Source organism: Lissotriton vulgaris, chromosome 2_1 (genome assembly GCF_964263255.1).
Source record: "Lissotriton vulgaris chromosome 2_1, aLisVul1.2, whole genome shotgun sequence".
Classification (NCBI taxonomy): Eukaryota; Metazoa; Chordata; class Amphibia; order Caudata; family Salamandridae; genus Lissotriton; species Lissotriton vulgaris.
The window spans coordinates 1605899006-1605971094 of NC_141687.1; positions in this window are offsets into that span (position 1 = coordinate 1605899006).

The window sequence follows — 72089 nt, forward strand, 5'->3', positions numbered from 1 at the left end:
CTGATAGCCTAATGAAATGCTAACCCAAATAAGCAGGCCGTCAGAGGGACGACCTCTCCCTGCAGGAGGGGCAACAGCAGGCACAAAGTAGGTAGTATATCCAACTTTGTGACGAGGTTCCAAACACCAGGTTTCTTGGAAAATGCATATCCCGAAAGACTCAATGAAGGAATTCCACTCAGGTAAATCTAGTTTTCGGGAAATGCCCGCTATGTTCCAGCTGACAATCTTCAGATCATTATTATCAACTGTCTCATGCTCGACTCTGTGTGGGCAGACTAAACCCAAAGCCAGGGGCCTTTGGCACACCCTCCAATAATACCATGGCGCCAGGCACGCCCGAAACAAAGCATCCAGGTGGCTCCCCATGTGGGGGACCAGAAAAAGAAGCGGGAGCTGGTTGGCGATTGCAACAGGGGCCCAGTGTGTCCTCTTGCGAGTACATACTGCAGCTCCCAGGTACAGCAGCTACAGCAAGCAACTTCTTAGGCGATTGATAACCATCTGGTCAACAGCCCCACCATGGCCTGTAAGAGTTCGAGTCTGGGATCTGGCAAAACAAATTTGAAGGAGGTAAATCGTGATGAAAATGTCTAATGGCCCCTCACTCCCTAATGGTGGGTCTAAAAAGCCATGCAGTTGCAGGATGGGGGTTAAAGTAGCTAAGGTCACGCATACTACTGCCTGTGGTACTCTCGCCAGTATCATAGCTGCAAATAAATCTAGCCACCCTGGGATCTTTAAAGTTAACAAGGATGCAATCACCCCTTCGATCTTTAGGCCTAGTGCCTATCCAGCTAACCCTTCCTACATGAATAACCCGACCATCGATAGAACTGGGCAAAGGTCTGTTTTCCCTAAGCCAAAATATGGTTTTATTTTTAAGTTCAGTATATGACTCATGTTTGCCTGGTTTCAGTATGGGGACCCCGGTGAGAACAACTACAAAGGGCTGGCAGTAAGGGGGTAAGTTAACATTGGGAGCGGTAACTGCATCCAATTCTCCTAATGGCTGCAATTTAGGAGCTGCAGTCAAGTTTCCAGTTTTAGTCACATCAGCACCTTTGCTGTTACTAGGATTCTTGTTCTTAGCGAGACCGCTAGTCCCAGGACCTGCAGACATCATAACAATCTTTGAGGGCTCATTACTGCTCGTGGGCACTTTAGGCTGCACTGAAGCATCTACAGCAACCACCCCTGTATTTAAGGGAGCCCCAGAAGAGTTCCCACAGTGCGCAGTAGATGTATTTACCTCCACCCCTGATGGAATAGTCGGGGCGTTAGCAACAGTAGTTGGCGCCTGAGGAACAGTATTCCCTGCTAGCCCATCCTCCCTAATTCTAGAATGGAGTTTAAATAGGGATTTTAGGGAGAAAAAGTTTTCAAGGGTGGCCTGCTCAAATCTGTCTAACCGCTCCGTCAGCCCCTTTACTCTCTCTAGGACTGGGAGGAGCAGGGATTTCATTAGATGTTCAATCTGAGCAATCGATGGAATCTCAGGGAAGGGGCCTGCAACTGGAGCAGATATCAAGTCTACACTCGTCTTCTCACCTGAGACACCAGAAGCGGCTCCCCCCACCAGCCTTTGGCAATGTTTGACTCCAACCCCCGAACCCTTAGGGATCACACCCCCCGTTGCTATTCCTCCTCTGTTTCTTATAGGGTTTAAGATAACTACCTTTACGAGGACTAGCAATATGTTTCCTTTTTGTAGGGGCTACTCCATCTACTATCAATGGTGGTGTCACAAGGTGAGGAATAGGATCCTCATGGCGCGGTGAAGTAGGTAGGGATACTAGGGGAGCAAGAGACTCAACAGGTCATGAGTCTGGCAAGGAGGTCCCACCCCCACATGAAGCTGTAACAGACAGCCTCTCTAGCCTATCCAGGCTTGCCCTAATGGCAACTACTCGTGGGTGATCAGTACTAGGAGAGACATTAACCAAAGGGCCGACAGGGTGTACTGGGGAGGGAACTAATGCCAAGGAGCCCAGAGAGGAGCGTTTGTTAGTAGTGATTCCAGAGAAAGTCGACGTTCAGTCATTGCAATTTCCTTCTCGATGACCGTGACAGCACTAGTAATGAACTGGTCCATAGTACCACTTACACAGCTGCCTCCCCCCCTCAAGCTCTTGCCAGACTGTGTTGACATTGGCATAAGTAGTCCCACAAATTAGTAAAAGGGCCAATTGCTGAACCTAAAAGTACTTGTGTAAGTGAAAGAGGCATTAGTACCCAATACTCGGACTCACCAAAAACCAGACCTTAGAGAGGTGGCCTGGCCCGGCCCCTCTAGGCCCCGGACGGCAACAGACACCCGCCCTTTGCCCAGGCTTAGCCCGGCGCACTCCCACGCGCTCCCGCAATGCGGTTTTCAAGTCAGTTAAATGTAGTACACAAGGGCCAGTGGGCGGGGCAGAGCATGAACGCTGACCAGGTGTTACGGTCAAGCAGGGACTCCTGGTAGATGGAGTTCCTGCAGCGTTCAAACGGCCTGCACTGAGTCCTCCACGACCCACGGCACACCAGCGGCCCCACCGGTGACAGCACCTCCCTCGAAGCATGAAGCGGCACCCGCGCAGCGGGTGCGGTAAGGCGTGACGGCAAAGTTCCACAGTCCTCACTCCTCCTTTGGTAGGCAAACAGCGGATAGGCAGGCTCCTCCACAAGCGTCAGGACAGATAGGTGTCCCAGGGAAGGAAACACAGGTGGGCGATTTAAAAATCTATGGTGGCCAGTGGGAGGGGCAGTGCACAAACGCTGACCAGGTGTTACGGGTCACGCAGAGACTCCTGGTAGATAGAGTCACTGCAGCGTTCCAACGGCCCGCACCGAGTCCTCCGCGACCCACAGCACACCAGCGGCCCCACCGGTGACAGCACCTCCCTCGAAGCACGAAGCGGCACCCGCGCAGCGGGCGTGGTAAGGCGTGACGGCAAAGTTCCACAGTCCTCACTCCTCCTTTGGTAGGCAAACAGTGGATAGGCAGGCTCCAATGGAGCTAACTATGTATCAAGAGAGAGAGAGAGGACCAGAAAGCTAGTCCTTATCCCCGGGGTTATATGTATTTTAATCAAAAAGAGACTAGCTTATGCATTAGGACAAGGGTTTTAGGGACTCAAGTATGTTTTGTCATAGTGGGAAAAGGCACAAGTTTGGTCTGCTCATGAAGCCCTCACCCACCAACCTAGTTGGTGACATGCTTCATCATCGGGCCCACCCTGTGACACCTAGCGTGTCCCGGGTGTGCTTCGACGCCTGGATACAGCGGAGCAGGTATGTCGCTGAGTGTGGGGTGAAGAGTGTTGTGAAGGTGATGTTAAAACAGCTTGGCGATGGTCCCAGTACCCGGAGGTAGATTAGACTTTAATACCTGGGCCACCGTCAGCGGTTAAAAATAAGGCTGTAGGACGTTGGAGGCGAGTTACGACCTCCCACATCCATGGTGAGTCAACATGTTTCAGCCAGTGCCTTATGAGTATGCTGGCTTTCTTCAGGACTAAAATAAAATATGTGAGTGTGATTTAAACTAGTGGGTGTGTAATTCAGACTATGTGTATACACGCCCTAAAGTGTTTATCTATGTGTGAGAGGGGGATTCCCTTCTCAAAACACCTGTACATGTAACAGATAGACAAAGACAAAACATATAGGACAAAAGAAGAGTCACTAGAATGTATTACTGCCGGCTCTGTAGCGAGATGGGCGCAGGCTATAGGCGGCTGTTAGTGTAATGGTATTGGTGGTACCATTAGGGTGTAGTTCGCGCATATAGTTCGGGGGTGGGAGTGGCTAAAACAGGGTAAACACAACCAAGTGCATATATGTGAGGAAAAGGCGCAAGGTGGTATCTTACGCTAGTTCAAGCAGTATTATGCTCCAAGGTTGCAAAGAGGCAGGGGTTTCCCTGTAGGAAAGAAAGGTTTTGGCCACTTGGATTAGGAGACCTAAAAGGGAGAAAAGGTAGCGCTTACCAGTGATTGTGTTGGTTGCCCCGTCATACTCACAGCTTTTCTGGATAGGACCTGTTCTGGACCTGTAGAGCCTCCTCTGCATACCGGTAAGGAATGACCGGTAGCGCTGCGCGTTTTATACCTGGTTTAAGTGGTTAAGTGCTTGCAGCTGCATGAGGGAGGAAATGGTAAAAAGACTCAAACTATTGAGTCATAGTGCTCGCTCGGGCGCCCAGCTGTGTGCTGATACACGCGAGTCGCGTTCGCGCATGCGTGCCACCAGCGGTAATGCATCTAGTTTTCGCGCATGCGCAAAGCAAGTCGCACGCGCGGGGAAGAGTCAAGACTCTGCGCATGTGCGTTGCGCATGTGTCCTTCCTATTGTGTTTAAAGGGAAGAGGTGTAACGAATTATAGACACCGGCGGCTGGCAGAAAATGCTACTTGTGCATTGAAATTCCCTAAAGGGAATGTACTTGGGCAATCACATTATGGGATACATAAGTGAATGTACTGGCAATCACGTCTATGGCATGCATAATCGAATACATAATCGAATGTACTGGCAATCACATTTATGGCATATATAAGCGTCAAGGTTGTTGACTGGCAAAGTTGCCAAGGTAATGATTGTTGACATAATCATGGGTGGCACCATTGACACAGCACTGAGAACTGTAGGGCTCTATCTCGGGGGAGATATGTTACAAGGGGGTTCATTAGTAATCCATGGTGGATGGGGGGAATACTGGTAGGTTGCCAGGCTGGAGCTAGAGTCATGGGCATGCAAGGGAGTTCCAAGGGATGGCGTCATTGAGTCCCTGGGTAGCCGTAGATAGACGGTATATCCATCGTTGCTCCTTGCTTAGGAGTATCTTGTCATTGTTAATGGTGCTTTCTGGGATCTGCTCGATGACCGTCCAATGTAGGTCGTTTGGGGTATGGCAGTGGGTAATGAAATGGTTGGTGAGCTTGCTGATGTTTTTTCTGCATCTTATGGTACTGCGGTGCTCCGTTATTCTGGTTTTGATCTTGCGGGTTGTCATCCCAACATATCGGAGACCACACGTGCAGGTGATAAGGTATACCACGTTGCAGGAGTTACAGTTGGTGTGGTTGCGTTGGGTCCAGGTCTTATTGGGCTCCAGGTCCAGAGCCTTTGTGTGTGTTGTGAGGTGACACACACTGCAATCATTGCACGGGTAGTGTCCTGTGACCCTGGGTAGGCCCCATGCATTCAAGATGGTGTTTGTCGGTTGTTTTGATTGCAGTCTGGGTCGGGTGTTAACCAATTGATCTTTGAGGTTACTGCATCGTTTATATGCAAATCTCGGGGTGTCCCACGTCCTCTGTCCAGAGTTGATTATTCTCCAGTGTTTTTTGATGATCTTAGCTACTTTGTTGGAGGCTGTGTTGTAGGTGGTGACACAGGTGATGGGTTGTTCCTGGTCTTCCTTAATGACGTTCTCAAGTAAGGCATCACGATTTTGGTTTCTAGCCCTTTTCTGCGTTTTGCGGATGATGGCTTTCGGATATCCACGGTTTTCCAATTTGGTGGCTAGATCTGCAGATTGTTGTTTGAAATCTGTGATGCTGGTGCAGTTTCTACGTATACGTAGAAACTGCCCGAATGGTAAGTTCTCGCGAAGCGGGCGAGGGTGGAAGCTCATGAAGTGGAGCAGGGAATTCCTCGCAGTTGGTTTGTAATAGGTTGTAGTGACCAGGGACCCGTCCAATGGAGCACTTTCAACCAAGTTCTCTGTTTGACTAGTAACTGAAGGAGAGTTAACAGATGATTAAATTTCTAATGCAGAATTCATACAGTTATCCCAATCAAACCAATGAAAACACCGAGTAGCTTTGAAATCATTCTGACTTTCAAACCATTTGTCTGCATTTCCATTGAATTTTACAATCCAACCTAGATGCCAAACTCTACCATCTGACAACTTAACTGAATTCTTGAAAATTTCAATCACTCAACGGTGAAAAAAATGTATTGTGACCTTTCCTCACCTTGAACGGTAACTTGACTCATACTAAATCTCCCAGTTCAAAAATCATTTCCTTTGTATTGTGTTTGGAATCATAAAAGTTCTTATATTTATCTTGGAGTAACGTAATGTTATTCTTAACTTGTTCTGGGGACCACTCCAATAGTTTAGAGTGTTTCATCTAACATTGGTTGCCTTTGGTAAACGGCACACGCCCCTTCATAATAGTAAAAGGACTATACCCTGTGACTGTGGGAGTAATGCGATACATCCAAATCATTTTCTTAATACCAATTACCCAGTCCTGTCCTCTTAAATTCGCTAATTGTATGGAATCTTTTATAACTTTATTAAATCTCTCAACTTCGCCATTACCACTTGGGTGATAAATAGAAGCAACCTTATGAGTTATACCATTTTGTTTCAAGAACTCCTCCACCTTATGACACTTGAATTGTACCCATTATCAGTAATGATAATTTTGGGTAATCCCTCTCTTTGAAATAACTCATCCATGAATTCCAGAACATTAGCTGAAACAGCTCTTTCTACAACCTTCATTTCAGGCCATTTTGAAAAAAAAATCTACAGCTACCAAAATATACATATTGCAGTAATTTCAATCAATAGGCCTCATGATGTCCAAACCTAAGGTTTCCCAGGGCATTACAGGACAAAGAACAGAACACAAAGGAGGAATAGTAATTTTTTTAGATTTATCCTAATTGAGGCAAATGGAACACAACCTCACTGCCCTTTCCGACTCAGTGTCATTTCCTGGCCACCAATTTAATTCTCTTAAACATTTTTCAGTTTTCACAATACCAAGGTGTTTCTCATGACACAACTGAATAAACTTCCCTCTCAACTCTTTAGGCGGCATGATTTTTTAACCTTGCAGAATATTACATTCTTTAAGTGATAACTCCTCACAAACTTCCCAAAATTGTCTCAACTCTTCACATAACAATTGTATAATGGGCCAACCATTGACAATACAACTCTTGACCTTATTCAGAAATACATCTTTAGTCATGCATTCTTCCCATTCCTGTGGGCTCAAAGTTGTCATTATTCATCTCAATTCCAGCCACTTGGAAATCATCCACATTTTCAGTTGAAGATTTCAAGGGTAAGAAGAACCTACTTAAACAATCCGCCATTTGATTCTTCACACCTGGAATATATAATTAGGAATATCTGTAATCCAACAGACAAACTGACATCCTAGCTATTCTCGGGGTAGCGTTTAATAACTCAACTGTAGAAAGTACTTTCACTAGGGGTGTATGATCACACTTGACATCTACCTGCAAACCCCATATCAAACTCCTAAAATGTTCAAGTCCCCATACAACAGCCGACTTTTCTCTTTCTATTACCGAATATCTTTCTTCGGCAGGAGAAAGAGCTCTAGATGCGTATGCAACAGCCATTTCTTTTCCACTTGATTCTCTCTGTGAAAATACAGCACCTAACCCTTTTTGACTGACATCAGTTGTGACAATGCATGGTATACAAGGATCAAAACCTACTGACTCTTTGGCAACACATAATTTATTTTTTTATTTTTTAAAATCCTCTTCTAATATGTCAGGCCTTATGAATGCAGATTTATTTTTAAGTAGTTGACGCATATTTAAATGTTTTCTCAGAAAAACATTTAACAAATTTACTATAGAATTCTATCAGGCCAAGAAATGACCCTAATTCATCTTTATTTGTGGGTGAAGGAGCATTCCTTAAGGCATTCTCTAAGTTCATCTTGGGCTTTATTCCTTTGGCTGAGATTTCATGACCCAAATAATCTAATGAGTCAACTCCAAATTTGCACTTGGACAGCTCTGCAGTAAGTCCCTTTTCTATCAAAGCTTGGAAAACTGAACAAATTCTCTCATCATGTATACATTTATTTTCACCCATGATGAGAATGTCGTCTTGAAAAAATAGTACCCCCTGTAATTCATGAAATAACTTGAAAATAAGCTTTTGGAAAACCACAGCGGCTGACGAAAGGCCAAACGGCATGCGTAAAAAGCGAGAACACCCTTGGGGAGTCATAAATGTGGTCAGACTTTTACTGTCTTCGTGCAACACAATTTGATGCTACGCTGACGTCAAGTCAGTTACAGAAAACCATTTCATACCTTTGGTAAGCGAGATTAATTCATTAATTTTAGGTAAGGGAAATCTCTCATCTACTATGTTGTCCTTGAGAGACCTCAAGTCAAATCATAGACGAACTTTGCCGTTGGCCTTACGGGCCACGACCAAATGTCCAACCCAATTGGAGCCTTCAACCTCCTCAGTAATGCCATCATCCAGGTGACGTTTAAGTTCTTTTGTGACTTCCTCTTTAACAGCCCAAGGAATGTGCCGTGACTTATGAACTACAGGTTTGGCATCATCCTTAAGTATGATTTTATGAACAATCCCATTCAGCTGACCCACTCCCTGGGAAAAGACTTCTTGAAATTATTTTTCAGATGGTAATCCCCATTAGAGTCCAGAACCATTACTTGTTCAACCCCATTAGGATTGATAATTATGTTTAGATTTAGTTTAGATTCCTCTGATCAATCCATCCTCTAAAGCTACATATAGTTTGCCAATAGCAGATCTGCCTTTAAATTCAAAATGAAGTTCCCTAAAACCTACCAAATCGTTTTTTTCTCCAGTAAAACTTTCAGGAGAAATATCTGGAGGGCTTAAAGTGGAACCTAAAATGTGTTCAAATTCGTTTTCCCTTTGTGCCATGTCAATGATTGTATATGGGGAACATGAGTCCGCTTCAATCTACATCCTAACACCACCTATAGATATTTCACACACAGGCTTAGATTTACATTGGATGTTTAGCGAATTAACAGAATCAGAGTCCTCTAAAACACAATCTACTTTTTTACTTGGATTGTCCTCTCCTGAAGATGTGAAAGAAGAATCATTATAATCATCTCTAAGAAAATTAACTTTTTTCTTCTCATTGATGTTCCTCCTACAAGTCTTGGTAAAATGACCAATAAGACCACATTGAAGACACTACTGTTTTCTAGATGGGCAGTTTTTAAAATTAGCTAAATGACTTTTGCTACCACATCTATAGCATTTTAATTCCTTACTGGTAACATCTTTAGTAGGTGTAGGAAAATTAACAGTCTTAGCTTTATTTTTATAAGTAACCTTGCTTACAGTAGGCTTATCAACCTCTTTAGGAGATTTAGAAATTGCTTTTGTGCATTTGTTAGTGATTTCTGCCTTTTTAACCAAGGCAACTACATCAGACAATGAGGCTTCGCCATGTATCCAGAGATGTTCATTATTTACGTACATTATTATCTGATCTCAAATTAGTTCTTCCTCGAGTAAACCAAATCTGCAGGACAAGGCTAGCTTCTTCAATCTGATACAAAGTCTTCCACCGACTCTTGCTTACCTTGCTTTTGCCCAAAATGGTTATGACGATCAATAGCAATACATATTGAAGTTGAATAATAAGTATCAAGATCTTCTACTGCATGAAGAAATACATTAGTATCATCAGCAGGATGTGTCTTCTTATTTATAGAATTGTAAACTTTTTATCCTTGTGGCCCAAGAGAGTGAAGTAAAATTTTCATTTTCCTCACTTGTGTTAAGTCATCTTCATCATCTTCCAATGCGTCATTATAATTTAAAAAATATTCCCTCCATTCAATTCATTTGATTGGGGGATAACCCTTAGTGGATAAAAAGGATTCTAGTGGAATTAAAGAAAATGTTTGTGATGCACATATGGTAAACACTAAAGATTAAAGAAAGTAGCCAGAATATAATAAAATATTGACAAAGTGTGCATACAACAATGTACATTCACGTGCTATTGTATTAATTCAAGGATGTTCATGTCACTTTAGAGAATTACTGAGTTAAAAAAAAACAATTTAAAAATATGCATACATTTTAGATAACTAACAATAAGCAGTCACTGTGGAAGGTTTCCTTGTCACCGTAAGAACAAGCAAATCAGTACATAAGCCAAGTCAATGGTGTGCTAGTCACCGCAGATAACTAGCGAAAAGCAGACACAAGTCGATAAAAAGATGTGCTTGTCACCGTAAGTATGATGTGTAGACAAGTAATTTTTACAGGTGTGCTTATCACTGCAAAAAGTAAAAGGAAACAATTGAGAAGTACCTTCAGCGTATACCTAAACTGCTTTTAAGGAATACTTGACAGGTTTCCAAACGTTGTGTGTATCACCTGATAAATGCGCTCTTTAGAAGCAATGCGCGTATTGGCTGATAATGTAGGATCAATGACCTTCCAAAATGGCCACACATAGGTTGTGATGACGTTTTGCCCGGGTAAAGGTTGAATGACTACGTTGCTGTCTCACTGCATCACAACGTCATGAAGACAAGCCAAGAAGACAGTAGAACGCAGAATTAGGTCGGAGGCAGCAAAGTTCCAAGATGACAAGCACTCCGTAAGAATGTCGGGCAGATTCAAATAAGGCAAAGTGCCCAACGGTACCCGGTTTTAATGGAAGGTACGGTTGTGCTGGCCTTGTTAAAAATGAATGAAGGAAAGTACTTACAATACTTCTTAGATCGATCCCCCATAAATGTTTCGTCTAAACACAAACAGTATTTTTATAAATACTGTGTGAAATCCGTTTCACGCATGAGGTGTTTTCCTAGTCATCGCCAACTTGTTTAGTAATAACTCCAGAAGTCTTGATGAATAGAGGTTAATTTATTAAGTATAATGCACTTAAAGGCCAGCACAGCATTAGCAGCTCCGCACAGCTGCTGCATCTAGTATTTAACCTCCTCGACTGATCACCTATGACACCTGGGGATTCCAAGTGTCATCAGTGAAGCAGTACCAAGAGCATGAGACATTTAAAGGAATACAATGAAAGTGTAAACACAACAGCGGGATTCAAATATATGAATAATTAAGTCAAATAGTTGAGTGCTTTAGGGGTTTGCATCTTTTAAAATATAGGAAGTTTTGAATTCCTAGTCTTTTACACTGAGGGCCTGCTAGGAAACGGGGTACCGGGGATGCTTGACAGCCCAACCCAGCATGGGTCATAGACCTCCCAATTAGCTCAAACACACGATAGCATTTCCCGGCCCATACCCCGGCACTGCCAAAGTGATTACCACCTTGGCCAGCACATTGTGAATGTTATTATCTCTTATCTGGCCCACCGCTAACCATGCTGGTCCATCCCACGTCCGGCAGTGTCCAGCCTGCCAGGAATAGTGCAGCTTCCTAAGCTTTATGATGCTCATGCTCAGTTGTTGAGAAAAAACATCTTCCTAAACTGGGCTAGATACATAAGGCACGTTTGTCCGACCTTGCACTATGGCCTTAAGATGGGTGAATTAATAATACATTTTCATTCTCCAGTCTTAGTCTGACTTACTAAAATGAACCACACCTGTAAAGAAGTAGAAAAGAATTAAAAATCAATTGTGAAATGTCAATTATAAATTTGCACATACCATTGTGAAGATCTTTCAAAGGAATGAAGCTCTTAAAAGATTTCCGTCTAACTGAATGCTTGCGCAACGACTTTCAAATGAGATGTTACCTTAAAGCAAAATCATTCGTGTGCGTAGCGTTTTCCTTAAGAAATCAGCTTCAGAAACTAAATACCTCCGTTGCGCGATGACGTCATCGCGGTCTGCTCTCGCGTGGTCAAATCACGGATCTGGTAAAAAATCCATTAATCGATGAAATCAACACCTTCAACCTCTGTTCAAAAAGGTGAATGAAACACACGTGTTTCTCTTAAAAATAAACACAGTGGAACAGATACATTCTTGGACGTTTATCGTTGCTAGACAGAGTAACGATCCAAGACATTAGTGAAAATGCTGAAAATGGTTGAAATTTTCCCAAATCCTGTCGCCAAATGTAAAGAAGTAGAAGTTATCCAAGAAGGACGAATCCCAGGTGTAGATTTATATCCAAATGGGTTTTATTCAAAGTTAGTAACAGCATCACACGAGAGCGCCACCAGCTCTCAGGCAATATAAAAGTTCAATGAAAACTACAACAACTGTATGTTTAAACAGTAAGAGCATCCTCGCGAGATGCACCTTCAAACATAAACATGTTTGAAGGAACACTCTCTCTCTTGAGGATGCAGGAAACAGAACGTGTGAGGCTAAGGACACATTACCTCACAAAAGCATAAAAGTGGAAGAAAGACAATACCTTACAACACCCTGTCACAAAGTAGCAGCAACTTTACTGGGGAACAGGGGTGCACAATTTTGAGAAAAGGCTCTTGTCTTGACAGTTTGTCATTTACCAGCCCCAGTCCACAGTAGAGGTGAAACTTAAAGCAATAAGAAACAAATAAAATTGAGTGTAGGAAACTATGCTCAAAGGACTTACAGCAATATCTGTATGTCTTCAGATTTGGTCATACATCTAGCCGTCAGTGTCTGTATCGCATGATTTCAGACTGACGGTGTGCCTACATGCTTACCAGACCAGCTACATGCCAACAATTTACACTGTATCATCTGTTTATCACACTTTGAGGAATATGTACAACCAAATGGCACAGTGCTACAGCACATTTTGCTGCGCTGCACCATTTCCAAAATGCAGGGATGCACCGTATTTACAAGAATACGGTGCACCCCTGGGTTTTCCCTAGTGCTGAGGCAAAAAATAGCTACCTAACGGCAACACACACACCCTTGCGTCATAGCGCAAGGGTGCCTGTTTTGCAGAGATGATTTTTTATGTGCAGGAAGTTGTTCCTTCCTGCACATTAATAAACAATATTGGTGACTTGCGACTTCTATGTGTGCTGCATTCAGTAGTTCACATAAAAATCGCAAACTGCCGTTATTAAATGATGATTTTTGTGCATGAAGGGACACTTTACAAAACAATAATTAATGGTGTTTTGCTCTTTCTATGTTGCTACGGGATGCAGCACACATAGGAAAAGCAAAAGCTAGGAGAAATAAAAGTACTTCACCTTGTTGCTCCCATCTAACACCTACTTTTGCAAGGTGATAGTTTTTGGCACTGCCTCAGATTTACAGATCCTTGTAAATCTAGGGCAGGGTAAAAAAGCAATGCGTGTTGCGGTGGAACACCCACAACAACACCCATTGAATGCCCCTTTCACGCAGATACCTGTGTGAAAGGGTACCATATTTACAATGGTGTTTTAAGCCACAAAACGTGGCTAAACGCCAATTTGTAAATATGGGCAGGTCATGCCTACCAGAACGTCATTAAAAGTGATGTTCCGTTGGTTCAATCCCCTTTTCTCTGCCTTACTCTTTACTCAGTCTGCTTGTCTCCTTCTTAAGTACACATATCACTTTTTTTCTAACCTTCCTTACTTTTTTTATAGTCAATATCCTGCACCTTAGTTAGCTTCTTTCCCTCTGGTCATCTAACTTGCTTGTCTATTTGTCTGTATGTCTAGTTAGTCATCTAACCATTCTTCCACTATACATGCTGTCCTCTGTCTAATTGTGCTTCTCACTCACTCCTCACTTGATCTGTTTGTCTGTCTCTCTATCTACCCATCTTTCATTTCCTTCCTCCCTCTCACTATTCCTCCCATCCTTCTTTATTTCCTTCCCTCTTTCTTGAGACCCTGATAACTTACTTTAATTTGTATTATGTTTTCAACGTAGTTGTGGGGCCGAGTCTGCCCTGACGCATATGCTGAAATTATTTAAAAGAGCATGAGATTTGATCAGCTGGCAAAACTACCTAGTCACGTATCATAAGAAGCAAGTAGAAAACTTCCATCCTTTGTTGAACAACAGACAAAAGAACAAACTACGGATCATTGTAATGGCCAGAAACATGTGAAATCTATAAAAAATCTCTCTACGATGTGGTCAGAGCCAACGGTATGCGTCTGTAAATTACTCAATTACTTACTGTTAATATTCATTACACTATGTCCTGTTTGTCCCCGTACCATTCATTACTCATGAAGTGAATTCACCTCCCAAGACAGAAAAGAGAACAGGAAATGCTTGAAAAACTTGTCCCTCCCCCATAGGCCTTAGCCTATCAGGGAACACTTTATCCCGCATTCCTCCTGAAATACCGAGCTCTCTCAATCATCTGAAGATCTTGATACCTGGATGGATTTAATAAATGGGACGGTGAAAAACAGGACTAGGAGTAATGGAGATTACTGGTGAGTAATTGAACTATTACCTATACGTCCTAATGTCCTCTTCCCTTTCATTACTCATGAAGAATACCAAAGTGGTCCCAACATGACCTTCAGACTTCCTCAGCCCAAAAACCTCGGACACAACAAAACCAATATGCTGCTAACACAAAGACTTAACATAAAAAATGTAACCACACAGAAGAAATTAGGACAAAGCAAAATAAAAAACCCTAAGCTTAAAATTCTTACGAGCATGCAAAACATTTTAAAGGCAATAATAATGTCTAACAAAAGTATTTGGACCTGCCAAAGTAGCCTGGTGAAATGGTGTGGCAGGAGTTTTTGCCACATTTAGTTTAAGTAGAGTCTCCTTAATAAGCCTCCTGAGACGCCCATCCACCCTCCCTGGGAGCTCTCTTTGGGGAAGAGGAGAGTACAAAGATTCACTGGTCGAAGACTAATACACATGCCTCCTCTTGCAGGACTGTTATCCATTTCAGACTGTAATAATGTCCAGAACACAGAGCAGAAATCAACGATCTGTCCAAACACAGAGAATGCACAAAAATCATAGCAACACTTTGCATATATCCACAGAACTGCTATGCACACTTACCATGACCCGTAGCTTGAAATGCTTTCTCTGCCCCAATTCCTGAGAGAGAAGCTGTGTGCCTACGTGTGCTCACCCCGGGTCCCACGCATGTGTGGAAAATCACCCCGAAGAAGCCCGGTTTCATCTGTGTCCCCCATGAAGCTCCATTCGCAGTCACCCAGTAAGGCCCTATGCCAATGAATAGCATGCTAAAAGACTGAATCCTGAATTCCCCATCATGGTGCCTAATCCAGGAAGAGGCCACCATTGGGTAAGTTTTCTGAAAAATGCCACCTCCTGCCTGGCAGGAGCAGATCATCCACAGTTCCCATATCAAGAGAGAGACAGAAAAAAGAACAGGAGGAATGCTGAGCAAATTTTACCCTTATAGACTAGGGCCTATGGTGGAGGGACACTTTTTTCAAGTATTTCCTCTTCTCGGGCCCGATTCACAGAACTAACTTAAGACAAAATCCTAAACTTACTACCATTTTGGTATTCACAGAAGGCACTTACTCATTTCGGTATTCACAGAAGTTAGGACTCCTAACTTTAGGACTCCTAAATGCCTTTTGTGAATACCGAAAGTCTTAAAATTATGATTCTCAGTTTAGTTCTAGTAAAGTTAGGAGTCCTAACTTTACTACTCATAAACTGAGAAAAATCCTAATTTAAAGACTTTCGGTATTCACAGGAGGCATTTAGGAGTCCTATAGTTAGGAGTCCTAACTTTACTATTCCTAAACTGAGAAACATCCTAATTTTAAGACTTTCGGTATTCACAGAAGGCATTTAGAAGTCCTAAAGTTAGGAGTCCTAACTTCTGTGAATACCAAAATGAGTAAGTGCCTTCTGTGAATACCAAAATGGTAGTAAGTTTAGGATTAAGTCTTAAGTTAGTTCTGTGAATCCGGCCCCTAATTTGTGTCTCAGAAGGTGGATTCACCACATGAGTAATGAATAGAACGTAGAGGCAATTGTCAATTCGAGTAAGATGACCCATCAGGGTTACAAACATGTGCACTGAAACCCAAAGCAATGCATTCACATTGGTACTTTAAGGTCACTAGTTTTAGAAACCATCTGTGGCATTTCCATGCCTCCAGTCTTATCAATCAATTGTCTAAATCTCATTGTGATCATGTTTGGTCTCCCTGACTTTACTAAGTAGCTGAAAACAGAAGCTCACATTTACTTAAGGGTTGCCGTGATGCTTCAGCGATGCAGTGTCGTGAAGCGGTGGAAACAGCAGAGATCAACGCAAACACTTTTTTTGCTGAAAGTTGTCCTTTGCACTATGCCAAAAACCCTTTTGCTCGGTCGAGCTGTTAATATATGCATGAGGTGAGTATGGGACCAGTGCTAAAAGCTTAGTTGTAGGTGCAAAGCAATGTCTACTAACTCAGCATGATCTGGCTTTTTCCCATATACTAAAGCTAAGTTAAAGGGGGTGCAAGCAAGGGATAAAGCGGCCTAATGCCTGATATACATACCTACATGTGGCATGAGATTTTATTTAAAGCACACACCACACATATCTGACCCATGTACTGCCGGTTACTTGTAGACATCTGCATTGGAACCTGAAGCTTGATTTCTCTGTCCTATGAATTTCTCTCAGCCTCTATAGCAACAATCGTATTTCATTCAAGTCACATTTTATAAAAGCAGATACAATCTTCTCCCGGTTTCCCTCTCGAGCAAGAATAAACACCATCCTCATAAATTAAATGTACAAGCTAAAGTTTTCAACCTTGTGAGGTCTGCACACATATAAGTGGGCGTATATATTTGTTTGAAGTTTAACATCTCTGATATATTAGGGGATTGTTGGAGTGGGGATTGATGAAGACTCCCGTGGCCATAGTTCAGAAACCATGAACTGGGACAAAACAAAATAGGAAAGATCAATATACACATTTGCATTCTTGCTCTATTCGGGAATGATGCAAACGGTATTTCCACCAGGGGAAACAAGTTCATTTCACGTTCAAAAAGTAAAGAAATGCGCTGCAAAATCAGGTTGATCTGTTTTTATTTTTGAACTAGGATTTTTTTGTAACGTGCAACCTATGCATTCCATATGCTCTACCTATTTGTTTTAGTCATCTTTACACTGGCGCGAAAGTATGTATTTGATATGAACAGCAGCAAAAGACCTTTGCCGCATTCTGTATTACGCAAGTACTAAAAATAGTTCACTGTTATGCACTATAATTTTATTCAATGCTAGATTTAGAGAGAGGCTATAAAATAGCAACCTCTTTTTACATTGGCGAAGGAAACTTCAAAACTTTACCTTAATTTGTCCGAGTGCTCCACAGTGTACCCACGTCATTTCGCTGATCTCTCCATACTGTCCACATTCTTAGTTCAACAACTGGGAGAGCTTGTTTGCAAAAAACAGCGCTGTATTCTGCAGGACTTCTGTATAATTATGGTACCAGAACAATGTAATTGCATACTATGAGCAGGACTATGAAAAAAGAGTGCGCAGGTATGCACCCACCATTGAGAGTGCTCATTTGAACATTGGTGATGAAGATTGTATGCTGGCAAAATTGTCATTGCTGCACACATTTGCAGGTAACAGGATGAAATATGAGTTCAAAGGTAAGTGTCAGTTTTAATTTAATGACTTCTCCACCAAGTCATGCAATATTATATATGTGTATGATGCCTGTGAATCTTTTACACTTAGAAACAAATAATGTTCTCCAAAGAAATAAATGAGGAAGATCTTACTTTGTCTCTCAGAGGGACTGTGGCAACCATTGAAATTTCATGAAGGTCAAAACATGATAGTGAAGTAAATATAAGATTAACCCATAAAATACATGAGCAGAGGTTTCATTTTCTCACTATCAAGCTGGAGGCTTAATTGTAGAATGGCTTGGTATTCAAGATTTTGTTAGAGCACTTAGCTGATGGACTTTTTTAGATGCCTGAAAAAGAAAGAAGAATTAACATCATCCAAAAGTTCAATTTACAGTGCAGCACATTTGGTTACACAGTAAGGTCCCAAATATCTATAAATGGGATTAAATGTAAAGATGTTTACAAATTCAAAGACAAACTGATGTATACCAGACTCAAGAATATGTTGTAAAATACAGAATCCATACTGGCAGTCCAAATCATCTGACAATGTTTAGTCTCAACAGCATCAATGAGCAAAGTTTAGTTTAGCCAGGTTTCAGTAATAGCAATAAAGGAAATAAGGAACAACATCTGATGATCAGTGTATAATTTAGGGTCCTCTTGCCAATACATGAGTATATCTAAATTACCTAACTAATCCTGAACTAAGTAGCATTACTTCGGGAAACATTAACTTGATTCAGTAAAGCAGGAAAGTGTCAGAACTGCAGAGAATTCTGTAGAATTACTCCAAAATCAGAAGTATTGCATAAAATAAAGCCACACAACAGAAATGTAGCAAAGAGGTCTATACCCCTCTGAATCTAAAGGGAATCTGCCTAAAGCTGAAGTGTGACCACCAAATAAAATTTCACAGATCATTTGAGAATCCACCATCAAGTGTACAAGTGCTTTCCACCTTCTCACATTAGAACGTGCCAAACATCTTCAATACTCCCATCTCAGGAACAGGTTCTAAATAAACTACAGTCCATCCAAAATGCTGCAGCCAGGGTTTTACTTTCCACCCCCAAGCATCACTCAATTGCTGCAGGAATCCGGCAACTGCACTTCAGATGCCGTATCAAATTTAAGGCGCTTTGCACCGCCTATAAGGCAATGAACAATTCAGGACCTCATTACTTGAGGAAAGCATTTGCAACCTACACTCCCAACAGACCCCTTCGTTCATCTCTGACCTGTCTCCTACCAGTTCCTCGCACCAGGACAGCTTCCTGGGAAGACAGACGTTTTCAAGTGGCCACAGCGAGACTCTGGAACACCCTCCCCCTCTCCATCAAGATCAGCCCTACGCTTATCATTTTTCGGAAACAATTGAAGACCTGGCTTTTTGACCAATGACCTCCTTCAGTGTATTGCATGTCCTTTGCTAAATCCTAGGCGCCGAGACACCTCCGAGTATTTGCGCACCATACAAATCTAAAAAACATAAACATAAACATCTCCTGGTCTAAACATCAGAACATCCTTGGATTCCTCTCATCTTTAGATATACCATGAAGCAGGGTCCTCCCTTTGTTCGTTACCGCCTCTCGTCCTTGCCAAATGTTCCTTTCCCGAGCCTCACTATCTCTTATACACAATGTGCCTTTCACTAACAATGAAATCATATGAACGCACCTGCAAAGAAGAAGAAAAAATTGCAACCCAAGCAAACTCTCATGTTGTAATTAAACTTTAGAGTCCAAATGCTTAAGGCCTTTGGTCAAGTTAACGCAGCAAAACACTTCACTATACATTTTAAATGCACAGTTCTGAATATATATACAGGTGTAAAATAAATGCAGGATACTGTTCGAATTAATACGTGAGTATATGTAGGGTTAACAAAATTACTCAATCAACACAAATGCAGAGATATATGAAAACTGCAGTTTAGTGTCCCTATGAGAAAACGTTAGTATTCACACTCATTTCAATGTCTGAATTATGCTGCAAATGCACCTTCAGTATTTTGGTCAAGTGCACCATTTTACATTAATGATATTTAAGTACACAATATATGGTACTATATGCACGTCTGTATGACAAAGTCGAGATGTGAAATTGGGACCCCCAAATGACTCTGCTCCAATTGTATCACCTGATTTCCGAAGTAAACTGTGTTATAGAGGCTATTACCACTAACAATTCTAAAGTATTGTGCAGCCCAAGACCCTTTTCATTACTTTGCACAAATATCACTGAATGTCACTTGAAGTAGAAATATATTAGTCACCTAAAAGGGAATCAGCCACCAGATTACCACACAATCATCCCTATGGTTTCAACTCTCACAGGTCAGTAATGTAACTACTTTAAATTTGTCATTAAAGCAGAAGGACACCCATAGTCACAGGAATTAACAGTTTGGATTCCAAGTAGAGACGCAAATTTAGAGGTTAAGCCTCAGGCTCCCAAGTGTGGCAGCTTAATGTTTTAATAATACACATAAGGCTAGATTATGGAAGATTCACTGTTGATAAATAGTTACTGACAATGGTCAATTGTAATGATCTGGTTAACAATTATGTAATACTAATAGGACAAGTGAATAGGATGCTTTCTTCTCATAATGCACAGAGGTGGGTTGTAAATTTGCTGCTACTTTGGCAAGCATCAATCACAACAAGTATAAAAAAAATAGGTCCAAATCTGAGAAATATGATACTAACTTGGGGCCGATTACAAGTGCCTCAGAAAAGTTTAAACCCTGTTCAAATGCTTGTCTGCCCAGGTAATACATTTATGAGTTGTGTGATATTTATCATGCCTGAAAACTACCCGTGTAATAAATATTGCATCTCCATGCAACTGCCATGTCAAATTTCCAGTTTTCCAAAATGTATAAAGTGCATGGCTACCCAACAGGTCTCCTAGCACTGGTAAGAGCTTTGCTCTGGATAAAAATAGCTGTGTGTCCCTGGAATAGATGGGTTTTCAGTAGTTTCCTTAAGGAAATTTCTGATTCCTCCCATGTAGGAAGGGAGCTTGTTCCAGAGCTTGGGAGCTAAAAATCTGAAGGAGCTTCTACCTCTCCTTGCCTTCTTGATCCTGGGAACCAGAAGAAAGCCTTGACCATCAGAACATAGGGTTCATATGGAGGGCATACAGAATGATAAGATGTTGGATTTGGAGTGGTCCTTTTCTAAGTATGGCTCAATGGACCAAGCAGTGGGACTTGAATCGTATTTTATTTTGGACTGGTGGCCAATAAAGTGCTGCTAAAGCAGGAGAAGCTGATGTGTGCTCTGGAATTCTGAGAAGCATGCATGCTGCTGCATTCTGCATTATTTGTAGTTGGTCGATGACATATTTAGGGCTGCCTCGATAGAGGGAATTCCATAGACCAAAAGCAAGTCGATAAGTCCCTGAAACACTATTCTGCTCAGGCTGATCAGATGCCAACTCAAGAATTTTCTTAAGGCGCAAAGAAGTCCAAAGCAGCATGCTGCCGACTTTTTAGCCTGGATTTCCATAGTGAGCCTTTCATCGATCCAGAAACCTAAACTCTTCACTGACTTCAAATCTGACAGAATATAATCAGTGAATTCAGATTCAGGTGTAATAAGCATCAAAATCTGCACTGTATTCCCCACTACTGAGAAAAACAAATCAGAATAGATATTATTTATTGCACCCAATAAACTATGAAACCCTGGGTGTCTAATTTTGTTAGTTGCTATCAATGAATTAAGGACATCTGGCAGGATTAACGTTCAGAGTAAGTGAATTATACATTCACACAAGAAACAGTGCAAATGTCCATCGCAAATGACATTTTTGGCTCTCGTTAAAGCATGTTCAGACAAGTACAAAATCAGGTCATTCAGTATTCTCGCATTATGGTCTTTTATTATGCAGCTTTCACGTTTTCTTCAACAAAAGAATGAACATCATGAATAAATGCTTCCACCTTGCCTGATTTGGTTCTACTGTCTTTGCTATTAACTACGTTGGTTGAAGACGATTTTGATGAAAGACCAGCTTTTAAAAGGGTTAGTGAGGGATTCTCTCAAATGCTGATTTAGAGTTTTGTTTATGGGATACTCAGTCACAAACGTAACAAATATCCTGTCTGCCGTATTACAAACCTAATGTATTCAGTGGCACTTGTAATATGGGGACAGGATAGCCCGTCACATTTCTGACAGAGTATCCTATCAAACCCTAAATCAAACCATATGTCTGAGGGTAGTTTACTTAATAATTTTTCACTTCAGGACATTTTTTTACCCTAAATGTATGCCTTGCAACAAAAGAAATTAAAAGCAATATATGTGTGAGAGTCAATTGTAAACAGGAATGCATGTAAACAGAATGTAACAAGGCAGGTATGTATTTTGCCTAGCGAGCAAAATAGAACTAGGCGGCAACTAGTGGACCATTTCACTTAACCACAATGCAACTGATATAGGAAGTATATTCCTGAATGTTTATGCTAATTATTCAAACACTGACCCCGAGTTACATTACAATACCACCACAACATTTGGAGATTGCCATATTGAAGCGTTTAGATAGTATCAATACATTTGGAGATGTGGGGCTTAATCACTGCTCTTCAGTGGATAAGCTTGTGGGGAGGATGGATCCGGAGTGAAATTTAATAAATCACTCATAGTGATAATTACACTAACCCCAGAGAAACTCTTTTAAGTTATCTATTTTAATTGGGACATCTGTGAATGTGATTTCTAGTATCTTATGTGGCTCAAGATATACTATAACATGGATATGACGATATTTGCTTTGCATTGCAGCAGCATAATTGAAACTTTAGTTAGTCAAGACCAATAAGGTATTATTCATCTTACTCAGCCTCATGTTATTACTTACAACTTATTTAACATTTTAGCATTAAGTCCTACAAAACAAACACTCGTCATCATCACATCATGAGATCTATCAAACTTTATTCGAAAAATGGGCATTCCAACGCAGTTCACCAGATCAAGTAAGATGATATCTGACCTGACAACAACCTACATGGTTATTAATGGAAAAGAGGCTGGACTGGAGAGGTTCTGGTTGCAGGAAAAAAGCATGAAATGATGGCTTTTGAACCCTTCCTGTTAAATGCCTGTTAGCTAGTGCAGAAATATCATTGCAAAACCAGCAATTAAAAAAAGAACAACTTTCTTAACCTACAATGTAAATAACAGAAATATTGACAACAAAATTATTACTAACAAAAAATCGTAAATCCACCAATATCAACTACAAAAATATGAAAAGTCAAAATATCAAACAAACATTATTACTCATTTTGCATACACAAAATGTCGATCAGAGCAATACAACTAACAAAATATTGTATTTAAGCATCAAAACGATATATAATACATATAAAAATACATAGCAAACAATGCTGCCAGGTAATCTGTTTTCAGGTTGTATTCTCAAGCCCGGTGCACAATGGTGTCCAGGCTCGCCGATTTATACAGGAAAAGTTCTACTACTTTGCTACAAAGAAGTCAGCAGTCCAAAGGGAATGGTTCTCCAAGAGTTGTATTTTGGCTAACACACAAAATCAAGTTAACTTGTTTCCGCAAACACTGCCTTTCTCAAACTGAAAGTGCATAACCAAGTAAGCTTACTTCTTTTAAATCCTGAAAATAACAACTTAAAACAGACGATCCCATTTAGTGAATTAACGAGCAAATAAAAAACTAAATATATAGCGTGTAAAAAAATAGAAATGTTCTAGTTTTGTAGGAAACTTAAGTTTCTTAAATTTTAATATTCCCGTTCATTCAATAGAATGGGGGAGTAATACACGCGTTATAATAGAAGACATGGAGACCCTAATTGTGATCTACAATTCGGACCACGAATTTCTGAGACATATACACCTGAACAAACTCTTTGTTGTGTAGATATTCACCTTGGGATGAGTGTTGAGAGTGGGTTTTGTGCTAAATCGGAGTTTGTTCACAATTCGGCACGCAACAATATGGATGCATTACAACAAGCTAATCTCAGAAAACTGAAAAAAGTCAGTAAAATTGATAAATGTGAATGTGTAGCTCAGCACTCAAGCTTAACGGCTCCAAAACGGAACTGATGATGCTGGGGAATTCCCCTCCCTCCTTATCTCCGAGCAGCTGGCCCAGCTGCCTGGGAGCGGCTCCCACCCCCAAACAGGAGATCAAGAGCTTGGGGGTGTGGTTGGAGCAGGACCTTTCTTTCAAGACACACGCTAAAAAGACCGCAGGCGTGTGTTTCGGTCTGCTCCGATCAGCCCGGAAGATCTTACCTCTCCTCCCAGTGGCCTCTAGGAGGTTACTCATCCATGGGCTCATCATCTCTCGTCTGGACCTCAGTAACGTGTTGTTTCTGGGGGTTCCAGAGTCCACCCTAAACAAACTGCAGCAAGTGCAGAATGCGGCCGCTAGGCTCCTGATGGACCTTCCCAGGCGTCAGTCTGCCCGACCTGCGCTGAAGGCGCTGCACTGACTCCCTGTTAGGGAGAGGGTGAAATTCAAGGCACTCTCAATGGCCCATTAATATCCTGCAGGGGAAAGGCCCACCTATCCTACGGGCAGTAGCGGTCGGCAGTAGGTGTTTCTATAGGGCAGTGACGTGGGCAGGAGGAGGGGCAGGGTGGGGGGAAATAATGTATGGATTACGGAGTTTTACAGGTAAGTAAACATTTAAATACATAAAACGAATTTCGTTGCGCACACTGCATCACCAAATGTGATGCAGTGCGCGCAACGAAATTCGTTTTATGTATTTAAATGTTTACTTACCTGTAAAACTCCGTAATCCATACATTATTTCCCCCCACCCTGCCCCTCCTCCTGCCCACGTCACCGCCCTATAGAAACACCTACTGCCGACCGCTACTGCCTACGGGACATGGTTCAATCCTATAAGGCCTCCCGTTCCCTCCGCTCAGACCATCAACATCTGCTGCAGGTCACGAGGGTAAGGAAGGTAAGAACTGGTGGCAGAAGATTCTCCATCAACGTGGCCATCCTGTGGAACTCCCTTCCTCTGTACTTGCGCTCGGAAACGAGTTTCTCACGCTTCCGCAAGCTGTTAAAAACCCACCTGTTTCCTGCTTAATTCCTGTGTCTCGTGTCATGGCGTCTCTCTCTGGATGAGCACGGGGATGCCCAAGGGTAACCAGGCGCGATATAAAACTCCTTAATAATAAACCGACTAAATGAGAGATTATAAGAAAGTTGGTAGATTACAAATCAATGGTGTGAAGGCCTTTGACAAGGGGGGGGGATATAGCCCTGATCAACAGACAAATGAATCTCGAAGAGTCCTATTGCCAACTGAACGGCACTAACTGCTTTAGAAGGGTTACCCAACAGAGATACAGTGATAACATTCAGAACTATGTGACAAAGCTGGCAGATTATAAAGTCCTAGGCTTACTAGAAATGGAAGAATACCACTTTTTAAGGAAGGAATACCTTACAGTTCTTCTATGTATATTGGTTCCATAAAATATAATACAAAAGAAAGGTAATAACTAAAGCATGAACTAATGAAATTTAAAAGAAATCCAGTTGACACGTAGGAAAAACCATCCAATTAATAGTTTTCATTTGAGAATTTTTTTCTAGGGGACATTCAGATTTACTATTCTATCCTCAATTCGTCTTTGATTTGGGGAAATATATATGTTGGTAAACCAACGAACCAACATACTATTCAAAATTTAGCTAGGTTTTTATTGAGAAAAGTGCATTTATTCACGGAGCCCAAATTAACCATTGTGACTCCAAATCATTTCCAGTGCATCACTTAATGATTAGAATATTGAACAAATATAATATAGCACAACTTATTTCATATAATTTTGTCTGAAATATCATTTCAATAACATTTTTTAACGCAACATTTAACCCCAACATTTTTAATATAGTTAAAATAATGAAATACCGAAATTAATTATTTTTATATTTGATGTAATTCATCTTTTTAAGTAATTGTATTATTAATAAAATTATGAACATTTTATTGTGAACATTAATTACCTACACATGTCAATAGAGTCCATTACAACACTGCCATAAATTGGTGGAAAAAGAAATTCAATTTTTGGAAAAAATATATATGCATTTAATTCATATTTAATTACATTTTTAATTTTTGACATTTAATAAGCATATTTTATATAAATAAAACAATAATCACAAAATTCTATAAACATTTTATAAATCTGATGAAATGCATTATTTTATTGTAGTGATCGTTTTATACATTAGTTCTGTACAGTATTTTATTTTAATAAATAATTATTTCAATTACTCAAAATCGTTTACACAATTTAGACCTCTTCCCTCCCAATTCACATACACCCCAATATATATTAATTCTTTATACATAATATAAATATTTTTTGAAATACTACTCCTCTAACAGCACAAATGTCCCCAAAAATAAAATATAAATACTATAATAAATAACAATACTTTAACACATGTGTATATATAACTTGCACTAAATAAACCCAATCTGAAATAGACATAAAGATGGTATTATATTCAATGGTAAGTTGAATATCCATATTTTTAGTAAAATAATTGATAAACTTGCCTTCTGTACTATGCCCAAATTTTATTCTGTAGATGATATTCAGGTAAAATATAATGAGGGAAATTTGTTTCGCCATTGATCTGTCTGTTTATGTCAGTAAAAACAAATACAAGGATTGGAAAAGTCAATAGCTCTGGCCTGGGCAACGATTTATTTTCCCCAATTTTTTAGCATGCTAAAAACTATAATAGCTGAAGAGGTGAAAAGTAAGAATGCTGCTGCATAAATGTGATGAACATATGCTTTCAAAGAAAAAAAACTTAAACTAATGTTTAAACACACAGGGCCTCATCCACAATATTTTGGTGCACGGCAGCGCAGCAAGCCTCAATGCTGTGCTGCTGTGCATCAAAATAAAAGGTTAGGAATGTGCCGTATCTATAAGATATGACGCTTTCCTGTCTTTCCCCTGCGCTGGCGCAAGAACAGCAGCCATGCACCAGTGTAGATACTCTTACCTCGTTTTGCAAGGGTGTCTGCACTGAGGGGATTATTGTATTTTTGTATTTGTGCAGAAAGGGACACCTTCCTGCACATAAACAATCATTAAAGGCATTTTCCTATTTCTGTGCATGTTGCAGAATGAGCATGCATAGAAGAAAAAAATTAGGAGAAATTAAAGTATTTCTCTTCATTGGGCCTCCTTAAGCATCCCCTGGGGAGGCAAAGGATTCTGATGCATTCCCAGGTTTACAAAATGTTGTAAATCTGGGAATGCATCACGTTTTGTGGATGTTGCACGAGAACACCAACAGCAACACCCATGGACTTCCCCTTTCAAACAGAGTTATGCGTGAAAGGGAAACATTTACAAGGCCAAGAAAAGTCATGCAGGGGGACTGTAAATTAACTTGTAAAAATGGGGAAGCCCATTGCACTGCCAGTGCGTCCCATGCCCTGGGGACCGCCACCTCCCTGGGGCAAAAAATAAAATGAATGAGGGGGCCGCATCAGACCTCCTGCAGCTCTGGGGACCATCACTTCCCCGGTGCAATTTATTGAATTTAAAGGGGGCGCATGACCCTCCTGCAGCCCAGGGGACTGCCACTTTCTCTGGGCTGAAATAAATTAATGTAGAGGGTTTATCGCAGTCCCTGGGTGTGCCACATGCCAGAGGCAAAGGTGAAGGATGGAGTAGAGCTGAACACCCCACATATGGGGTAAGACATTACAACATCGTGGTAATAAATTGCAGTACATTACCATACATTTTTTTTCCAGGCATATACATTTACATAGCACACACACACACACACTATATATATTTGAAACTTTGTGGGAGACCCTCCAAACCCCTTCCTTGTATTAACTCCTTCAACTCAATACTCACCCCTAATCCCTAAAAAAAAACCTTACCATCTAATACCCTTCCCACCCCTAATCCTTAAAAAATACCCTTACCACCCTATACCCCAAACCCCATACCCATCCCAAACGTTATATATATATATATATATATATATATATATATATATATATATATATATATATATATATATATATATATATACATACATACACCAACCTTTATACTTACCCTAAAAGCATGGTTAAGAAATGCATTGTAAAGACATATGCGATGTAAAAAATTGCTTGGTACAAATGTGTGGTACTGGTAATGTGTGGTAAAAACTCATTATTAAGGCTGCTTCTTCCCTTCATGGAGCCATTTGTGACCCTGGGGACCACCACCACACTGGTCGACTCCTGCTACCTCCTGAGTCAGCTGTTTGCTTTTGCTTGGTGTAGGCTGACAGCTCGCCTTCAAGAAAAAGCATAACTCCGGGTGCTGCCTTTCAGCAGTCCACTGTCTGTCACAGCAATGTCAGCTCCCACAGGAGGCGGCGAGCTGGCAGGAACTGTAGGGGCCTTGAGACTCCCCCCATGGTCCTCCACACTGGTCACTGGATGCCCAAGGAGATGGGGTTGCTAAGGCCTAAATTGGCCCAGGCAGGGGGTTCGTGCAGCCCCTTCCCTTATTAAAAATGTATTTTACAAAAAAAGGATGTGTCCAGAGGATGGCGTCCAATTGCAAAAATGCTGGGCCCCTGGGAATGGGTTTCACGGGGCCAAAAAGGGCCCCACTCCTCTAAAAATTTGTTTTTTTAAAAGGCCAGCCCCTTGGGAAGTTGCCATAGACATGCCCCCTTTCTTAACCACTCCGCAAAAGGGCCTCCTGGCACAACCTGTTAGGGGATGAAGGGCCGGATGTACGATGGAAAATTGCATGCGCAAATGGATTTTGAGCATGCAAAATTCCTGTGAGTCATGTACTAACACTATTTTGCGACTCACAAATAAATAGCGACTCGCAAAATAGTGTTTTGTGACTCGCTGTTAGGAAGGGGTGTCTCTTCCTAATAGTGACCCCATACGTCATGTAAGAATATTTTGCAACCGCAATTGCGGTCGCATAATATTCTCAGTTTACCACCATCTTCAAAAGGGTGGTAAAGCACTCACAAATGACCCCTTCCCCTTTGGGAATGCATGTGCCAACATTTTTTAAGAGCAGGCAGTGGTCCCTGGGACCGCTGCCTGCCCTTAAATAATGAAAGGAAAACATTTCATTTTTCTTTTTTTAAATGCATCCCGTTTTCCTTTAAGGAAAACGGGCTGCATTTGAAAAAAAACTGCTTTATTTAAAAGCAGTCCCAAACATGGAGGTCATCTGAGCCCAGCAGGCCACCATTCCTGGGAGGGCCAGCCATTCCCAATGGGGTCGTAAATGGAGAGTGCCTCAGGAATATTCATGAGGCATGCAATTTGTGACCCCGTTGGGAATTGCAATCAGTGTCTCTGACACTATTTTACATGGCATTGAGAAACTCACAAATTGCTACTCTCAATTGAGAACAGTTTGCGAGTCGCTAAATGCCCTGATCATACATTTGGCCCAAAGTCTCTATGGCTACTCATGGACCTTGGGGGTCAACAACCCCTCCTGTTACCTGCAGTAAGTCCAACACAGTGGGATTGCTGAGAGGTCCTCCGAGGCCCTGCCCACTTTCTCCACCTCTCTGCAAATACACCTCCTGGTGTACTACTGGTTGGGAGATAATGTCCCCTTAGGTGCTGAGATTCCTTGGTGGCCAAGAACCCCTCTTGTTATATCCAGCAAGTCACACACAGAATGATTGCTGAGAGCGCATAGAAGGCCTGCCCGCTTTCTTCTCCACTCTGCAAATGCGCCTCCTGGCACACTACTAGTTGGGGATGAAGTCCCCTAAGCTCCTAGTGGTTATTGGGGGCCAAGAACCCCTCCAGTTACCACCAGTAAGTCCCACACTGCAGAATTACTGAGAGCAGGTTAGAAGTCCCGCCCCTTTCTCTTCCACTCTGCAAATGCACCGAATAGTTAAAAAACTATAAAAATTAATTGAAATAAACAAAGGTTACACAGACGTTACAGTTAGGATATAGAATTTTAAATAAACCTATGAAAGTCACATTAAAAACCAAAAGTTAGAGGGGCGTTATAGTTAGGCTCAGATTTTACTCCAACAAAACCAGCGAAAATTCAGCTGTTATAGTTACCTAAGCAGACTACAACTTACGCTCCTGCAATGCACTGCTTATGATCTCACATATTACTACACTCATGACATGGTCAGTGACATCACTAATGACATCACTGATGACATCTCAAAATACATCACTGATTACATCACTGATGACATCATCCCCAGAACCATTCACAGACCCACTCACATCCGATGCAGGCTCTCAAACACCACCTCACACACCCATATAACCACTCACATACCCATTCACAGGCCCCATACAGCAATTAACAGGCACACTTACTCATTCAATGAGACATTAACACATCCTCTCACTCACCCATACAGCTACTCACATTGCTACTCACTCACTGAAACAGCTACTAACAGAGCTACTCACTCACCCATACATCACTCAAACACACATTCATTCACCCACAAGAACACTTGTATGCTCATTCATACATCCATACAAGTACTCACATGACCACACACTTCCCTATGCTGCACTCAACCAGATACTTACTGTGCAATACAGATACTCACATACCCACTCACCTACCCATACACCCACTCAAACAGTCGCTCACTCAACCATACACACACTTAGACACTCAGTCACTCACCCATAGAGCCATTCATACAGCCAATCAGTCCTCCTCCAGGCACTCACACACACACGCACCTACCCATTGAGCCATTCACCGACCCATTCAGCCACCAACATATCCACTCACACACCCATATATCTATTCACACAACCACTCACTCACCCAAACAGCCACTCACATAGACCCTCACTCACCTGTACACCACTCACGCACGCACTCACTCAGCCATAAAGCCACACACACAGCAACTCGCCCACCCATGTAACTCACACACCCACTCACTTACTAAATACAGCCCTATATGTGTGTGTGTGTGTATATATATATGTATATATATATTATATATTTAAATATTTATATATATATATATATATATATATATATATATATATATATATATATATATATATATATATATATATATATATATATATATATATATATATATATATATATATATATATATATACAAGGAATATAGATATATACTTATAGTTAGGACATAGCTACCATTGGGGAAGCATTTTTGGACTTGCTTATAACTTTGGCGCACTTTGACAGTTCTTCACAAACTTTTCCCCCAAAAAATGCCCCACTTTGTCTAGTTGTACATGAATGGTTTCAGGGTAATCAGTAAAGCAGGGGTTGAGAAGAAGGGTGGGTAAAAGAAAAGTGTGTTCCTGTTTAGTTCCCATATAGATTTTAGCCCCAATTACAGCCTGAACCGCTGAATGGAATTACAACATATTTGGCAGAAAGCTAGCTCTTGGTCCAGTAAGAGCCCTCTTTTTTCTATTTGAACCAAATCCATTCAGTAGTTTTAAAATCATTAATGGAAAAAGAATTATAGATATCTAGAGGAGCAAATCCTTTGTGAAACAATTGCGGTGCTTTAGAAAATCCTTGCACCAACAGCAATGTTTTGATTGGCTGGGCGCAAGTAGAAACGTGTTGAGGACGCCATTTTAGATCTCAGGGAATGGTCCCTGGCTGCAAAAATTGAGATGAAATGTAGTAGAAGGGATCAGAGTATAAATATCCTGACCCCATGGGTGCAATATAAGGGCCTGTGAGGGACCCCTGTTGGGCAAGAAAATGCCTATAATTTGTATTTTTCCATGTGCAAAGGTTCATTAATCTGCCACAATAATCATTATGCCCCTCCGTGTACCTCCTTGGCAGTTTAAAGAATTCAGCGGAATATATTTTATTTAAATATATACTCACACACTAATGCACTAACTCACAAACCCACTCAGGCTCTCTCACACCCACTGATAGACCTACTCAGATACTCACATACCCACTCAGAGACCCACTGAGACACTCAAACACCCACAGAGAAATGTGCACACCTGCTCATGGACCCACACAATCAGACACCCACTCCACTTGCCTACCTACTAAGACACTCACACACCCACTCATAGACTCCCTCAAACACTCACACACCCACTCAAAGACCCACAAAGACACTCATAGACCCAATCACATACCCTCTCAGAGACTTGCACACCCACTGACAGACCCACTCAAACACTTTCACACCCATTGACAGACACACTCAGACACTATCATACCCACTCACAGACCAACACTGACACTCACTCACACACTCAAAGACCCACTCAGACATTCACACATCCACGTACAGACCCAGACACTGTCACACCAGCTCACAGACCTAAGAAACTCTCACACCCACTCACAGAACCACTCATACAGTCACACACCCACTGACAGAATACCTTAGAGACTCTTGTACCCACTCACAGACCCATACAAACACTCAAAAACCCACTCACAGACTCACTCAGACACTATCTACTGACAGACCTAGTCAGACACTCTCACATCCACACCCAGATCCACTGAGACGTTCAGACATTTACTCACAGCCCCACACAAGCACTCACACACCCACTCACAGCCCCACTCAAACACTCACACACCCACTCACAGACTCACTGGCCACTCACACACCCACTCACATACCCATATTTATACTCATACACCCACTCACAGACCAAAACAGACACTCCCACACCCAGTCACACATCAATACAGCCATTCACACCCTCACTCACTCATTCATGCATCCACTGACACACCCACATAACCACTCATAGATCCACTCACTCACACACCCGCTCCCACACCCATAAACTAACTCACAGATCTACTCATATACCCATAAAACTACTCAAACACCCACTCACACACCAATACAGCCACTCACACACTCTCTTACAGACCCATACAACCATCACACACCCACTCAGAGATCCATACAGCCACTCACACACCCACAAAAACACTTGCATACCCCCTCACACATCCATACAGCCACTCACAAACAAACTCACTGACCTATACAGCCACTCACACACCCACTATCAAAGGTCACCGGTTACAGTCAGGAAAAACCAAAAGTTGCAGGGATGTTATAGTTAGGAAATAACATTAAAAAGGCAGACATTCACTGAATAAATTAAAGGTTACAAACTCGTTATAGTTCCAAAATATAAATTTTTAAAACTTTAGAAATTCACTGGAAAAAAATTATAGGGATGTTTTAGTTAGGCTCAGTTTACACATATACAAAACCATTGAAATTCTGCAGTTATAGTTACCTGAGCCCCTGCAAAACACTGTTTATGACCCCACATATTACATCACTCATGACATGGTCACTGATGACATCCAAAATGAAATCACTGATGACATCATCAACAGAACGACTCGCACATCCACTCACATTTCAATACAACCTGTCATACACACTCATACACCCCTTCAACCAATCATACCCATTCACTGACCCATACAACTACTCTTACACCCACTCACCCATCCATAGAGGTACTTAACACACCCACTCACTCACACAACTACTCACATAGCCACTCACTCACCCATACAGCTACTCACATGGGTACTCACTCATCCAAATGCCCACTTACATAGCAAATCACTCACCCATATAGCTACTTACCCACTTATTCACTGATACAGCCCCTCAAACACCCACTCACTCACCCATATAGCCTCTCAACAAAGCCACTCACTCACTCATCCAACCACTGACACTCTCACTCAAACACCCATCCAACAATTTATATACCTATTCACACATCACTACAACCACTCATATGCCCATTCACTCACCAATACAGCCATTCACACAGACACTCACTCTCCAGTACAACCACTCACATAACAACTCACTAAATGAAACACCCAAATAGCCACTCTCGCACCCATTCAGCCACTTACATATCTAGTCACTCACTCAAACAGCCACACACACAACCACTCAGTCACCCATACAGCCAATCACACACCCACTCATCAATCCAAACATTTTCTCATTCACAAATAATGCCACTCACACAGCTACTCACTTGCACATACGGCTACTCACACGCTCATTTATTCACCCATACAGTTACTCAGACACCCACCTATTCACCCATACAGCCACTCACACACCTAGTTACACACCCATGAAGCCACCCACACACACACTCAAACACGTATCCACACAGTCACACAGCCACTCACATATGTAAGAAATAGTATCACTAATTAGTACACAAAGCATACTAATGTAACTTTTTCAGCACCTTAGCATATATTTTTAACACTCATAAACCTTTGTAAAAAAAATTGCATTCACTGGATGATGTCTTCAGTGATGTCATTTGAGATGTCATCAGTGATATCACTGACCATGTCATGAGTGATGTAATATGTGAGTTCATCAGAATTTCATGGCGGGAGCATAAGTTACAGTTAGGTCAGGTAACTATAACTGCTGAATTGTTATGGTTTTTATGTGTGCCATTGAAACCTAAATTTAACATCCCCGTAAGCTTTTGTTTTTTCAGTTAATTTCTAAGGTTTTTTTAATATATTTTTGCTAACAATTACATCCCTGTAATCTGTGTTTTTTCAGTGAATATATATATATATATATATATATATATATATAAATACACACATGTATATATATATTTATATATATATATATATATATGTATACATACACATGTATATGTATATATATATATATACACACACGTGTTTTTCTATATATATACACACACATACATACACACGTATATATGTATGTATTTAGAGTCTATTGTTTTTGATACTACAATGACAAGAGTACTAAAGCTGTCTTGTCTTTATGCAAGACTAAAAAAATAACTGACTTTCTGAAACCCTGTCTGTGCACACACTGCTTTTGCAGTGTCTTGTGGAGTACAAATGTGGCACATTTAAGGGGCCATCTTAGCAGGTGAGCTCTCTCACCTCTCTGCGAGTTCAAGCAGCATACTGTTATGCTCTGCAGGGCCCAGGAAAAGAAGGAAGTGCAGTGTGTTTTCACTTTGTAGATGCCCATGGCGGTGTGGGCATCTCAGGATGCCATGCTGTGTGCAAAAATAATACATGATTAATGTGAGACAGGCTGCACAGGGTGAAGCCTCCCCCCGACTTGACATGAAAATACTGCATATGCAAATGTAGTTACATGTAAAGTGAATGATTCTGAGTATGATCCACATTACATTTTCCAAGTAAGTGCAACCAACAAAGGCAATATTTGACAAAGATATTGCAAATGGGAGGAAATGCTGGTGAAGTGAAGAACATAAACTGTTAGGAATTTCAGTTGACCACCTGTCACTTCCCCCTTCTAATTTAAGCTAATTTTATTATACTGGTTTGCCATTAAATGCAATAGTATGTCTTGTGTTGCATAGCAGCTGGAAAGCAATATTTTCAGTTGCACTTCTTCCCTGACGTCTGGGGATTGATAATCAGAGAGCATGAGAATCAGGGCAGGAAAGTAGGAGAAAGAAGATCACTATGCAGAAAGAGATAAAGAGTACAAGGAGGACTAGTGGGAAAAACAATGTGAGAGAAACAAGTAGAAAGTAAAGGATGAATAAGGAGATAAACGGTGCAGTGACAGATGAGAGAGAAGACAAGTAGAACCAAGAGATGATTAGACAGAGCTATGGGCAGGGACCTAAAGTTGTCTCAAGCCACAGGTGTTAGCAATTCATATCGTTATCCTTTGCATTCTGGAATTTAGAGTATTGGGTTTTCCGTCATTGTGTCAGTGGACTCAAGTATGGCACTTCCTGAAGTCCAAATCTGTGGCATGTTTTCAGGGATGAAGTCCCTCCAAAAGTAAGAGAAAGCAAGTAATAAAATGACAGGGAGAAGGGACTGACAAAAGGAAGAGGCAGAAAGGGAAGAGATGACAGAGTAGGGACAACTAGAGGAAAGGAGAGACAAATAGAACAAAAAGAGAAGAAAGTCAGATTGCTCTGCACCACCAAGAACTGAAAGACTACCCTGCCTACAGAGCACCGGGAAGGCTTCTCCCCAAGGAGAGACCAGGATTTGGTGACTAGCTAAGCAGGAAACCACCCCACAGCAGAGTCACCTGTGAGTAGCCAGAGGACCGGGACCCTCAACCCCACCACTGTCCTGAAAGCAGTCTCTCAAGAAAAAAGCCAGTCATTTGTACCAGAGGCACACTCAAGAACAGGCGCGCAACACCCATTGAACTCACCGGGCTTCAGACCCCCCCCACTCCCTCCCGTCGTGTGTGGCAGCCCGGGATGAGACAGATCCCGGGCACACAGAGAGCCGAATGTTTCACAGGTCTTTAAAAGACCATTTGAATGTTAATTAGGCCTTGCAGTTGTTTCACCCCTTCTAAGAGCCCCGCCAGCTCCACTCTGCATACTGATTAAAAGGTTCAGCCCCCCCGACATTTTTTCTTAGTCCCCCCCCCCCCCGAAATTTGGCTCTAGTTGCGCCTCTGCTCAAGAATGAAGTGAAGTGACAACTCGAGCAGTCCAGCTGTCCCTCATCCTGACCCAGGAGGATCACAGCACAGTCAAGTAGGTCTTTGAAGGGGTGGCTGATTTTAGACGGGGTGGCGATATTTAGGGGTGAGAAGATGCTCATGGCTATAAACCAAACAAAACCTAAGGACTCCTTGGTCTAAAATTTAAAAGAGGAAGTATGAAATTACTTTTTGACCTTTACCCTGAACCTGGGGAGAAACTAAGTGTTTCTTTTGTGAAGAAAGACACTGTAAAACCTAAGAGGAAAAATATTGTTTTTGGTTAGGAAAAACCTAGGAAGAAAAGTGTTGATTGGTGGAAAAATCTAGGAAGAAAAAAAAGAGTACTGACCGGAGGTTTAAATAAGTTTTTTTTAAGAAAAAGAGAATAAGGAACAGAGGTATAAAAGTTACAATCGAAGGCGATAGCAAGCAGGAATAACATATTACTTAACCTGCACGCTGCTGTTTCCGTTTGATGGGAGCTGCCTGAAAGACAGTTCTGGAGCAATCTGGGGAATGCCACAACCTAAAAAAGAAGGAGAGCAAGATCAAAGAGGGCAACATGCAACGTTGACCCTAAAATATATGCAGTATTTCTACAAATACAATCTCTTGGGTTGCAAGAGGATGTTGGCTAGGTATATAAATATGTAGGGCATAAACTTATTTAACAACACATTTAGGTGTATCTTTTTTGTACAAGGTCCTACCTACAACAGTTATAAAAAGGAAAACCATAAGTGCCAGAAAGAAAGTAATAGTAGGAATCTATGAGCTTATACCTGACAATGGGCTACTTTTAAAATCCCAGAATATAGAGACATTTAAACCTAAATGTCTGCTCTGACCTGTGGTTGGATTCCTATGGGCCCTTGGAATTGGTTTCACCCCCGAAAAATTCTATCGCAGTTTAACGTTTGGATGTGAAGACTGGTGCAGACTTACTTTGTCAAAACCAGGTATAATCCACGGTCTTGGCTACCCCCTACCAAATAGAAATCCTCAGGCAGCTCCTCCCCTATCCTAGTTTCAAGGGCACACATATGACAGTGATAGCCTTGAGAACCTGTCACCTAGATTATGCAACCTCTTTGTATATGGAACTGGCTCTCACTTTGTCAATGAAATTCAAGTCATTCATATTCTAAAATACTGCCCTAAGAGAAGGCTCTGTTCAACTGGTGACAATTTTCCTAAGGGCCCTAGAGAAACGACGAGCCAAGAGGTGTTTGCTGCTTTCCCTTCTGTGATTCAAAACTGTGGAAGTATAACCGAAAAATCTGTCTATACCACCAAGGTTGTTGAGATTTTTAAGGATCTAATAATATGAATCCAAATGAAAGGCATGATTATCCTTACAAAAAAGTTGCTTGTGAAGTTCTCTTGTTCTTGTCTAACAAACTAGAATGTATCAAGCATAAAATTACCAATCAACCACTGTCAACTCCTTGCAAACAGGGCAAACGTACTGTTAGCTGGCTAGACGTGAGCTGTCTATTTCATGCAACAATCAACCTAGTGTGTCCACTAAACTGGACCTTGTTTCTCATCAGCACTCAGATGCTGTCAAGGGGGCAGTCTACAGTCATCCCTCACTATTGTATGGATATTATTTAGCTCTCTGCTACTTCCACACTGGGGCTTCAGACATCACTATCGGATCTGACGGACAGCAGAGAGAACAGAGATCGGGAAGACCATAGCACTCAATAATATTTTTCAGTAGGAAATTCAGCTCTTTGTTCAATTAACTGATTCTGATTTCAAGGTCTTACTACAATAGCTATAAGCAGTGCCAAAGATCTCTCTTAATGTTTTGGTGAAAAGGGTCAATATAACAATGCCCTCTCAACGAACCTATCCACTGGGAAACAAAACAGCAGTGGCGGTTTCTTGCTTTGGACAAAGGGACTGCGCCCACCCAAGTTCCTGCAGAATCAACATGTACATTTTATAATTACTATTGTAATGATAAGAATAGTAAATAAAAATAGTTCTGCCTTGCTTGCTGTCTCTATGTGACACTTCGTCAGTGTGGGTCTGAAAATCAGGCACTTCTCAAGGACATATGTGCTAGTGTGCATGTGTCAACCGCTGTGATTATGTTGGTTTAAACCAGGGCTCACTGTGTTCCAGCCCTGGCTCGCCAATAACCAGGCCCTCCTGGGAACACCCGTTATGGCGCACTGCAAGCGTCACTTTTTAAGGTAGCCCCTGGCGTTGAGATTTGGAGACCTGTCCTGCCCGGGGCTACGTATCAATCACTGAGGGATCGGGTGGATCAGAGGCAGCCAATGTGGGAGGGTGGATCAGGCCTTCACCATGCAGTAAACAGATACATTACGCATGCTCTAGGTGTAAATGCACCGTGTGTATCTGTTTACATTCACTTTCTCCTTTGTTGGGGAACTGAAGTTAGAGTAGCCTGGCCGACACCATGTATCCTTTAAGGGTAAATCGCCTCTCCTGTCCTGTCAGGACAGGAGAGGAGAGAAAAAAAAGTATTGCTGACCTGCGGCGATTTTTATCGCAAACAAACCTTGGTATTACCAAGGTTTATCGCAAATGCGATAAAAAACGGCCGCAATGCATGAATATCGCTGAAAAGTCAGCGATATTCATGAATTACCGAGCTAATGGTCTTAGCCATGTTATCCACCTCTCATTGGATAGCAGGGCTAAGAACTGATCAGGGCAGGTGTTAGCTTTTGGAGATATTCGCGCTTAGCACAAATATCTCCAATAGTTGGTAATAGGAGATAGCGATGTTAGCGACTTTTTCCAGTCGCTAACATCTTGGCACGCCCACTTTGCATGTCATTGGTAATAAATATCACTGACATGCAAAGCGGGGCCCAAGATGGTTGCTATCTCCTACTAGCTGTCGCTAACTGGTGTTAGCGACAGCTAGGTAATAGGGAGCTAATTTTATCTCCGCTTTCTTGGCTTTTAAAGCCAAAAAAGCGGATGGCTGATGAGGGGTGAAAACCCGAAACCGGTCCTAGGATGCTTGTTCCTGGTTCAGGGAGCACCTGGCTTGTAAGTATGGGCGGAAAATCCGTTCCGCTCGCGGATTTTGTGGATTTTCAGTAAATTCGCAATCCGCGAGATTCCCGAATTTCCCGCGAAATCCGCAAATCCGCGAGCAGCGGATTTTATGGCTTGCTCGCACTGTTCGCGTGAGTTCGCGGCTTCCCAGTTCAACTTCGCGCCCCGCGAATAAGCGCTAAATTGCAGAAATACGATCTTAGCAAAACTGAAACTACTTACCAGGTTCAAAAGTTCAAGCTCATCATTAGTAGCCATTTCCTGTAGTGCTTCCTGCGGGGCCCCTCCAGAGTTCAGTTGCCTACTTGCAACTATTATGTGACCCTGCTCTGACCCTCAGAATAGTTACACATATGCCACAAAGGTCCTGAATTACAGCTAAGGGAGACAAGCAGGAGCCAGGCTGGAAGTTCAAATCCAACAGTGACACATTAATCAGCCCCAAATTAATTCAGGTCACTTGAGGCAGGGAAGGTGTGCTTTGCTTTGCCACAATAATGTACACTGGACAACCAGAGGGTGCTGTGATGAAACAGAGGGTGGCATGGGTGGGCCAGAGGGTGGCATGAGTAGTCAGAGAGTGGCAGTGGTGACAGAGGGTGGCAGTGATGAAGAAGAGTGTCCCAAACAGGCTGGACACGTAGAAACAACAAGTTCGCATAACTTGCGACCCGACAGGTAAGTTCGCGTTTGCGAAATTGTACAAAACCCTCGCGAACTGGCAGAAACCCGCGCGAACACACAAAAAAAAATCTGCAAATTCGCGAGAATTCGCAGATTTTTGCGGATTGCGAGTTTGCAAATCCGCAAAATTCGCGAACGCGAGATTCGCAAAATTCGCCCATGCTTACTGGCTTGGCAGTTCAGGCTGGGCTGTTTCCATGAGGCACAGAGTCAAGACTGATTTGCATATGGCCAGGTCTAAAATGGGGTGGCATGGTGAGCAAAAGAATGATAGCTTTAACCCAGATCTCTTGACTGGGGGGAATGTTCTGATTTGTTATGCATTCCGTCCATCAATTGTGTGTCTTCTGATTAGATACTAGTCAGCCAACATTGCAGGAGTCTGAGGCCTCGGATTTAACAAGAGTACTAACTGCTGTCTCTTAAGTCATTACTAGAGCATAAACACTGACTACACCAATAGCGCAGCCATTGATTTTGCTAATGCAGGCAAACAAAAATCTCTGAATGTCTGTGTGTGTTCGAATCTGCACATTAAAGACAGACCTATTGACTTTCCCAATGCTTGTTCTAAATGTTGTACTTCTTCTGTAGGTTTTTTTCATGCAAAACATAACTCTTGTTTGGTGGTTACTATGCACTGGCCCAAACCTAGACGTCTGGTTGAGTTCAAGTTGACTGTAGATATTCATGATGGGATCCAAATGAAAGTTCTAGAATTGAGAATGACGGTATTTGGAGATTCTCAGAAAGCCTGCCAGTGGGTCATATATTCTTATCCCGTCCCTGTAATGGCCTCTCTGCTGAGCACCCAGGTCAATTGTCACACATGTTCCAATAGTAGTTACCATTTGATGTGGCAGTGTAAAAGAGTTCCAATGTTTACAGCTGTGAAGGACAAGAAAACACACTTTTCGCAGGTGAGGAGAGTGGGTGCATATGGTAGAGCATACACATGAGAGAATGTAATGGGTGAGTGAGAATAAACATGAGTGATTGAGAATAAGTGCTATGAGTGAGGGGCAGTGAGTGAGAATGACTGAGCATGAGAATAAGGGCGTAGAATAATGTGCTCACTGGCATTCAGTGCATATATTACGCCCTACCAGTTTCAAAGATCACCAGCAGCCAATGCCCCTAGTGTGCCTCATACCCTGTAATCATACTACGCCTGATAAAGAGTAGACATAAAACAATGGTGTGTAGTTAAGAATAGGCAGGGTCAACAGGCTTTGGCCAAGAGATCACTAGATTGATAGAATCAGAAATATGTCATCATAAACCAATGCAACATCATGAAAATCAGTAGGAAGTTTACCGTCTTACAAATATGCTCATTTCTGCAGATGTAATGATTCTCTGTTAACTGTGATGTTGCCAGTAAAAAGTTACAATGGGCTTCATTAAAGCAAACACTGATTCCTTGTTAACTTGACACTTTCAGTAAAGGATTTTCATGGGCTTCACCAAGAGAGGTATTGATTCAACTTTGTCATTGTCAATATAGCGTCTCAATTGCAATAAACTGGGTGCATGAGTCTTTGTAATTTTTAATATGCTGGCACACAGTCTTAAGACCCACCAACAGGAATCCTCACATGCGAACGCCTTTCTGCTAAGACACAGGTTTCAAGAGAGTTTGAAAGTAATGCAGACTTTGTCTGGGTCATCACTTCAAACCTCTGGGAGACTTAGGGCAAGCATGAAAAACTGGGTTTGGGGCTCCATTGGGGGCTGCTACATTGCTGGCAATCCCCATAATGTGTCTCCTCATATTGGTGGTACACCTTTCCTCTCTGGGACACTGCCTGCAGAAATATGCAAAATGTTTAAGTCTTGTTAAGTTTTTGGAGCTTTCCTAGTACTAGATGATCGGGTTGGTGGCTTATGTTGCTATCCCTACCTGCTCCCGGATTTTCTCTTTGGTTTTTTAAAATTCCGTATGAGAGCACAAAAATCCTTTTGCTTTTTAAGTTTTTTTTTTAATGCTGAACCATTGCTGGAGATCTTGGGTAGCCCATTTGACTGCCTCCCAGCGCACTGCTCAACTAACTAGGAGCCATGCAGAAGCCAGCTTGCTCAGCTTCTTTCTGGCTATACTGACTGTGGACAGGAATCCACTATACACCTGCCCCTTCCAGTGATGGTATATGACAACAATTGGTTGTATAGGGAAATATGCAATTTCTTTTAAAGTGAAATATCTGTATCTTGATGAACTAGGAAATGTCAGTCAACGGTACAACATCTACAATATCACAAATGAATAAAACTGACACAAAGGCTGTACTTTGCACTGTATATTAACCCCTTCAGCGCGGCGCGAATTTTCGCGCTGTGCTGAAGGTTCTAAGGTTCTAACGGGCTCATGACGGAACGGTTCCGTCATCAGCACAGCTCACCCGTAGCTGATGACGGAACCGTTCTGTCATCAGCATGGAAGGGGTTAACACACATGTATCATGAGGAAACACAAAAGTCATATATCCAAAACACAGGACTGTTGTGCAACACAAATATATATATATATATATATAGCTGCCATACAATGTGGACGTAACATGAAACATAATCCAATAAACAAGACTCTCAACATTGAACAATAAACACAAAAAATAACTCAATTGGGTATCCGTTGATTTATTTATTTATAAAGTTTTATATAGAGTGAACATGATCCCGAGGGATATCAAAGTGCTTCATAATTAGGGAGGGTAGATGATTATAACTCTTTAGAATGTTCAAACATATATCCTTGTTTCTTGGATGTAGGTATGTGAGACATTAAGTTGGAAAAGCTATTCATTTTTTTTTAATACTTTTGTAAAGCAGTTCCATAGGTGACATAAATATGATATATACATATATAAATTTCTTATCATATCCACAGATTACTAACAATAAGCAAATACATAATAACTTTAAATAAATAAATAGTCCTTTATACTTTCAATAAAGTGCACCAGTGCGTCCTTTTGCAACCCTCAACATTAATTTTGTCAAATCTCAGGCATAGTTTTTCCTATCAATATATACTTCCCTTCTATTATTGCATCTTGTGATTGCATATTTTATTAGTACTATAAACCCCAATGTCCGATTTGTTTCAATAAAGTGCAACAGTGATAGATTTAAATATTTACCCTGTGTTGTTATCAATATTTTCCAAACATTGCCAAGTGGCATTGAAACGTTTTATGCCCCCGGCCCTTTTAGCATATGCCTCCTCGAACTTCTTTGTTCGGCACACCTTAGTATACCATTCCAAATATGTTGTCACTCTATTGGTCTTCCAATTTTGCAAAATCAATGATCAAGCAACTAAAGAACAAATTGTGATTAATACATCAACCCACTTTCCTAATGCTCGATCTTACCTATGTCTAGATCAGGGGTCTCCAACCTTTTCTCTAGTGAGAGCTAATTCTGCTCAAGGAAAGTCCTGCCGAGCTACTAGCATATTTTTTCACTGTAAAATGCTGATGATATGTATTAGCATTACACTATGACCACCCTATGAAAGATTTGTCAGTAGTCACCACCCAATCATTCCAGATGAAGTTATCAGCAGAATGTGAGGAAAACGATTATCAATATTGAATGCTTGTAATCAAGTAAAATTCAAATCATCACATGCTGTGTGCCACAAAGGGTACTACCACAGCAGTAAGTCTCCCCAACTCAAATTAAATTATCTATACGTAAAGAGGATGGGTTTGAATTAATGGACAGGAAGATCTGGCGCTCAAGCGTGTGCGATTCTGAGTAGAGTTTCTGGATCGAAGTTACCAGGTGCAAACAGAACAGGGGCAACAAACCCAGACAGCAAAACAACCCCTGTCAAAGTGTGGGACAAGCCTACACCAAACAGATAAGTACAAATCCTGTGCACATGTTGCAGTGTGATGGGTTCTGATGTCAGAACTCAACAACTATAACAATGTCCATGAGAAAAGAACTGAAGAAAGGTCAAAGTCCATATTTTCGTGAAGGTGAGATTTATGTAGCAATCTTGATCAGTACAAATGACATGAACCAGCTGACACGTGTTTCATCACACCGTGTGTACGACGTGACTCTTCAGGGCATAACATTGATCACGAACTGCAATTCTATTTTGGGTTCCTAATAACATTATGCTCTACTTTACTGACTGTACTCTTGTCTCAATCTCTGCGTACTTCTAGAAATGGACACTGTTCTAGTTATTACTCACCACTTGCACTATTTCATGCCAGACGCAAACTATACATCCGTGTACCCTCTCTTTACATAATGTATCATGTTTTCTACCTCAAAATCTGGCCACAGCACCTAATACACATCTGTTGCTGCTCTTATATACTCTACATCTTTTCTTCATTCTGTACAACCATCTTTTATTCCTTGCACTGTTTTACTCGTTTTTCTTTTTTCTTTCCCCCTGACCTCTACTAATAACCCTATTTTCTTTGCGCATTTCGAGTCCATCAATCATTGAATCGTTTGACAATCCTGCCCTCACTCTTGCACGTCACTCTTTCCTAGCCCAGTGGATCTGCTGGGTAAATTGTGATCTTGCCCTAAACCCACGAGCATTGGTGGTTCACTTGCGTTGTTTAGTATACCATCACACTCCCTTTTTATTTGTCATGTCTCCCTGGACTCACGCACAAATTAACGTGGGTCAGTCATTCAACTCATGTGGTGTGCTCGTACGAGCCCGCTTTCGTCAATTCACCTCTGCTCATTTCTCATCTAACACTCTAGTCTTCACAGTAAGGCACTCACTTCCACCTTGCTAGCCCCACCCACCATGCCATGCATGCTGCATCACTTGAATATTGATAACCGGGAACACAGCAGTGCCGAGTGATCCGCTACCTGGACCCTCATGAACTGCTCACCGCACACATTTGTGCTAAAACCAACACCACTGTAAGCTACACCTTGAGCCCCCCTGTGCAGCATCAGTATATACTCTGTGTGCACTCATACGCTCACTTCCTTTTATTTTACTTTCCAGACTCCCGCGGTTTTACTGAGGACGTACCCGTCCCCAGTATCCCTAGCTGCCACGCTCCGTCCAGCAGGGAGCTGGTATCTGTACCTTTACCCTCCTCATCCTCTACTCTTCGCAGCCAGGTTGGAATTATCACCGGTACTGCGGTAAGAACACGCCTCCCTATATTCTCCTTTTTGTAACCACCTTTACAGCCATCTTCATTTTAACGCGTCATATCCTGACTTAGGGTTTCTTCTCTACAGATCCGCCATTCTACACGAGAACCACAGAGGTATTTTTCGTCTAATACTCAGGATCGTCATTGCTGGACCCGCGCGCCGATTGCACCATTGTGCCCATTTCTGCTAGATAATTTTCTCCTTAATTTTCTCCTTTGCACTACTACTCCCTTTCTTCACCGCTCTACTCATTGCCTTTATTCTCCATAAACTTGTGATGTCAAGTATCGATTTGTATAATATATCTATGAACCACAGGTTCCAATATTCTATCTAGAGTTTCCAGTTGCTTTCACTGCTTTCTGGTTCAATTTTCCTGTATATGTGTATGACCTCCGCCCACAGTGATACTATTTTCCGCATGTTTAAAATTTGCTTTCACTGCTTTCTAGTTCAATTTTCCTGTATATGTGAATGACCTCCGCCCACGGTGATACTATTTTCCGTTTGTTAAGATTTGCTTTTCTTTAACCGATTACAAAAGCTGATGTACATTTAGTACCTCACACACACACAGTGTGTATGAGTTAAATGTTTGAAGTTGGTTTGTATAGCCGAAACTGATAGTTGTTTAACACGTTGCGTCAAGTACCTCGAAAACGCTATATTTTTTCGTCACCCAGTTACAAACTGTGAATTTGGTATACAATTTATGTCTTCTCTTAGGACAAATCGCTGAAGCAGGGACTCTCATTTCGTAATTTCGATACCATACAATGTACACTTGAATTAGACCCTTTCCATCCGTTATAAGTTTTGAAACAAATCTTCACCTCACTTAACATTGTGGTTTTTATCTACGGTCCGTTGTCACTATAATATGCCTCCACACACCATAGAGTCCCCACGATCATATAGGTGTCTTTTGTTTGCACTACATCACTCATGGTATTGCTGTGAGATCAGTTTTGTTTTTTCTTTCCAATTTGCCCCTCATTTTATTTTGTCCATTTCCCCTTTATGTCCTTCCCAGCCCTGAAAAGTCATGTCGTACACACGGTGTGACGAAACACGTGTCGGCTGGTTCATGTCATTTGTACTGATCAAGATTGCTACATAAATCTCACCTTCATGAAAATATGGACTTTGACCTTTCTTTAGTTCTTTTCTCATGGACATTGTTATATTTGTTGAGTTCTGACATCAGAACCCATCACACTGCAACGTGTGCACAGGATTTGTACTTGTAATATTTTGTCTACATTAGCATATTAGTTTTTAAAAATGCACGTATTTTTCGATCAAAACCACTTTCCACTTTCCAGCAATCAAACTCAATTTTCTAAAAGAAAAAACTTTTCAGAAAAAGCATAATTTTTTTCTTTAAAAATCAAATTAGTTTTCATTGTTAGAAAATACACAGTCCCTAAATATCAGCTTTTCGTTTTCATTGAGTACGGCCGTGTAAAAATGACAGGGATGGACAAATTCTGCTTCAAATACCCAGGAAATGGAATCATAGGCCATACTTGCTCACCATAACACTATTAATGCATCTGTTATGGTAATAATGCTCACAATTAAACTGGGGCTACCACTGTTCCACAGCTGGATGCCCAACATATATCAGTTATGGACATTATTATGGGAGAAGCGGTTGCCACAATGCCAGGAATGGCTAAAAGCAAGCCAGTCATTCTCTTAATATGTCAGTGATGGCAGCAAGTATGTAATTGTAATTACTGGACTTGTATGCCCAAAATCGTCAAGGATGGCAATGTCACAATTATACCATGAATGGGCACAATTATGTCAGAGATAATACTCTTATGATGGGGTCCAGCATACATATTTGGCAGCCCTTGACACTAGGAGTAGCTTTAAAGAACCAACACTGTTTATTAGGGAAGGGCACAATGTCACACACCCATACAAAAATGAACATGATGCTTCTAATTTTCTCTGCCCTGGATGCATCCTCTCTTCCCTCAGCTCTTTGGTTGATCATGCTCCCAACTAACATATTTTCACTCTAGTTCTTGCAGTCAAACACTTTGGTGGGCCAGCCCTGGTTACTGCTGCCACTATTCGTTGATGTCACACACGGTGTGACTGATAGAGCAGGGCAAACATATAACATGGCCAATCTCCTTCTTTGGTAGAGGTAAAGTGGATAAAGATCGTTCGTGTTTCAGACCCATAGACCAATACCATAGCCTACACATGCTTCAACACCCTCTGCATACTTCGCAAGACCTTTAAATGGATCCCCCCTAAATCCAGGAAGACCCACGCACTCCTCACCAGCAGGCTGGACTACTGGAATGCCATCTATGCCTTAATCAACAAATCTCTGCTACACAAACTCCAGACCGTCCAGGAACGCCGCAGCCAGACTCGTCCTCAGCATCCCACGACAAGACCACATCTCCCAGCAACTATGAGACTTCACTGGCTCCCTACAAAAAAAGAGTGACCGTCAAGCTACTCACACACACTTACAAATCCCTCCACAACACCAGACCCCAATACCTCAATGAAAGGATCTTCTTCTACGCCTCCAAGGGAAACCTCCGCTCTGCTGACCAGGCCTTGGCTGAAATCCCCCGCATCCACAGAGCCAGGACAGGAGGCAGATCCTACATCATAGCCAAGACCTGGAACAAACTCCCCCTCAGTATCAGACGAAGCCCCACACTGAAAGCATTCAGGAAGAGCCTCAAGACCTGGATTTTCGAATTACCTGGAGCTGCCCAAATGCCCTCCCCCCCAGCTCTTTGAGACCCTCACGGGTGAGTGGTAATCCCTGATTGATTGATGGATAGGCCAACAGAGTGTGTGTTTGCGTGTTATCAAGAGGTCCTGCCATTGGTTTGGCTGTCTATAACTCTTACGAGTAGCGAAATGAGCAGTGCTGCCTTCTTTAATATACACAGAATCCCGGATATCAGATTGGTTTGGCTTCACCTCTGAGAGCTACTTTGAGGGTGCTGGTGGGCTACCAGTAGCTCCCAAGCTACTGGTTGGAGATGCCTGGTCTAGATAATCCAAACAGTGCCACGCCGGACTAAGGTTTGGTCCGTCTGTGCACTCCACTACATAGGGCTTCAAACACATGTTCCCAAAACCCAGCTATCTTTGGACAAGTCTCCTCCCCCTAATTGATTACAGAAAAAGTAACAATCTTCTATTTCAGGATACATATTCTGGGGAGCTTAAGGGGTGTAGTATGCCATCCACCGTGCCAGGAAAGACATTCTCCTGAAATTGGCTGCTCTTAATGCCTTCTAATTCTTAGATTACCTGCCTCTCGGCCTCAGAAAAAGTACACTGTGTCATTGACGTGATCTTTTCTAAAAAAAATAATTTTACCAGCTGGCTCTCCCTCTTGCCCCCTAATAACCTGTAGCAATTACCTATGCCCCTCATTTTAGTTCTGAATAATGCTGCTATTATTGGTGAGGAGGCGCTATTAAAGTTCCTACAGTTTCTTGTCAGAAAATGTGCAATCTGAAGGTACCCAAAAAACTGATGCTTGCAGCGATCTCCGCACCTAGATTGGTGTTGTTGCCAGGTTATAATTCCCCCTTAAACTTGAAAATATCCCAATTCTTTAAATCCATTTGAAAACAAATACCTTATATGGCAATTTGGTAAGTGAAGACCCAGTACTTTACATTCACTCAGCTGCAAGTGCCTGTATCCTGCAGCATGATTTTTTAAGTAGCATGCTTGGAGTCTCCAACCATACTCATGGAGTGTTTTATATCTTGTCTTTTTTTAGAGTTTTAACGTTTTAATAAATATTGACAGCTGGGATCCGGCCTCTTGAACTATCTTCTCCCAAAAACACTTGTCCTGTATACCCTTGACATCTATAAATTGTAGCATCATATCTAGAAGAGCAACTTTATAATATGTATACATATGAGGTAATGCTAATCCACCCGATTTACACTAATTGCACCACCAGTACACATACTCTTGATGCCTTTTTATTCCAAATCACACATCTAAAAAGGGCCTATAATTCTTTGTAAAATACTCTAAAAATTTCAACCCACCCTATTAACGTAAGTGGGAGAAGTGTCCATCTATCTAGTAAATCCTTAATCTTTTTCTTCATTGTTTCATAATGCAATCTATATAATTCTGTGCATTTATTTATAACTTGTATGCCTAAGTAACGGACAGGTGCATGATTCGAAGCCTGCTGCTGAAGACTTATTATTATTATTATTATGTTTCTTATATAGCGCCAGAATAGACCCCCGAAGGGGTATCTCCGCGCTTGCCTTGGGAACCCGTCCTGGCTTTTTTCCCTGTGAGATAGCCCCTACAGGGCATCCCCAAGGTGAAAGACAGGCATCCCGCCGCGGGGGGCCGTTGTGGAGATTAAGCAAGCTTAATGCCTAGAGTTGCAGAGTGTGAACCCATGATTAGGTCAGGCACCGAAGCGAGAATTATTGAGTCCATGGACATTTGAGCTCAAGACCCTGCCTCGTCGGGAATTGAACCCTGGTCCCGGGTCTGACCTCTGCTTCAGGGTCTGCCTGCTCTAACCACTGAGCCACACTTCTCCACTTTCTGGAAGAAAGTTAAGAGGTGTATTAAATAACAGCAGTTCAGTTTTGGATGATTGGTTTTGTCCTGTCTGATGCCTATGGATTATTTTCTTTGCTATTGGGGTCACTCGATTGGCCCAGATTTTCCTTAGAATTTTATAATCTGTATTTAATAGGCTAATCAGCCTGTATGAGTTAAGAACTCTTGGGTTCTTCCCCTTCTATCAAAACTAATGATTGTGGATTCCTTAAAATTTGTCGGAATCTCCTCATCTTCTTTAATAACCCAAAGTTTGGAGAGCGTGAGGACACCAGTGCACTGCACCGCTCTTACCTTTGCTAATAGGAACTCATGCTCATGGAGGTATTTCCCAATATATATGCATCAAATGTACAGGGCACCATAAAATTTCAGCCCCAAATTGAGGTTTCACGATACTGCCGACCTCTGAGATCCAAAATCATTCTAGTTAACGAAGCAGCCGCTATGTGAGCATGCATGCTGCTGTGGTCTAGGCTACGCTTTTGCTTTCCATGATCAAATGAACAGCTGATTCCGAGCAGTGATGCAATGCTGTCAGTCATTGTGACAGGTCAGGTCATGGTTGTCATGGAAATATGGCAACGCATCCAAGTAAATAAGCGTGAAAAGATTTAACAAATTACAATCTACAAGCCAAACTCGCACATAAAATCTGATGGATCGAATTACGTGAGATATTCAAATAATTGCAAAACAACATTCATGTAAATGTGCACAAGTGCACAACATTAATCGAGAGTAGCTAACTACCATTAATCCGACCCCGATTGGTTGTAAACAAAGTTTATGAATTAAGGTGACTCACATTAATCTGTCTGTATGACACAATTAAAAGTGCATGTCATAACCTATAGACACATCTCAATTTAAATACATACTATAATAGATATTGTGCATGTCATAAAAAATAAACACACTTAATCCACTTACATAATACGACAAGTACATATAAAGTGGTTATTTTTGGGAACTATTCATATATTTGGTGAATAGGCAAATCAGGCAAAAATATCTTCAGAAAGAGATACTGCCCACACAACTTATCATTTCCAGAACACATTGGTATACAAAGTAGCGTCAAACCTTGTGGGTAAATAGTGGCGATGAAGAACATGGCAGGGTTACAAAGAAAACAAGGCAATTTTTAACCTGTATTAAAGAGGGACACTTGTCTAGATATCTCCCCTGATTTGTTGAATCCTTTACTGCCTTTACTGATCGTATCAAGCAAATGTATACACTTGCACTCTCTTAGGTTGAGGGTGAATAGTGTGTCACCTCCTCTGGGGTTATGGATTACTTTCTCCAGTACCCACCACCTCTAGCATGAAAGACGGGATTCTGGTCTTCTGTGTCTGTAAAAGTCCATTATGTTTCCTTTGCTGTGCCCTGAGCAGAGGTTTCTCAGTGAGGGACAGAAAGCTCCAGAAGGGAGGCACCTCTTTCCAATCCAGGGAAGAAACATCATCATTCCACCCTATTCCAACCCTCCAGCATAGCACTTTTGGACATTTCAAAAGGATGATTTGAAGTGATCTGTTGAAAGACCGTCTCAGGGAGCCTTATCCTTGCCACTAACTGCCACAACTGCCTACCCCTTCCCTCTAAAACTTCATACTGCAGGCTGAGCGCGACAGCACTCACTCAGCCTGAACACATGTGCACATGCATGTGTGGACATTCTCATGTGCAATGCACAGTGCGAACAAAGAGCATCATACCCTAACTGTGCAGAAGAAAATGTTGTTTTAAATGGCGGACACTGACGGCTAGGACTCCCAAACCATTTGAACATAGTTTACAGTGAGTGAGACTTAATTAGGGAGATTTGCTCACAGCTGAAATTCAGACTGGGTTGCCCAAACAAAACACATGACCAGTGGTACATTTCTTATTCACAGCAAGATTAATTGATAAGGAATGTTTCAGAAGCATAAAATACTAAAACAAATGCATGACAAGGTAGACATCTTACCCTCAGTTGTTGAAACTTCTTTAGCATCTGGATCATTAATTTATGTATCAGTCCATTGAAAATCATGTCATAAAACATCACAGCCATTTAATCTCATTCTTTGGCCTAGCCACCCTGTGCTATTTAGCATTCTCTGGTCAGGTTTTCATAACCCTTATGCTAGTACAGTTACATGGAAAATATCATTGTATTCAGAAGACTGCTATGAACATTGCTTGCTGTCTGAAGAAGCATACCTGCTGGATGATGTAACTAAATCCAATCAGCCAGGGCCAAAGATTAGAAAATAGTCTTACTGTTGCTTCAACTTGGACTTCAGGGGTCTTTATGTTTTTTGTACCCAAGAAAACTAAAGATATTAGACGATCTATTGATTATAGGAGGGTGAATGATATCACTATTGAATAGTGTTTTTTCTTTCCTTTCATTAACGACAATCTGGGATCTGTTTGAGGGTCTCTTTTTGCCAGACACGATCTGCAAAGTGCATACCAACTGCAATGAATTAGGGTTCTAGCTAAGCCAAAAATATTTTCGTTCTTGGGCCACTTTGACTATTGGGCTATTCCTATTGGTCTGAGCAATGCTCTTTCAGTATTACAAGGATTTAACATTTTTGTTTTTTCTAACATCATGAACATTCTGAGTTCTGGTCATATGGGCAGGGGCAACACAATTGGGCTGTTTCACAAATATTGAGCACTGAATAATGTGGTCTCTGTCAATTGTTTGGGCTCATTGTTGTCCTAAATATTTAATATTTCAAGAGCTGGAGCAGTGCTTTTTTAAAACTTTAAACTGGTAAATTTTGGCTTGGTAAGGAATGTTAGAGACATTTTGTGCTTCAAGTTTGAATATTGCAGCATTTGTTGGCATATCTAAAGTAAACAAAATATCACACACTAAGCAGAATGACAACACAAATAAAACATGTGAGTGTGACACAACAAATCAGTCAAAACAGAATGCAACGCAACAATCACAGTACTAAATAACAATATCACATTTCAAAATCGCTACACATAAACATGGCAACACAAACGTAGAGGTAGTGTTGTGCTCTCCGCTGCTGCACTGGGACATGAGTCATTCAGTCACATCCTTTGGTTGGAAGGGAGCACAGAAATTGGGAAAACAATTTAGCAAGTGGCAGCGTAATTAAGCAAGCAATTTGACTCTGTATTTGAGGTGGGTTCAGATTTCAATTCAATATGGCATCACTGCCAGTTTGCCTATGGTGGATGCTTCAAATATGTTACCTTAGGAATTCTTCTTGGGTAATTTTTTGAGTGTTTAAGTGCTACTACCTCACTCTCTGTGTGTCACAATGTCTCAGATTCTTTTTTCTTTGGGATTGTGGCCATCATCTGTCACCATAACATTTGCCCCTTTTGAGCCTTGTAGGTAAAAACCTCCTTTAACATGGCTAGCACTCACTTATTCCCTGATGCATGATGTGATTTTGTATGTAAGTGCACTGGATCCTTGCTAACCAGGGTCCCAAAGCCAGATCGCTTTCCTAAAACTGTACCACAATTGACACCACTTCAGCAACCCCTGTAAATCCCTTGTAAATGGTAACCCTGGTACAAAGGGTCTGGGTACAGAAAAGTGTCCACTAGGGCTACAGCACAAACTGTGCCACTCTAGGTACCCCTCACTAAGACCCTGCAATCTGCCATTGTATGCTGTGTGTCTTAGTGTAAAGAAAATCGAAGAGTTGGCATAGCACCCAGCCCTGTGTGCCATGCCAGCCTACCCTGCATGAGGTATAGGTAAGTCACCCTTACTGCAGGCCTTACAGCACTAAAGCAGGGTCCGCAATATCCCATGGTTAGACATATCTGCATGAGCATACATAATCCTACAATATATAAGTTCATTCTTAGATACTGTAACTGTTCCATGATGGCTTTACTGTACCCTAAGATGTTTGGTGCCAAACATCTTCTATTACTAAAACCTCACAGATGCTTGTGTTGGATTCATTAATAGATCCACAGAGGAGAACCTTTTAGAGTGTCCCCTGAAAACCTACCAAGCACTGGTGTAGTCACTGACTAGTATTAGCCAGCTTGAAACCACCAGAAATGTGGCTGACCTCATGGGGTGACAGCACTCGCTCTCAGAGTCCAAGAACAAAGCCTGCTCTGGGAACAGGCGCTTCACACCTCTTCCAGGCCTGCAAGGCCTGCAACAGTGGGAAGCTTCTAAGGCAATGCTGAACTTTGAAATGCAACCCAGGCATCTTCAGATAGTGGAGGATGGCAACCCCCCCTTTCTGGCTCACCTTTTGGCAGAGGGACAGGTGGAAAATGTGTTAGATTCAAAGGTGTGCCCACATTCAACCAGCACCATCCCTGAGGTGGGGCTGTCAATGTCGACACTACTTTTCTACATCTTCCATCTTGAGATGGTAGGAAATCAACCTATCAGGGCTAGGGCAGTGCCGCTTTCCATAGGAAGTGGTCACTTAGATGGTATAGACACCCTAAAGGTAGGTAGCCTATTGGCTATTACCTGTCACCCCCTTTAATGCCCCATAATTTCACATTTATTTTGAATCCCTGAACCTTGAACTTAGATTTGATAGACCTAAAAAGGCAACGGACAAAGAAGAACTGCTGACCCAAGAACCTGCTGCAGAAAACTGATACCAAACCCTGGTGACTGCTTCCAGGACCCAACAATCGTGATGTGCTGTCTTGTCCTGCAACTGTGAGGCCCCGAAGAACCCCAGAGCACCTCCAGCCTTTGACATACATCCAAGAAGCTTCCTTGGAGTAGAGGAGCTACTCACCTTCAACCTGCAGGCACTGAACCGCAAAGTCTGGATTACTGATCTGCTGCTCCCCAGAAACTCTGAAGCAGCACCCAAGCCAGAAGAGGTACATCAAATCAAGAGGGTTTCATCTGTCTGCCCACCAAGTCGGAGGACACCAGGGTCTACCAGAGCCATGCTGTGCCAATAACTGGGGTACCAGACCACACACACCAAAAGCCAAAAACATAGTGTCCAATTCAGACTCCAACTACCCAGGATACAGACACCCATTGAGGGACTTTGAGACCCCCTGAAACCCACGCTGTGAGTGGCCCAGTTTTCCCAGAATAGTCCCTGTAACCTGCCTGTCCCTGACTGCCAGGACAATCTCGAAACTTTGCTACCCTATCTACTCTGCACCTAGGCTGCCTGACCTGGTTAACGATGAACCAGCTGTTCCTCAGTAATTGCACACAACAGTGATTATTTTGCGAACTTTGAAAAATCATAACTTAAAATGTACTTACCTTAGAACTAAGTTTTGGTCTGAAAAATTATATAAAAATCTGTGTCATTTTTGCTAATTGTCCTGGATTTATTCTTGAGTGTTTGCCACTGTATACCAGTAAGGGATCCACTGGACTCTCTGCACAGTGTACTTCATTCTAGTACACTTTTTAGAGAACCAGTCTCCCAGAACATAATGAGTGGTTCAGAGTTCCTGGCACAGGAGCTCAAACTGACCCCTTAACTGGACATGTCCTGTGCCAGGCTATGGGCTCTCTGTAAAGGTCATTGTATCAACACTGGCTCTCATGCTACCATAGAGAAGCTTAGAAGGCTTTTGCCAAAATTTGAGAGAGATAACCCAGCACCGGTAGTTGCATACTACGAGGATCAGAATACTGAAGAGAATCCATCTGAGGAGGTAGTAGAATCCCGCCCCTCAGGAGCAGAGGATGATCCATCAGAATAGGAACTCATGCTAAAGTTATTGGCCAGGAGGTTGAACTTAGAAGCTCGACTCCTGGACATAGAAAGACGAATTAAAGAGATGGGCCTAAGACCCATATCTGGTGGCAGAAATTTTATAACTAGGGATAGAGAAGATTGTTTTGACCCTAAACCCCCCAAATGAATTGTCCCTAAATATACTGCAGATGATGATATCACTAAGTGGTTTACTGTTTTTTTGAGAGAGCTTGCATCAGAAGAAAGGTAGCCAAAAAGAATTGGGGCTTTCTCTTGTGGGATCTCTTCTCAGAGAAATACAGGGATAGACTCCTGACACTATATTGGAAGGATGTTCAGTCTTATGACCTCACGAAGAGTAGCCTGATTGACGGCTTTGTACTCACTACTGAGGAATACAGGATTACATTCAGGGAGACTCAAAAAACCCAGAGCCAGTCCTGAGTTGAATTTGCAGACCTTTCAGTGAAAACATTAGGTGGTTGGTTAACAGTTAACAATGTGCATGACTATGAAGGGCTTTTCAATGTAAGCTCATAGATCAATGGCTTATTTGAAACTCCCAATTGAAAAAGGGGGTTTAAATTTCCCGGATTTTAAAATATATTTTTTTGCAACTTTCTTTCAACGTATACGTAGCCTAATAATCAACGACTCTTCCTTATTATTCCACCAATTTATGCTGGGAGCAGATAGTAACCAGTTCTTGTACCGCGTGCATTATCCCAACTACTTTAAGAGAGTCAAGTTTAAGACCGCGAGACACATTAAAAGAATTTGGGACCAAATAACGATTTTTGGTAAGATCCCTTTCTTTAATGCAGAGTTATTGATTTGGGGGAATCCAGGGTTACCAGACTTCTCCGATGGTGCGGCAGCTTTTTGGCTGGAGCACGGTATAAGCACTCTAGGTGACTTATTTGGTTCGGATGGTTTTTTGAGCTTTAATGCACTAAAATGAATTTACAAAATTAGAGATACTATGTATTTTAAATACATTCAGATGAAATGTTTCTTTGTTAATAAAATGAAAATTGGAAAAATCGAAAATTCAGATACTCTAAAATTCCTCCACTCGAAACATACTAAATCACTTATTAGTAAAAGCTATACCTACTTAAGTAGCCACAAGCAAGGAGACTGTGAAAACATGGCGGTCAAATGGACTAACCGATTAGGTGTGAACATCAACCCAAGCCAGATTGCTGGCTCGCTTAGACAGATAAATCTGGTGGTACAATCATCAAGTCTAAGGCTTCAATTATATAGAACGGTGACTCAAATATATTATACACCACAAAGAATTGCTAGCTGGACCATGGGAAAGGGCTCTAGCGAGCGAACTAAATGTCCCAAATGCAATCTAGAAGCCGCCGGCATTGAACACATGTTATATCAATGCCTGGAACTTACAACATTCTGGAAAGGATTGACCGCGGCCCTAAACAGCAGACAAATTACATTTCCTACACTTTCTGCACATTTAGTACTGCTAGATATACAAAATACCAATCATAAACATAAAGACTTGATTTTGCTTGTGCCAGGCTGGTTATTGCACGGACTTAGATCTCGGAGGAACCACCCAATATTATGGAGTGGTGGAATCTTATTAATGAAATACACACGATGGAACTATCGTTGGCTAAGTTAAGGGGTACTAAGGCATTGAAAGCAAGGCAAATGATTTGGGGTACTTTTATTTGATTTATTTGACTTATATGTACCAGCAGCAATTAAAATGATCTATTTTTATTATTATTATTTTTTTTTCAAAGAATGTACATTATCATCCTCTGTATGTATTTGATGGTTAAATTTATTTTTGGATATTTTTGTTTCTAAAATCTGTACGTAATCTAATGATGTTTTCTTTTTCCTGCAATAAAAAAATAAATTAAAAAAAAGACTATGAAGGGCTTTTCAATGTAATTTGTGAAAGAATATCTGTTGAGTAATTACTACAGTGAGAAGTTACATCAGCATCTGGTAGACCTAGGCCCACATTCTCCTCAAGAATTGGGGAAGCAGGTAGAACACTGGGTCAAAGCAAGGGTAGTAAAGCCTACCACTGCAGGGGGTGACCAAAAGAAAGAGGCCCAATTGACCCCCAAGGAAAAGATGGTGACCAAAAAGCAAAAAGCAAAAATGAGTCTAAAGGCCTCAAAGATCTGTTCAGGTGGGTGGGCCCCGAAACTCTTTACATCCCAGGGGTTGGGTACCAGGGTAAAAACTGAGATACCAAAAAGGCTTGGTGTCATGACTGTCAAGCGTTTGGACATTGAACTAGACACCCTAGCTATAAAAACGAAAAGAATACCACTGGTACACCCACAGTAAATGCATTGGTAACTCTCCGGATGGGATCACAGGTGGTCTCTGACTATGTCAGAGAACCTGCTGAGGCACCTCTAGTCACAGTGGGTGGAGTGGATATAGTAAGTTAGTAACCCTGGCTATCTGGCCCAGTAACCTGGAAACATGCAGACAGCAGCCACATCTAAATGTGGGTAAAGTTGAAGCTCTGTGAGATACCGGTACCACTGTCACCAGGGTGACTGAGAACTGGTGTCCTCGGACCAGTACTTTCTTGGAGAGACTTATACAGTCCTCAATGCTGACAATCAGTCTAAGGTATATCCAGTGGCATTGGTCTCCTTCGAATGAAGTGGGGTTGCTGGCCACAAAGGGTGGTGGTATCTTCTGCAAGCCATATACAGTGTCTGTTTGGCAATGATTTGGAGACCTTAGCATGGGCTGAAGTAGAAAATAAAACACATGCAGCAATGCTCGGAATGGCTGAGCGTCAGTATGTAAAAACAAGAGCCCAGAGGAGAATCCGGGGTGATATACAAGTATTGGAGCCTGAAACTATGGCTCAACCTTGTAAGAGAAAAGGGGAGAAGTCTGGGAAACCAACGTCTGATCAGACCCCAGAGAGAGGCTCTCTCCTCAGGGACAAGACTTATCAGCTGCTGAAGGAACTGAGCACCAGGAGCTAGAGCCTTACACAGCAGAGCGTTTTGGCCCAGGGGGACCCCCTAGGGAAGGACTAGGCCTGGGACAGAGAACTTGTCCCACTCTTAAAAGTCGAAGGCAGCAAGCTGCTGATCAGGAAAAGGGAGGTGTCAGTGGTTCCCACAATACCTATTTGGAGGAGGGACTCATAAACTTTGGCCAGGAACCCCAAGCCTGGTGCCAATAGGTCAGTGGTAGTGCTTCTAAAGTTTAGAGAGTTTCTCCTAACATGGACCCATGACGTTCGGCTAGCTGCAAAAATCAAGTAGGGGAGGGAATGAACCACTTGTCCTGTGTTTCCAGGGTCTATGATAACGTGCATGGGGTCATGTTGGTAAAAACCCTCATATGCGAACACTGGCGTCAGGCGGTATATCTTGGTTCTCCACCACTTAGTGCCGCAACAACATTATCATTGGGTCTTTTCCTTTGTATGTTATGCTGACCTCGGCAAGGAGCAAGACCAACTGGATTGACAATAGTGGCCAGGAATAGAAAGAGGGCGTGGTGGTGCTCAAGTGAATGTGGTTTAATATTCTGTATATCCAGTTTCAGATATTTTTTTCTGTGGATCACTGGAATGGGAAACTAAAAACAAAAGGGTGCGTTTAAAGACCAAGTTACTAGCCTTTCGCACTGGTGAGAGCGGTCAACATGTTTCAGCCTGCTGGATTCTCTAGAGGCTTTCGTCAGGACCAGGTGTTAGGAGTGTTTTTGGTCTCCTAATTAAGAAGATGGTGAACTCGCCACCTTAGTGTTTTTTGTGGTTGATGAATTTCATCTGTACCTGAAAGGAAAAGACAGTTTTCACAATGTTCACTTATTCTAGTGATATCTGTGTTGCAAAGTTTTGTACTTTAGTCGCCCCATAGTGGACTTCGTTGATCTGTGGGGTATGTGTATTAGCGTTGAGTCTATGCAAGTTTATCAAAAGGTCAGGTAAAAGGCAGAGAGCTTGGTTCCTTGCTACACTTAATTTTAGGTGGTTTTGTAAAAGAAGAAGTTAAAAGGTATGTCGTATTTACAAATGGCTGGTATGGCTTGTTAGTTTGCCAAAGATTGTAGGTATGCCGTATTTACAAATGGCTGGTATCGCTCGTTAGTTTGCCAAAGATTGTTAGGTAACTTAGCATTGAGTAGGTTAGCCAAAACGGGTGTTTTGGTGTTGTTTTAGGCATGGCAGTTTCTTTTAAGATTCATTGCCGTTCTAACGCAGAATCGCACGTATTATGAAAATTGGGAAGCGTGGGGGGGAAATTGCCGCTGTCTGCCTTAACTTCAGTATACACAGTATTACAATCAATCAATTGTATATAGTCGCGGGCTGGCAAAGTTGTTACTTCCTAGCTGCGGGTATCGTTATCAATTAAAAAAACTTGCACTGTTCGTATCACATGACTCGTGGCAAATGAGTCGTGTTGCTGGATTGTCAAACAGTATATGCCTCGCATTCGCGCTAGGTCATTAAATTGTGGGACACTACCCCTGCAGCGGCTGCTCAGTCTGCAAACTCATCCAAACAACAAGAACTATACAACTGCTCCCCAACCTGAACTGGGAACTACGCAGCCATACAAACTGCAATACCACACATGTTGTTTACATGATCTCTTGCCCCTGCGGCCTGAAATATATAGGAATGACCTGCCGCAAGGCTAAACAACGAATAATTGAACATAGGAGTAACATTTCATGCAAAAAAGCCACCACGAAAATGAGCAGACACTTCATAGAGACAAACCACTCTACAGAAGACATTGACTGGGTGATCCTGGAAACCCTCACTGTCAAGAATTACAATGTGGAAAGAATACTGTATGAAAAGGAACAACACTGGGTCCACCGTTTGAAGACTGACAAGGAAGGGTTAAATGATAACATCTCCTGGCATTCCCTGGCATGAGGTCGATGCACAAAACAGTCCAGAGAAAATTATGATGTATTCCCCCATATGAAAAACATCATATTTCCAGAAATTACAGAACCATGATGATCAAGAGTATCTGTAAGAATTAATTATCACCAACCACACATGACCGGATCTGTCCATATAAGGGACTCGCAAGAGACTCTGTACCGCACTCATATATTTTCAGGTGAAATGTTACAGACGCATTCCTATACATAATGGAACACGTGGTAGTCCTAACGCCAGCCACAATATTAATTAAGAAGACCCTCCTCCTTAATATGATAAAACCTGGTAATGATGAACATATAATCTTCCGCATAATAATCCATCCTCACTCACAGAAGATTATCACCTCCATAGCCATTTATCAATCGCTATACCAACCAATAAGTCATTTGTTATCCGTTTTTCAATTACAATTCACAATATGTGGAGAATTGGATTTATCAACATCACTGTTAGTTTTACGAACATCACGCTTAAGCCGTCTATTTCATTGCAAATACCAGCACTTCATTACTGTGCTATCTACACAGTCTCTCTTTTCTTTCAACTGTGGTGACACGACAAAACCAGTCTGAAGCAGTAACTCGTCCTCTGAGGATTCAGAGTCAGAACAAGCCCCTGTGCCTTCACGACCGGTAAGACTGCTAATGGCCGCCCCCCGAGAGAAAAAAACTGTAAGTAGTATGGATGGAATTTAATGACTTTCATCTCCAAATACCAGCAACAGGTCTATGGCGTTGACCGTATCCATCGATGCCGCCGCGAACACTATTGAACTAAGGTAAATAGTGACAGCAGTTTAATTAATGACCTAGCGCGAATGCGAGGCATACACTGTTTGACAATCCAGAAACACGACTCATTTGCCATGAGTCATGTGATACGAACAGTGCAAGTTCTTTGAATTGATAGCGATACCCGCAGCTAGGAAGTAACAACTTTGCCAGCCAGGCGACTATATACGATTGATTGATTTTAATACTGTGTATACTGAAGTTAAGGCAGACAACGGCAATTTCCCCCTCACGCCGCCCGATTGTTGCGATCGTGACTCATCCCCTTCGAGGTAGGACTTCAGCTTCTCTTCATTGTTGTGGTAAAATTCACAAGAGTTGCAATATGCCACAAAGGCCACCGGGGGGTGCATGGAACACCATGCGCTACATTCCCCAGAGGCCTCGTGGGCATCGCGCAGGAAGCTGAAGCTCCGGGCGAAGCTACATGGCCCCTCCTGTTTACAGGAACAGGGCTTGACAATCATGAACCTGGCTGGTCTTGGGACGCGACCAGCAAACCTCCGTGGAGCTGACAGAGGTTGCTTCTTCGTTTCTCCTCGACTCCAAGACTTCGGCCATTCAGAACCAATGTGGGGAATAGCGCTGGAGCGCTTGAAGGTTCCCTGCACTACTGTATTTTCTTGCGTTAGAACACAAGAGCAATTACTGTTGTCGAGTCCTTAAGCAAGCGCTGAAGCGCTTGCCGTTTTTACGATACTGCTGGCATTGTAATAACGCAGGAGCGCTTTATGTTTTTCCCTGAAAAAATGATGATTTTGAGCAAGTGCTGAGACACATGTTGTTTTCACGATACTGATGGCATTTGCGATAGCGCAGGAGCGCTTTATGTTTTTTCATTAACCTTGATGATTTTGAGCATGCGCTGGAGCGCTTTATGTTTTACCATTAACCTTGATAATTTTGAGCATGCGCAGGAGCGCTTTATGTTTTACCATTAACCTTGATGATTTTGAGTATGCGCAGGAGTGCTTTATGTTTTACCATTAACCTTGATGATTTTGTATGAAAGAAAGAGAACAAGACGAGCAGAGGCACATAAGTTTCCAGTACCTTGCTGTCCTGACTAAGCATATGCTTACTAAGATTCACTGCTATGCTGGAATAGTGAGTGCAGAATTTTATATAATCCCTAAGTATAGTGCAACATGTTTTTCTGTTCTGATCCTTAACCCTGGTTATGTTTTCCCTTATATGCAGCTCCCCCAGACAGCAGGCTCCTACTTTTCTGTGACGCTCCTTTATGGCATAGGAACTGAAAAGGGACTGAGGACCTGTCCGTCTAGCAGTGTTTTCTTATTTTATCCACTTCCCTTTTCCCCGGGGTACGCTGACGCATAGTGGTGTTAAAATCACTCTATGTGTGGGCGCGTCCAGGGGAAGAAGGGAGATTTTCTGCTCACCATCGTTCCCGCTGACCATCCTCCGAGGTTAGTGGTTTTCTTCATTTGTAACCACTGGCATCGTGACACCGATTTTCATAATCCGCGCGATTCGGCGTTAGAACGGCAATGAATCTTAAAAGAAACTGCCATGCCTAAAACAACACCAAAACACCCGTTCTGGCTAACCCACTCAATGCTAAGTTACCTAACAATCTTTGGCAAACTAACGAGCCATACCAGCCATTTGCAAATACAACATACCTTTTAACTTCTTCTTTTACCTTTTAACTTTCTTCTTTTAACTACTTCACCTAAAATTAAGTGTAGCAAGGAACCAAGCTCTCTGCTTTTTGCCTGACCTTTTCTTAATTTTGCCTAGACTGAAGGCTAATATACGTACCCCACAGATCAATGAAGTCCATTATGGGTGGACTAAAGTGCAAAATTTTGCAACACAGAAATCACTAGAATAAGCGAATATTGTGAAAACTTTCTTTTCCTTTCAGGTACAGATGAAATTCATCAACCACAAAAAACACTAAGGTGGCGAGTTCACCATCCTCTTAATTAGGAGTCCAAAAACACTCCTAACACCTGGTCCTAACGAAAGCCTCTACAGAATCCAGCAGGCTGAATCATGTTGACCGCTCTCACAAGTGCGAAAGGCTAGTAACTTGGTCTTTAAACACACCCTTTTGTTTTTTAATTTCCCATACCAGTGATCCACAGAATAAAATATCTGAAACTGGATATACGGAATTTTAAACCACATTCACTTGAGCACCAACACGCCCTCTTTTCATTCCTGGCCACTACTGTCAATCCAGTTGGTCTTCCTCCTTGCGGAGGTCAGCATAACATACAAAGGAAAAGACCCAATGATAATGCTGTTGCGGCACTAAGTGGTGGAGAACCAAGCTATACCGCCTGACGCCAGTGTTCACATATAAAGGTTTTTACCAACATGACCCCATGCACGTTATCATAGACCCTGGAAACACAGGACAAGTGGTTCATTCCCCCACTACTTGATTTTTGCTCTAGCGCAAGGAAGCTGAATTAACTACCATTTCTTCTTTTTCCCTCCCCAATGATTGATTTTTTGAATTCCCCTAGCTGGGCATCTTGGCCAGACCAAAACACGGAAGTATGTTGGTGAACAACTTCTACTGGCCAGGAATGTCCCAGAAGGTGAAGGAGGTTTGTAACTCCTGTGCACCAGTCAAATCAGTGTCAAGACTGGGAACCACCTAAAGGGCTCCTTTAATTTCCTTGCCAGTTGTTGGGATACCCTTTGACAGGGTTCAGCTTGACATTGTTGGTCCCCTTAATCCTCAAACAGCATCAGGAAACTGATTTATTCTGGTGGTAGTGGATCATGCCACCAGGTATCCTGAGAAAATTCCCCTGAGGAGCACCACTACCCCTGGAGCGGCTAGGGCCCTCCTTGGCATTTTTATTTTTACCAGGGTTGGCTTTCCAAAGGAGGTAGTATAAGACAGAGATACAAAGTGTATATCTGCATACTTAAAACACATGTGGGTTGAGTGTGGAGTGACCTATAGGTTCAGTTCCCCCTACCACCCACAGACAAATGGGCTTGTTGAAAGGTTGAACAAGATCCTGAAAGGTATGATTGGTGGCCTCCCTAAAAAGCTCAGAAGAAGATCAGATGTTTTACTGGCATGCCTGCTTTTTGTTTACAGAGAAGTGCTACAGAAGGGAGTAGGGTTTTCCACCTTTGAACATCTGTTTATGAGAAATGACGCATCGCTGCGTGGAAGCAGCGATGCGTCACTTCTCAGTGCGCACTCCTTGCGACATTCCTGATGCGTCATATTTAATGTATGATGCATCTTGTCGCAAGGAGTTACAGATACGTCAGTATTTCTGACGTATCTGTAAGCGCAAAAGTGACGCATTGCTGGAGTGTGTCACAAAAGTGACGCAACTCCAGCAATGCATCCTTTCACATGGGGCAAGCCCCATGTGAAAGGGCCTGCATCAGTCTTACGCCTGCTGTGAGGCAGGCGCAAGATTTTAACGCAACGGTGTCCTAAAAGTGACTCAGTGAAAGCTCATAGATTTCACTGCGTCACTTCTACGACCCTTCCTTACGTCAATACGCCCCCCTTGCATACATTATACCTGGCGCAGGTATAATGTGGCGTAGGGGTTTACAAAGTGACGCATCTACCTAGATGCGTCACTTTGTAAATATGGCGCAACAAGGCGCATTTTTAAGCCACTGGTGCTTCACAAAAAGTGACGCACTGGCGGCGTAAAAGTGACACACAGCCTCATAAATGAGGCCCCCTGTGCGGGGACACTGTGTCTTGTGAAGGAGGGACGAGAGAGACCTCTGAAAGAAACTAATCAGGATATTGTGGACTATGTGCTTGGCCTTCATCCCATGATGCCTGAGTATATGAAAAAAGTAACAAAAACCTTGCGGCCAACCAAGATCTCCACAGGCTCTGGTATAATCAAAAGGTTGCTGCTGCTTCATTTGTCACTTGTCACTTGTAACCTAGCCACACAGCACATAAATCTATCAATAACCAAAAGGCTGCCATAGTGGAGTTACAACCAGGGCAGAATGTATGGGTTTTAGAGTCTGTTGCTCCTAGGGCCCTCAAGAAAAAATTGTCTGGGTCCTACCCTATCCTTGAGAGAAAAGGGGAGGTCACCTATTTGCTGGAATCTAACACTTGCAGGAATCCCAAGAGGGTCATGCATGTAAACCGCCTGTAACCCTGTAATGACAGGGCTGAACTGACCATGAATATGGTCACAGATGATGATTAGGAAGCAGAGAGTAAACATCTCCCTGACCGCTTTTCTTACAACCCTAAAAATGAGTCAGTTGATTAAGTGGTTTTGTCAGATAGCCTTACTGCCCAACAGCAGACTGATTGCATACAAGTCCTACATTAGTTTGCTGAGCTCTTCACCCTGATGATTTGTCAGACTAACTGGTGCAAAGATGATGTAGACACTGGTGACAGCCTACCAGTCAGAAATAAATGTTACAGGCTGCCTAACCATGTCAAGGAGAACATCAAGGCTGAAGTAAGCAAGATGCTGCAATTGGGTGTCGTTGAACCCTCAGAGAGCCCCTGTGCCAGCTCAGTTGTTTTAATTCCCAAACCTCATTCCCTGGGTGCAAAGAAAGACATTAGGTTTGTGTGGGCAATAGGGGACTTAATGCACCATATATCACGCAAATGAATGCACATTCAATTCCTAGGGCTGATGAGTTGAATGGGGCAATCAACTATACGAGTACATTGATCTCACATCAGGGTACTGGCAGATGGGTCTGCCCCCTGGAGACAAAGAGAAATCATCATTCTCCACTCCAGATGGACACTGTCATTTCACTGTGAACCACTTTGGATAAAAGAATGCCTCTGCCACCTTCCAAAGGCTGGTGAACAAATCCTTGGTGGGCTGAAAGCCTTTAGTGCAGCTTATCTTGATGATATTGTTGTCTTTAGATCCACCTTCCAGGATCACCTGATCCACCTTGGGAAGGTCCTGAAGGCTATGCAGAGTGCCGGCCTCACCACTATCAAGGCAAGCAAGTGCCAGATAGGGCAGGGCACGTTGTATACTTGGGCCACCATGTGAGTGGAGGTCAAGTTCAACCGCTACACCTCAAAATCCACCCAAACTCAAGTAAGGGCATGCCTTGGCTTGACTAGGTGCTACAGGAGGTTTGTGCAGGGATATGGGTCCACTGTGCCACCCTCACAGAAGTGACCTCCGAAAAGATGCCCAAAAAGGTTAATTGGACAGTGAATTGTCAAAAGGCTTTTGACACCCCAAAGCAATGTGCCTAGCACCCATTCTCAAAGCTCCAGATTATACCAATCAGCTCATTGTGCAGACATATTTCTCTGTTCGTGGGATAGGAGTGGTCCTGTCCCAGGCCAATGATGATTGTCATGACCAACCTGCTGCTTTCATAAGCAGGAGGTACCTCCCCAGAGAGCAGCATTGGATTGCCATTAAGAGAGAATCCTTTGCTGTAGTTTAATCCCTGAAGGAGCAGAGATCATACATGTTTGCTTCTCACCGTCTTGTCCACACTGACAGCAGACATCTCAGATGGCTTATCCAGATGAAAGATAACATCCCCAAACTGTTAAGGTTGTCCATATCTCTACAGGGAATGGACTTCACAGTGGAAAGCAGACCTGTGACTGACCATGCCAACACAGATGTTCTTTCCAGGTTCTCTCACTTCGAAGATGAAGACTAGACAGGTTTCTGACCTTATGGGGTGAGAGCCAGTGCTCTCAGAGGCCAGAAACAAGGCCTGCTCTTGGCAGGGCGGCCTCACACCTCCTCCAGGCTGGGAGGGCTTGTCAGGGCAGGAAGCTTCAAAGGTGATGCCACCTTTGAAATTCAACCCATTCATCTCCATATAGTGGAGGATGCCAATCCCACTTTCCTGCTCCATTTTTGGAAGGAGGACAGGGAGACAAATTAGTTAGATTAGAAGGTGTGTTCATGTACAGCCAGCTCCAACCCTAAGGTGGGGCTGGCAATGCGGACACTACTTTTCCAGTTCTTCTATTTTGAGGTGGTGGAAATCAACCTATCAGTGCAAGGGTAGTGCATCTTCCCACAGGAAGTGGCCACTTAGAGGGTGTAGATTCCCCTAACGGTAGGTAGCCCAAGCGCAAGAAACATGGTGGGCTCAGATTTTCCTTCTTGGCCACATCCTTCTGGAATGCACTCCCTGTGGAATTTAGGCTTACTGCTTCTTACCCTCTCTTTAGGTCCCTTCTCAAAACTCATCTGTTTCGTAGAGCACACAACTGAGTCCCCCCTCCAATCTGTCTTCACATGCTCACAGCGCCAAGAAACCGTCAGGTGGTAGTCGCGCTTTATAAATACTGTTACATTACATAACATAACATAACATAACATAACATAACATAACATAACATAACATTGGCTACTACCTGTCACCCCATTTAACGCCCCTAAATTTAGTATTTGGGTGGGACCACTGGACCCTGAACTTAGATTCAAGGGTCCAAAGAAAAGCAACAAAGAAGAACTGCTGACAGAAGATCCGAAGACCTGCTGCAAAAAGCATTGGTGCCAAACCCTGCCGGCTGCTTCCGTGATTCAACAATCGGGGTGTGCTCTCTTATCCTTCAACTGTGCGGTGTCCAAGAATGCCAGAGCACCTCCTGCCTCGCACCAATTGCTTAGAACCTCCCTTGGAGGAGAGGAGCAACTCTCTTGCAGCCTGCCAGCATCGAACCATGAAGGCAGAGTCCTGATCTGCTGCTCCCCAGTGACTCTGATGCAGAACCCAAACCAAAAGAGGTACATCAGCTCTTTAAGGAAAGATCTGTCCGTCCACCAAGTGAGAGCACACCAGGACCTCCCAGAGCATTGCCGTGCCAATACCTGGAGTAGCGGACTCCATATAAAGACAGAAAATAAATAATTCATTCCGGATTCCAACTGTCCAGGATGCAGACGCCCATCAAGGGGCTTTGAGACCCTTGATACCAACTCTGTGAGCGGCCCAGCTGTGCCAGAATCATCCCTGCAAATGGCCTGCCCCTGAGTGTGCGGACTATCTCTACGCTGACTTTCTCTAAAAATATTTTTTGAAGGACAGGCAGTGGTCCCAGGGAGCATCTACCAGCCCTTAAAAAATGAAACAAAAACGTTTCATTTAAAATGTTTAACTGCATCCGGTTTTCCTGTAAGGAAAACGGGCTGCATTTAAAAAAAAAACTTTATTGAAAGGCAATCCCAGACATAGAGGTCTGCTGAGCCCAGTAGGCCACCATCCCTGGGAGTGCCAGACATTCCCGATGGGGTCGCAAATTGTGACAGGCTCATTAATATTCATAAGCCTCCCAATTTGCGACCCCATTGGGAATCTAAAATAGTGTTAAACACACTGTTGTAATTGGCAAAATGCACCTCGTAAATTGTGAGTTGCAAATGTGACGCAATTTGTGAGGCACTATTTGTCAGGTCATACATCTATCCCAATATGTACTGGATAAAAGTACCCTTGTGGTGTTTCAGATGACCCTTCAATTTGGCACAACCATATGTATGCAATTGATATGCATACTCTCTTTCAGCTAAACAACACATTAAACAAAAAAAACAAATCACACCTAGTGGAAAAAACATGTTTTACTGGATGAAAGAAAGTGTCTTCTGCTTGAACTGAACTGAAAGTGAGATTCTTGTAATGAAAGCTACAGAACCAGACTCTCTACCCTTTGAATGGAGCCCAGGACAAGGATTCCTACCACCAACCTCTCAAGCAATCTGGAGAGCTGCTACTAGGGACTTGCTAGTAATCAAATTTGATAATCACAGATAACCAATGAGAATGAATATTTACACCAAGAGCACATGCTCTTTAGACTGATCAGCAGTGGTAAATTGCCCATAGACATAAACCCAACGAAAACAGGTCAGAAAAATATTAGGCAAAAGGTTTGAGGATAAACCTGCAAAAAAGGCCAAGTGAAACCGTTCCTTAAGAATAGTACAGAATATTCAGAATATCCAGCGATTTGGAGTTTGCGCTCTCTGAGCTGAGAATTTAAATACACGCCTTTTAGTAAAGGTGGTTTTTAAATTGTGTGTTCTATAATGCCACTTTTAGAAAGTGGGCATTTTCTTCCTATGCCATCCTGTGCCTCTGCCTTCTTGTGAAATCAATGTCTGGTTTAGACTGACAGGGTCCTCTTTGTGCTTTCACTCTAGACTGTCACACAAAGGGAGTTGATGTGTGCCCAGCATATCCTGATGGTCCATTGTGACTGTGGGGAGGAAGCAGACAGGGAAAATGCACGGTAGATTAAGGGACTTATTAGTAGTTACCAATCAAAGAATGAGGCATTGGAATACAGTTTCATAACCAATAGTACATGTCAGGGTCTTAACAGGTCCAATGTCTGTCTTTCTCTCCTTCGTCCATCAGAGGGAGATAAGGTTGAAGGCTTCTTGTGTCCGATATCTCATTTAAAGCGGCGTAGTTTCCCCGAGGCAAATCAGGTTAGCCCATGGTCAGTGGTCACTGCATGCAAAAGAAAAGAAATGCCTTGTAAGAAGGATATTTGGTTTGTTTATAATAAAAGAGGGATCGGGGAGTGCAGGGAAAATCACCAAATACCTTCACCAGTGAGCGTGCACAGCTTCTTTACATGCCAGAACAGCCCCATAGGTGGTTGGCCTTCCCCTGCCCGCGTCGGCCTTTGCAGGCACTGCACCCTTTCCCCAGGAAAACCCAAAGCTGCTCCATAACTTGGTAAGCCCGTGGCCGACTTCATTGCGGTACCGGGTAAGGTCTGGCTCCAACACGGGGTCTTGACGGCCAGAAGCAGTGTCTTCTCGCGGTTGCGTTGCTGTCTCGACTTTGCCCTCGGTTGCTCTGAGAAATCCCGACCCTGGGGGCAGAACGAAGGTCCCAGCTCTCCTCGCTTTTTCTTCCGGCTTCCGCTCCTTTGTCATGTAGATTCCTGTATGACGACCCACCTCCTGGAGCTCCTCTTCCGGTCTTATTTCCCCTGGAGGCTCTGAGGCGGTCACATGATAAGGGAGCGCAATCTGGAGAGCTTTTGGTTTATTTTTAAGAGTGTTTTCAAGCTTTCCCTAGTCTGAAAAATGTGCCATTACTTCAAACAGATCACCGAGTAGAGAGGTCAGGACATGTTTGCATTACAATATAATTTACTCAGATATGGCTATTGCAGCGCTACACAGGTTACAAAATTCAGCAACTAGTATGTGTCTACGCATCTGCAAGAGGAATGTTGTCAGACTCATCCAGAAAGCACTCCACTGGCTCTCCATGAATAACAATATGAACTGTTATGTTCTCTAAATCACCCATTACGCTTACTGTTGCATAGCCCTAGAATACCTTCAGAAATTAGATCTACATTCTCCACCACCCAGATACTGTTGTTCACCATCCCGCCACCTGGTTAACAAAACGTCCTTCAATATTGTGGAAAATGGAAGCAGGTTACGTGGAGTTCAAATTTCTTTCAGCACTCTGTCTGGTTTAGACTGACAGGGTCCTCTTTGTGCTTTCACTCTAGACAGTCACGCAAAGGGAGTTGATGTGTGCCCAGCATATCCTGCTGGCCCATTGTGACTGTGGTGAGGAAGCAGACAGGGACAAAGTTTGGTACATTAAGGGATTATTAGTAGTGACCATTCAAAAAATAAGGCATTGGAATACAGTCTCATAAGCAATAGTAGATGTCAGGGTCTTAACAGGTCCAATGTCTGTCTTTCTCTCCTTCTTCCATCATAGGGAGATGAGGGTGAAGGCTTCTAGTGTCCGATATCTCATTTAAAGCGGAGTAGTTTCCCCGAGGCAAATCAGGTTAGCCCATGGTCAGTGGTGACAGCATGGAAAAGAAAAGAAATGCCATGTAAGAAGGATAGTTGGTTTGTTTATAATAAAAGAGGGATCTGTGACCACAGGGAAAATCACCCAAGACCTTCACCGGTGAGCATCGCAGCTTCTTTACATGCCAGAACAGCCCCTTAGGTGGTTGGTCTTCCCCGGCCCGCGTCGGCCTTTGCAGGCACTGCACCCTTTCCCCAGGAAAACCCAAAGCGGCTCCGTAACTTGGTATGCCCGTGCCCGACTTCCTCGCAGTACCGGGTAAAGTCCGGCTCCAACACAGGGTCTTGACAGGTGGAAGCCGCTTCTTCTCACTGTTGCGTTGCTGTCTCGACTTTGCCCTCGGTTGCTCTGAGAAACGCCGACCCTGGGGGCAGAACTAAGGTCTCAGCTCTCCAGCGACAGGACTAGTTCTCTTCAGGGGTGGGAGCCTGAAAGTAAAGGAGGGAACAGGAAGATCGGTAAGTTGGGTCCGATGCCAGTTTTGAAGGTGGGACATCGCTTAGAAATGCAGCGCTTCCTCAAACCCATCCTCAGCCTTCCTGATCTAGAGTGGTAGGAGGCGTTTTCACATACACCTGAATAGGGCTGTGCCTCGCCTCTCACAATTCTGTCTACACCCTCTGGAGTGAACCTAGAGCAAAGACCAGGCAAGACAAGAACTTTTGCACTACAAAGACAACCCTTTGAAGAATGCCTACTTCAAAGACCAAAAGGGGTATAAGTGTTGGACCTAAAACACCAGACTTTTAGAACACTTCTGGAATAATAGGACACTCTGCCAAGGAGAAGAGCTGTAAGGAGTATTTCCCCTTTGCTGTGTGTTGCTTTGCTGGGTTGGTCTGCAGTTGCTCATTCTGCTCTGGAGAGGAAAAGGACTGGACTTTTCTGTGTATCCAGCTTGTTTTCCAAGGGCTTGTGTGTTTTTGCCTCCTGTTAAGAAGTCTCAGGGACACAGAAGACTTCAGATTCATCTACAGCACCTGAACTCCACTACTTGGAATTCTGACCTGTCAAGTGGTGCCAATTCTAGTTCTGGGCCTTTGGAAGTGTTTCCTGATGTGTAACGTCAAGACTAGTATCCCCGAAGCCATCACCAACACTGCTGCCTGTACCAACCCTGTAGTCACCGCTTACTGAGTGAGCGCAGCACCAACATCGACTACACCTTAGCCTGGTCTCACAGACAAAGTCGCTTCATGTTGTGATCAACACCATTGTCTGCACCGTAACCATGGTCTCACCGATGACAATGTTTCATTTCATCACCGACTCGACTGCCTGCACTGTAGCCATGGCCACACCCCTCGATGATACTGCAGCCGCTGGTCGTACGACGACAGCACCATTGTCTCAGATATCATTACCTGACTACCCTGCCTGCACCAAAGCCACGATCAGTGCCTCGTTAGGAGCACAAGACACTGACCACAATGACACCGCAG